Source organism: Schistocerca gregaria, chromosome 4, assembly GCF_023897955.1.
Source record: "Schistocerca gregaria isolate iqSchGreg1 chromosome 4, iqSchGreg1.2, whole genome shotgun sequence".
Lineage (NCBI taxonomy): Eukaryota > Metazoa > Arthropoda > Insecta > Orthoptera > Acrididae > Schistocerca > Schistocerca gregaria.
In genome coordinates, this window is record NC_064923.1 from 246,395,323 (window position 1) to 246,467,411 (window position 72,089).

General features: G+C 41.9%; 1 protein-coding gene across 2 annotated transcripts; it reads left to right on the forward strand.

Moving 5' to 3' along the window:
* Positions 1–4,586: 4,586 nt before the first annotated feature.
* LOC126267013 (cytochrome P450 3A6-like) lies at positions 4,587–42,712 on the forward strand. 2 transcript variants are annotated; one of them, XM_049971785.1, is made up of 6 exons: positions 4,587–4,744; positions 35,496–35,731; positions 37,112–37,606; positions 38,666–38,839; positions 40,317–40,526; positions 42,211–42,703. In XM_049971785.1, the coding sequence occupies exons 1-6, from the start codon at positions 4,623–4,625 to the stop codon at positions 42,330–42,332; spliced, it is 1,359 nt and encodes a 452-aa protein (XP_049827742.1). In that variant the 5' UTR covers positions 4,587–4,622; the 3' UTR covers positions 42,333–42,703. The 2 variants fall into 2 exon arrangements, with proteins under 2 accessions (XP_049827742.1, XP_049827741.1); XM_049971784.1 differs by lacking the exon at positions 4,587–4,744 and adding an exon at positions 33,734–33,897 and having other exon boundaries at positions 42,211–42,712.
* Positions 42,713–72,089: the final 29,377 nt, after the last annotated feature.

The following is a 72,089-nucleotide window of genomic DNA, read 5'->3' on the forward strand; positions in this document are numbered from 1 at the left end:
TATTGCTGGGAGACTTGGCAGGAACGTAACAACTGTATATGATTGCTTGTAGTGGTGTTCACGAGAAAGTAAAGTCGCAAGAAGACCGGTCTCTAGATGGCTACGTGGCACTACTGAGACGGAAGGGCATCATATTTGGTCTAGGGTTCTGGCGCATCGTGGTGCACCTGCAGCAGCAATCTGAGCAACATCTGGCTTCTTCAAGGATATCTCCGAGCCAGACGCCTGCAGCGTTAACTCCACTGACCCCAAACCACCCTGTTTGCAACTTCAGTGGTGTCAAGCCAGATCTCACTAGTGGTCAGGGTGGAGGTCTGTTGTGTTTTCTGATGAAAGCTGGTTCTGCCTCCGTGCCAGTGATGACCATGAGTTGATTAGGAGGAGGCCAGTTGAGGGCCTATAACCAAGCTGTTTGCATGCTTGATACATTGGACTTGCACTTGGCTTTATGATCTGAGCTGCGATTTCGTATGAGAGCAGGAGCACTGTTATGGTTATCCCACACATCCGACACAATTCGTACGTCAATCCGGTGATTCGACCCGATTTCCTGCCATTGAAGAACAGCATTCTAACGGATAATCTTCAACAGGATAACTCTCTTCCAGGTGCCGGCTGCTGTAACCCAACATGCTCTACGGAGTGTCGCCGGCTGGACTGGCCGTGCTGTTCTAGGCGCTACAGTCTGGAGCCGAACGACCATTACGGTCGCAGGTTCGAATCCTGCCTCGGGCATGGATGTGTGTGATGTCCTTAGGTTAGTTAGGTTTAATTAGTTCTAAGTTCTAGGCGACTGATGACCTCAGAAGTTAAGTCGCATAGTGCTCAGAGCTCAGAGCCATCTACGGAGTGTGGACATGTTGCCTTGACCTGCTCGATCACCAGATCTGTCTCTAATCGAACATGTATGGATCAGACGACAACTCCAGCGTGATCCACAACCAGTATTAACCATTCCCATATTGACCGGCCAAGTGCAACAGGCATTTAACTTGATCTTACAAACTGACATCCGGCATGCATGCATGCGTTCAACATTGCATCCTGACTGCAATGCTGTATGTAAATCTGGTAATTCGACTTATTGTGCTGCCATTCATGAACAGCATCCCCAGGGGTGTTTTCCAACAAGATACCGCTCGCCCAGATACCGCTGTTGTGACCCAACATGCTCCACACAGTGTCGACATATTTCCTTGGCCTATGCGATCATGCGATGTGCCTCCGTTCCAGCAAAAAAAAAGAGGATATCATTGGAAGATAATTCCATCGTCGTCCACAAACAGCGTTATCCGACCCTGTACTGACTGGCCAAGAGCAACAGGCATGGAACTCCTTCCCGTTCAATATGGCACCTGCAAAACACGTGGTTACAACGGTTATTATTTTACTAGCACTTAACATTTGCAGTGACTTGTCTCACACATTGACCTGTGATTCTGCCTTGTTAGTTACATACGTTATCTAGACAAATGTATTTTCGAAATTTCATTAGTCTGCATTAATTATTTTTTGGTGTTGTAATTCTTTCCAGCTGTGTATATTGCAAAACAAAGTAAAAAAATTTAAAACTCTCTTGATAGCAAAAATTTAAAATCACTTGAACAAAAATGTCATAAAGTGGACACCAGTGCACAGATGGACGCAAATAAGAATCTGATTGTCGAAGTGGGAGAAGCAGTCCATGTTGCATCAGCAGTTATACGCCTTATCTGTTATCTGAGAACGAAGTGCTGCCACGCGAGAAACCGTAAACCGACGCGTATGAGATAGCGAGCGACCTCGGAGCCAGTGCGCGCGGTGACACAGCAGAGAGTGAGGCAGACAGAGAGCGCCAGTTGTCTCCGTCTCTGCCGGCAGGCCACTCCGCTGCTGAGTCACTTGCGGGGCTCCCCGTCCCGCCCGCGTGGCAGAGGCGGGGCCCCAGCACGTTGTGTGTGGCGACTCCTCCCGCGTCCGCGCCGATGAATGAATGGTTTGTTGTGGTCCCCACTGGCTCGCAGCCTCATCGCTGCCCGACCTTGTCCCCCGCCCCTCGCCCCCCCCCCCCCCCCACCGCCACCCCCACCCCGAGCGAACTCTAGAGGTCTGCTAACGCACAGGTGTCTAGCACGCTGCCGTTCGTAGTAGTTTACTAGGCGTCAGATGAGACGCTGCGGTAATCTGCCACATGAAGGAATGAATGATTAATCGCTTTATGTTGTTTACTTATTTATCGTATGATTTTAAGCCAAATATCAAATATAACACAAACAATAATACATGTAATTTATAAACAGACATTTAGATTTTTAATATAATCAGTTGCACGTTCGTTTCCATCAGAAAATCGTTTAAGGTACCACGAGGGGCTCTGTTAGGACTTTCTGTAAATATGTGAGGAATGGTTTTCCAGGCTGCACCATAATCGCGGTTTGCAGATGGAGTTGCATCCCGTCTACGAAGAGAGTTCATTCTTCTGCAGTAATTGGTGCCTATTCCCTTAAACATCATCCTTGTTCTCCGTGACTGCTCAAAGTCGAGGGGTTTCTTTCTCATGCACTGCAAATTCTGGCAATTTAGGCAACAATTGTAACACGCAAGCGTAATGTTGTTCACTAATGTGTCTATACCTATTTGTCGTACTTTTGATATCAGGTCGCAGATATTGCATTAAAGGAATAATACTGACAACTTGCGGCGGTTAAAGTATTTGCAATATTTAGCCGATACATTGAGGCATGGAGTCGTACATGAAGAACTTAATAATCTCAATCTCCGTTAGAAACTTGCTTGATTACTCTCTGGGCGACTAGCAGCTCGAAAATAATGATATTCGTGTCCGGTCCCACGCACTATCTCATTTAAATTTGTGGTGTAGGAATGGTGAAAGTGGAAGCTGACAAGGGTGTTTCATGGACGTAAACGCTTAACAAAATGTAAATCAGGTTTTAATAAATGTAAACAACCCATAGTGTATACAGAATAAGAAACAACCAAATAACTCGGCGCTCAGATTACCAAAAAAACACTAACATCTAATATGACATAATACACTTTTAAACAATTTGCCCCACTTCGTTAATAATACCTTATAGAACAGAAAACAGTATCAACAAATCAGTCCTTTTGAATTTATTCAGCCTTACGATAAATTGGCCATGAGTTAATAGATAACAAAATACAGTAAAAGCAAACTGCCAGAACGCCCAATAAAATATCTTATCTCAGAACCCTGTCCGAAAAATCACATGACCAATGTCGACACATACTTATTACTTGAGAGTGAAGCCCCATAAAGTACTGACAGTAATTTGTACTCTAATAACTGTCTTTGAACTGTATTTTATAACATTCTGTCAACAGTGACCAGCTATACCAGCCTAAGAGCCACTTAAAAAGTGTAATTAATTTAGGAAAGTAGCTTTTAGTATAGCATAAAATTATTCACCAAATTTGTAATGCCATATCGAAAGAAAAAGGCTCGATGTAATTCCGAGGCTTTCTTTACAGATCATTGACCTGATCGACAGATATCTTAGCTATGTTTTACTATTCTTACACAACATTTTCGTGCAAACATCAGTCCAGCTTCCAAAGCGGCATCGCCTCTTACATTCTCTTCTTCCACAGGATGACAACAGCATTTACGAAAAGACTATGTAGTATCAGTATGACCTTATTGTAAAGTCGTCTTTGTAATGGCATTTAGCCTGAAGATGAGGTTTAACCCTTGAAACATGTCGCTAAATAAATAAGTAATACAATAGTTGACAAAGTTTGTGACTGGTAGAGGTAACCAAAAAAAAAAAGAAAAAAAAACTTTACATATTCCATAGGTTACTAGTAAATCGTATAGTCGTTGTACAATTGTATTCACAGTTTCAGAATGCATTTCATAAACATTGAGAGATCAGAGAACCAGCATTTTCAGTAGACTGCAGAACGATTCTACTGCAGCCAGCGCGTATATCGTTTATGGACCACGAAGATGAAAGAAAACAGTATTCATCCGAAAGCAAATAGACAGTCGTCTTCCTCTCGCTCCCTCTGTGTGCGGGTCAGGAAGGGAATGTTTCGTAATACTCTGTGCCTTGCTCTGTGTGCTGATTTCCGCAGTGCGTATGTAGTTACGTCAGTTTATCGAATCCGACAGATTTCGTAGTGAGATACTGTTACTGATAATGACTTTACTCAGACGAAACTGTCATATCCACCAAATACGATCAAAGGAGTTGTAAATCAACAAGTACTTTTCGGAAACAGCAAGCGTGACAATGTCGTATTTCAATAAAGGAGCAGTTATAGTTTATGTACCGTTCAGACATTACGATCGCAGTGTTACCGCAGTTCAGAACGGTGTCTCGATAGCAGAGTGACAGTGTGGAAGACAGGGAAGTATTAGCACACGGACGGCGCTAACGCCAGAAGGAATGTGCTGCATCGTGATAAGAGAACCAGCTGCGGGATGACGGAGCGTTTCAGCTTCGTCACGCCCGCCTCAGACAGAGAGCGTCGCGGCGAGTGAGACGGCGCTAGGCGAGAGGCTGGTGGTGGGGGAAGCGCGCTGATACTTAAGGCGGAGGCCGGCCCGTGCCGGCACCACAACACTCCCACTCGCCGTGCTGTGCTATTTGGAAGTCATGAGTGTTTCGAGCAGACTGCTGCTGCTGAGCGCCGGCTGCGTTCCCAGCCTCTCCGTCTGGGCCCTGCCGGCCGCCGCCTTCGTCGCTGTCATCGCCGCCTGCATTTCTCTGCGGTACAGGTACGACACAATGCAGATAGTCACGGCTTGGACTTCCTTCCTTAAGTATAACTCCACTGGGACTGTTGAAAACGAACCTGTGTCTTAGTCACGGCACCGTTAAATAGGCAGTGATTAATCTCACAGCGCATACCGTAACTGAAATGGTTAGTAAACTATAAAATATAAATATCATCATGTATGAGGTAATGGCAACATAGTACTGAAATAACAGTACTGTGTCGATACGTTTTTGCGTGTGCATTTGATTGCCTGTTACACGTAATAACTGCAGATTATAAGCAGCAAATACACAGTTAGCTACTCTGCTGAAGATGTTTTCTGTAGGAAATATGCCACCTAGGTCATAGATTTATTTTGTTTCTGAACCGTTGTGCTGCCATGTCGATGTTACATATTTACTGTTTACATCTTTGTTCCGGGCAACCGTTTTGGCAAGATATTCGGTATTATAATCTAAATGTAAGTTAAATTTCGTTGTTTTCACTAGGTATTGGTTCCCATTATAAAATTATCTGATGATTATATTAAGCTCGTGCCGTAAAGCCGTATTTCTTTTCTTGACTCGTCAATTTTCAGCGAGTTAGTGAGGCTTCAAGAGGACTACATGATCCAAACATCTTACCGAAGTAGAGAATGTGCCTTCCCGAACGATGTGGGGACACAACAAATTGACAACAAATCCTAGATGATTTTATGGTACAGGCTACCGTTAAAACAAACATTTCCATACTTTAGCAGATACATGTAGGTACAGGCATTGCAAGTAGACTTAAGGTATGTACTCAAGAAATGAGAAATGAACAGAGTTCATTGAGACTTGCTAAAGATGTATTAAATTAAATTCTCGTTTTATAAAACATTTTTCTGAATAACTAGCACACTGGCACAACAGTCCAAATTATTTTGAACCAGATTGTTTGACAATTTTAAAAAAAGTTACACTTGATGTAAATTAGTTTTTATCAGTATCTGTTGTTCTGTGTATTTTGGACTAACATTGTACACCATACATATAGAAAGAAGGTTTACTTAATGTAAGCCCTTCAATGAATTGCAAATTATGGATTTAGATTAAATCAGCGTAATACAGCGTCATTCCTTTTTTTTTGGGGGGGGGGGGTTCAACACCAATTGCTGCTTGTGTGATCTTGCGGTTGTATGGCCAGGGACCATGAAACTTTTTGTTCCTGAGGTTCCGTCCAGAGCTTCCTTAGATATCTTCAGAGATGCTTCTCATTAGACAACACCCAGCGGAGACAGGCGTAACTCTCAAGATACCCAAAGCAGCCCTGGAGGAAACGTCTTGAAAAAAAAAAAAAAAAAAACAAGATAAATGACAGCTGGAAGCTTTACCAGTAACAAAGACAAGCATTCGTGGAAGGCATGGTTCAACAGGCATGTTCTCCGTTGCGTTGCAGAGTGCTGCAGTGGCTGCTGGCCCTGGTGGTGGAGACGCGCCCCCTACACGAGGTGCTGCACGGCCACTACGTGTCGCGGCCGCAGGAGTCCGCCTCGTGGGTGCGGCTGGGCCGGCAGCGGCTGCTGCTGCTGAGGGATCCACAGCTCGCCTGGCAGCTGCTGTCCGCACAGTTTTCCAGCTTCCCCGCTAGGGCGCGTACCCAGGCCTACGACGACGGACTGTTCGCTCAGGAAGGTGAGCCGCACGTGATGCCACTTAACCAGTCTTTGTAATACACAGGTTATATGGCTGCACAATTCCCTCCAGATACGAGAATACCTAAACCTGTACACTGCAACCTCATGTTACCATAGTTTTTCATTAGCATTAGCATATTTCCCATTCACACATTCCTTGTCCTGTGGATCATGTTGTCAAACTTCTGAGAGTAGTCCATACCCACAAAGAGAACACCCAAATGTCACTATCTGATGAAATTTACTTAACGTGCAAATATACGATAATATGGTGCCATACAATAATAATGCGCCTCTTTCACTTTTCTCAGTGAGCAAGGAACGTTGTTCTTCAGAGAATAAACTTTCAGTCAGGTGCACTGAGGTTCAAACCGTAATCTCACAAGCCTCATTTAGGTTTTCCTCGTTATCCTTACATAAATCACATGGGTTGCTCAAGCAGACAGCCGAATACTTTTCCCGCCCTTCGCTTATAATAGCTTCTGCCCTCATCTCCCCAATGGGTCATCGAGCCCTGACTTACCATTCTTCTGCTCTTAATTGTATCCTTACATCAAAAGGTGCGCAACTGTAACCAGCTTCAAATAGAATCGCTGCACTATTTCCCACTGTGTACCATAGCGATACTGAGGCAGGCCCTTGCCTTTCTTGCAGGAGAGCAGTGGAAGCGGACCCGCAGCTGCCTGACGCCTTCCTTCACGCCTTCGGCTCTGCGCTCCGCCGAGCCGCAGCTGCGCGCGCACGCCCGCCGCCTGGCCTCTCTGGCTGGCGGGTCTGGAGCCGCTGTGTCGCCGCGGCAGCTGCTGGCCTACTGCACCGACTGCGTCGCCTCGGCGCTGCTCGGGCTGCAGACGCGGACCCTCGAGGGCGCGGAGGGCTGCTCGCCCTTCCTGGAGGCCGTGCAGAGCGCGCACGACGCCAAGACCGACCCTGGCCGCCGGTTATTGTTCGAATACTTGGGTCCAGCCGCATTCGACGCTCTTGGGCTGGGACAGCTGCCCGAAAAGATTGCCAACTTCTTCAAATCGGTGGCTGCCGTCAGTATCGACCACCGTAACAGCAACCCTGTGTCTTCTCACGACTTCGTACATCTGCTTACGAAGAAGATGAAGCTGGAGGGCGCAGATGATAATGCTGTCCTACATGAAGGTAACTGCAGGAACCCACTTTGTGATTTTATCAGATATATGGAGACTACCACATCACATTATTATGACTACCACACACGTCACACAAAATATGTCAAATAATGTGCCCTGGCAATGTAAGTGTTCAAACAGAGAGATAAGACTCTACAGGGTTCCTTTCAAGTGAAAAAAGAATTAATTGTATTTTGAAATAGACTTCCATTGCTTTTCTGGTAAAGTGTAAACTCTTTGTGTAGCTATGTCGTGAAAATGCTTTATTGGCGAATGGGCCAATAACACTGCCGTTGTTGTCAAGGTGATCTTTCCACTCTGTCGACATACAGTTTCAGCACAGTTCACTTTCCAAATAAAGTTGGCAGTACTGTTCAGTGAACCAAGATCTCCGAATTAGGCAGATGGCTTAAGGATGATACATTGATGAGATAAACTAATTTGCACGCTAGTGTGGGCAATGGACCAGTGACTGGCGGCAAGCAGCTATAAGCAATGAATGGCAACGCCTGCATGGCGGGACAGCTAGGCATCAAGAGGCTCCAATGAGAAATGTCAGAGTACAAAGGCGCTTCCCCTATGGTAGAGCTCGTGGGTGAAGTGGTAGTAGGAGGGAGGCATCACTGCTGTGGCATAAGAAAAGTATTTGATGTATTTTCTATTGTCATGAACAGTTTAGAAATTACCTTTGATTCATTTCATAATTTCTTCATCCGTACTTTCAGCTGGATTTGAAGATTGTTTTCCCTAGTACAGCTGGAATCTTACTTGAAACTGCATATCACACAGTTATAGATGTAGGGAAATGACAAATAGAACTACTACGTTCTCAAAATATTCTCTGGTTGAATTCGTCACCGTGGCCCTTTCAGTAGCTCACAGAAGTGCTTTAGATACCATTAACAACTCTGTACAACTGCTGTGAGTGCTATAAGCTTCCAGTAATATATGTGCGACTAGGTGGTCGTAATAAAGTGACTAGGCAGTGTTTCCTTTGGATTCAGTGGCATTTGTCAACAGTCCATCGTTTTCATCGTTGCAGTCTCGAGTCAGACCGCTGCCATCCTGTCAGCTGGAGCTGGAGAGACCAGCCACGTCCTGCAGCACTGCCTCCTGGAGCTGGCCGCGCAGCCACAGCTGCAACAGCAACTGCGCTCTGACATCGCCTCTGCTCAAGATCCAACTGCGCTGCCTCTGCTGGAAGCCGTTGTTAATGGTGAGCACAACGCCTTTGTAATCTGCATTATAACACATAATTTATTCTGAAAGAATATACTATTTCAACAGATGCTACCTTGGGCAGGGACGTTTATAAAGAGATTCAGAAAGCCCTAAACGAAATGTCACTTTAAACGCGAAAAAAATTCAGGAAAACACGATAGTTCCCGAGTTTATCGCTGAACTCAGTTGGCGCGATTTTATTTTATGTATTATGTAAAATTAATGAACACAGACCTACTATAAATTTATCACGAGAATTCACTGTTAAAATTTGGAAAGTGTCGATTTCGCCACTACGAACGAGTTTTAATCGTTTCTCTGTAAGCAGAGTGACGTTTCCTTGCTCCTCTGTACAGTCTGCAGCATGCTGAAGTGCTTTTTTTACGAAAGAATACATGAACTGAGTTTCCCTTCCTAGATTATGAAGAAGCAGAAATCTCGATTCGTGTTGTGTGCAATCGCTGATATACGACCTAGGCTTGCCAGACGGGGAAACCATCACAGTAAAAGAAACTGAATAAATGAATCAAAAGTTGAGCTACAGGTGAAACTTGAACCCAGGCCTGCTTCCTTGCCAGCTATTATGCCACTGCAGCAGTGTAGGTACACACCTGCACGGGCTATGCTACTACAAAGCCCTCGCTAACACATACTTCACATTTGCAGTTCGTACACAGGCGTTACCTTTATTGCTGTGGTAGTATAATGGGTAGGATACCTGCCTAATAAACATAGAGAGAAGGATTCAAGGCCTGGCTGTGAGACAAATTTTAGTTAATTTCTTTTGCTTCTGGCATTATGGCAGACAAAGCCGCGACTCAAATGTCTTACATAAAATTTAATTATATCACAGTATGAGGGTTACGCTGCATTTACTTGTTCTGTGAGCTCTTTACTTTTAGTGTCAGTAAGGGGGGGGGGGGGGGGGGAATCTTCGATTTCACAGAGCTAATCGGTATCAGCCAACTTTGTGTGCCTATCTAATAAACGAGGACGCGAATTTGACGAAAGTCACAGAAATTCGCCCAATCTCAAAGCTAGATTAAGATTAGGACATAACATTCTTTATACATCTTTGCACTTTTCTGTTATTTGAAAAAGAATGTATTTACAATCTCTAGGTGTATTCGTTCTAGTAGGATATTTATTTAATATATTCGATTTCCTAATTAAGTTACAACAGAATAACATCACGACTAGATACATCATCTAATGTTTTCCTATAGCTGTAGGTTGCCAAAGGCAGGGATGTTTTCAATTTATTTGTTGGCGTCATATTTCGTCTGTGAAAGCAACATTCGCTACCAGTCATACGTACCCTAATAAAACCGGGTTTTTACAAAACCTCACTGGCAAGTTACTGAGATAGGTGTCTGGTATGGTGAAAATGCCTCCAACTTAAATTCGCAGTCTGTGTTCATCTTATTTCCCTTAGGAAGTGACGTAATTAAAAAATCTTTTGTGCATGTAGGGTACTCGCTCCTGTCTCTCACCTGTACTGGTTACCTGTGGCTGACGTGTTGTATTTCCGCTGCAGAGACGCTGCGGCTGCACCCCTCGGAGCCAGTGGTGAGCCGTGAGTGCCGGCAGGCGTGTTCGCTGGGAGGCGAGCGGCTGCAGCCGGGGGACCGCGTCCTGGTGCCCGTCTGGTCGCTCAACAGGGACTGCGGGCCCGACAGCTTCCAGCCCGCCACAGCCGTGGAGGCGCCACAGCTCGTCTTCGGCGGGGGCCCGCGAAAGTGTGTCGGTAAGTACAGCATCACACTCCTGCTGCAGCTAAGACAGTTTGATTTCGCAAGTTTCTGACTTGACATTTTAATTCCTACCCCGATGTTACGAGCTATGATTCATTTTCGTGAGTTTCGTGGAACACGCCGAAACACTACTCTTGCGTTACTTATTTGCTCTAAGGATAACTTGCTACTGTACCTGTAATACACGACAGAGTCTCCCGAATAGTATCAGTAGTTGTCCGCGTTCATGTAGCAGAGTGTTCAGCGTACATAACTGAGGATTTTTCTTTGGTGGGAGGACCGGTGCACTCAACCTTGTAATGCTGACTGAGGAGCTGCGTGACCGAATACTAACAGCTCCACGGTCTGGAAGGTCTGCAAAACGCTCCACGGTCTGGAAAGTCTGGGAAACGGTCAGGAGATTGCTGTGTTGATATCTGCATGACGCGGTAAGGCAGAGGACGACACGGTGGCCGGTGGACATCCTTTGAGTCGTCACGATTTGACGAGGAGCTCGTTTTCGTATCAGCCGTTCTCCTCTCACGGACAAATCACAGTCGTAATATCACGACAAACGGCTGTCAGAGTTAGTATTTTCTTCAGGGTGTTACCACGCAGTCCTATGTACCAGCAGTATTTGAGCCACATTACAACCGTATCGAGCAACGTCGGCAACCCTCTCCGTCATCTATAGCATTATCAGCAGTATCGTAAAATGTGGCCTACTTTAACCTCGCGAGCAAGCATTTGCAGTCGACGGAAAATGGTATTTCCTATAGAAATTAAACTTCAATGAAGTATTATACACTCTAAGTGACTTATGGTTAACATCAATTTCTTGAAATATGTTCGAACTGTGGAGTACGTTTTATAATAAATGTTTTTCCAGTATCAGGGTAGAAGACGAATCATCAGACTATAACCTATACAGCGCTACATACAAATACTCCATATTTAGCGCTACACAGAGTGAGATGAAGCTTTTCCCTCAGTTTCGAATCTGCTCAGCTACGCAGAGATTAATCGTACAACCATTACAAACATGGGCTGTTCTGTGGAAACAAAATTAATGTACTACAGGCCGGTCAAAAATCGTTTCTTTATCGACACATAGTTATCTACATGTATGCATAAAAAACCTTAAGATTTACAAAATACACGTAGGTCAGTGTTTCTATACATCTGTTATAAAAGAGTGCTGATGGAAGCCGTCATGTAGATCACCGAAAACGTATTCCTGTAGCAAATGTATAGTTGATCCCAGAGGTGTTAAGTAATCTATTGATGCAGTATTACGAAAATGTTAGATCCTCCATTTGTGTAGCAAATGTATTTAACAATCTGACGAAAATGGTGTATCTACCGGTAACTTTACCAACAAATAGTTGAATGCAGACTTGATAGACGAAGCCACTGACGATTATTCATAGTTCCACCAGTGTTCGGTCTCTGCTACATTCGGTTTCCGACTCTTCTGTGAGGATATTCTGCTCAAACTCTCTCAGGAATGTTCCACATGATAGCCTCACCACACTGCACAAGGCAACCACCAAATTCCTAAATTCCCTACTGCACCCTGCCCATACATGCATAAGTAATTACATACATACACACAGTCATCTGACAGAACGTCTTTGAGTCGGCCTTGACCAGGTTTTAGGACCCCAGTACCGGCAACTCAATTTCACGTAATTATTTCGTTTACATGTCTTATCTGCCAGTAATATTCCACAAGGAGACAGATGTGTCAAACGTAATATCTCAGTATTGTGGTATTCAGAAGGGTAGATTTGTAAGACGGCAAAATTTGAACATTAATATCTAAGATAGTAGATAACAATACAATACAACAATAACGCAGTTCTAAAAGATTCGTATATATTATAGGTTGGTTGTGTCAGTCAGGTTCATTTCTTTTCAAATCGCATGAAATGCTATATCGCTTCCAATAAATTGCTACCGATAAATTAGCACACGCTGCCGTATGTGTTGCTGGCTCTGGCTAAGCTGCAACACTGCTAGGTCAGAACAAAAAAGCAGCACACTAAATGTCAGCTAGTGCATTACATGTCAATAAAACCTATAAGTGTTAAACCAAAAGTGACTATCTTATAACAACATAACACAAAATATTAAATGACTTATCATTCTAGGGAACCTAAACCAACGAAACGAAGCGCCCAATTACAATACTACATCACATCCACTTGTTAAGCACTTTCTCAAAGTCAAATTTATTACTTTAATTGTAACAGAATAGTGAACATTGTAATTTACACATTTTGCAGTGCGTAACAGAATGTGAGAGTGTGGTTTTAATTCCAGGCTACAGACTGGGTCTTCTGGCCATCAGGATCCTGATCGTGGAACTGGTGTCTCAGTACCGCTTGTTCCCCGCTGGAAACGCGATTGGTCTCAAGAAGATTGACGACGAGTACGAGCTGTAGTCCACTGCAAATTACAGGACGTCTGCCCGGCTATGACTGCCTTTGCAAGAGGAAATTATTTATTTTTAGATAATAATATAAGAAGACTGATCTTTCTGCTTATTGTGATGAGACTAAAAGTAATTATAACTAAAGTTACTATGTAACAACTAAATCTTACTACTATGTAGTAATCATAGATTGTACCTTGAGCTTTGACTGTGAATACAGTTGCTACACTAAGTGTAGCGTGTTATTCACAATACATCTTATCTGTGATTTATTTATTATGAATATATTTTACATGTAGTATAGAACAAAATGTTAATGAGAACTACAGAGTCAGTAGACAGTATTGATAATTATTATCAATAAACATCATTAATTCATTACCTTATCATTGTTTATATTTTGGCGTACACCTCCGTTCCTGATTCCTGACACGAAAGTGTTCTCTAGTATTCACCATTCTCATCTTACCCCTGTTACAAATAACTGAAAAATCATTTTACTTTTAGCTTATTGCACCATGAGAGAAACAGGAGTGAGGTTTCCAGGAAGAGTACTATCATTTGATAGTTACCAAATAAGTGAAGCTAACGGTATATCTTCTCTTAATTTTATTCGATCAGTAACCTGAAATTAAAACCAAACTCTCATATTCTGCTACGCACTGCAAAATATATACGTTACAAAGTTCACTGTCTGTTACAATTAAAGTAACACATTTGACTTTGAAAAAGAGCTTAACGAGTAGATGTGAAAAGAGCATTACTTTGTTGCAATGATGTTTCTTATGATTTTCCTATAAACTAAATTAAAATTATGTAAGTGGTGTGAGATAGCTTTGATGAAGGATAAATCTGCACCTTGTTTCACACAGATGTACTTCTTTACTCTTACTAAATATGCATGTTTTTGGTCACGAGTCTGGCCATCCAAGGGTCATAAAAAGATAATTCAACTATGCACTGAATAACTGCGATATCCAATGTTTACATTAGATGACTGGTACACATTGGGAAGCATTATTAATCGAGTGAACATTTTAAGGCTTTCATCAGGTGTTACAGCTGTGCAGCACATAGTTGAAAACTTACTTACTTACATGTTCCATTTATCAGTTTCACTGTAACTGTTATGATGTGGAACGTGTCAAGTGCATAAGAAATTCACACGTGAATGAAGGTTTTTTTAAAAAGCTTAAATTTCTTCTTACCTACTCCATTTCCTTAAATGGCACAAAACGCATATATTATACCTATAGATTTATTTATTCCTACTCAAAAATTCGCCAGTGGTATAGAAAGAGTTCACAAGGATATATTATTTTAATTTATTTTTGAAATTATTAATGCTGTCTGTAAGACATTTTATTTCACCTGGTAAGTTACCAAAAAGTTTTACAGCAGCATATTTTACCCCTTTCTGTGCCAAAGATAGGTTAAGTAGTTGACACTGTAACTATTTTTTTTTTTTGTCTTCTAACTGGTTTGATGCGGCCTGCCACGAATTCCTCTCCTGTGTTAATCTCTTCATCTCAGAGTAGCACTTGCTATGTACGTCCTCATTTATTTGCTGGATGTATTCTAATCTCCGTCTTCCTCCACAGTTTTTGCCCTCTGCACCTCCCTCTAGTACCATGGAAATCATTCCCTCATCTCATAACAGATTTCCTATCATTCTGTCCCTTCTTCTTATCAGTTTTTTCCATGTATTCCTTTGCTCTCCAATTTTGCACAGAACCTCCTCATTCCTTACCTTATGAGTCCACCTAATTTTCAACATTCGTGTGTAGCACCACATCTCAAAAGCTTCGATTCTTTTCTGTTTAGGTTTCCCACAGTCCATATTTCACTACCATGCAATGCTGTACTCTAGACGTAGATTCTCAGAAATTTCTTCCTCAAATTAAGGCCAATATTTGATATTAGTAGACTTCTCTTGGCCAGGAATGCCCTTTTTGCTAGTCTGCTTTTGATGTCCTCCTTGCTCCATCCGTCGCTGGTTATTTTACTGCCTAGGTAGCAGAATTCCTTAACTTCATCTACTTAGTGACCATCAACCCTGAAGTTAAGTTCCCAGCTGTTTTCATTTCTATAACATCTCATTACTTTCCTCTCTATTAGATTTACTCTCAGTCCATATTCTGTTCTCATTAGATTGTTCATTCCATTCAGCAGATCATGTAATTCTTCTTCATTTTCACTCAGAATAGCAATGTCATCAGCGAATCGAATCATTGATGTCCTTTCACCTTTAAATTTAATTCCACTCTTGAACCTTTCTTTTATTTCCACCATTGCTTCCTCGATGTACACATTGAACAGTAGGGGCGAAAGGCTACATCCTTGTCTTACACCCTTCTTAATACGAGCACTTTGTTCTTAAACATCCACTCTTATTACTCCCTCTTGGCTGTTGTACATATTGTACATGACCCATCACTCTGTATAGCTAACCCCTACTTTTCTCAGAATTTCGAACATTTTGCACCACTTTACATTGTCAAGAGCTTTTTCCAGGTCGACAAATCCAATGAATGTCTCTTGATTTTTCTTTAGTCTTTCTTACATTATTAAATGCAACGTCATAATTACCTCTGGCGTACCTTTACCTTTCCTAAACCCAGACTGATCATCATCTAGCGCATCCTCAATTATCTTTTCCATTCTTCTGCATATTATTCTTATCAGCAACTTGGATGCATGAGCTGTTAAGCTGATTCTGCGGTAATTCTCGAACTTGTCACCTCTTGCCGTCTTCGGAAATGTGTGGATGATGCTTTTCCGAAAGTCAGATGGTATGTCGCCAAACTCATCCATTCAACACACTAATGTGAATAGTCGTTGTGTTGCCACTTTCCCACTGATTTTAGAAATTCTGATGGAATGTTATCCATCCCATCTTCCTTATTTCATCTTAAGTTCTCCAATGCTCTTAAATTCTTATTCTGAATCGACTCCTGTTTCTTTTTCTATCACATCAGACAAATCTTCCCTCTCCCACTCGTAGAGGACTTCAATGTATTCTTTTCACCTACCCTCTCTCTCCTCTGCATTTAACAGTGGAGTTCCCACTGCACTCTTAATGTTACCATCCTTGCTTTTAATGTCATCGAATGTTGTTTGGCTTTCCTGTATTCTGAGTCTCTCCCTCAGACTATCATTTCGTTTTCGCTGTCTTCACATTTTTCCCTCAGCCATTTCGTGTTAGCTTCCCTGCACTTACTATTTATGTCATTTCTCAGCAACTTGTAATTTCTATTCCTGAGTTTCCCGGAACATTTTTTTACTTGCTCCTTTCATCGATCGATTGAAGTATTTCTTCTGTCACCTGTGGTTTCTTCACAGTTACCTTCTTTGTACCTGTATTTTCCTTCCACACTTTTGTAATGTTCCCTTTTAGAGATGTCCCTTCAACTGTACTGCCTACTGAGATATTCCTTATTGCTGTATTTATAGCCTTAGAGAACTTCAACCGTATCTCGTCAGCCCTTAGTACTTCCATATCCCACTTTTTTCCTATTGGTTCTTCCTGACTAATGTCTTAAACTTTAGCCTAATCTTCATCACTACTATACTGAGTCTATGTCTTCTCCTGGGTACGCCTTATAATCCAGTATATGATTTCGGAATCTCTATCTGAGCATGATATAATCTAATTGAAATCTTCTTGTATCACCCGAGCTCTTGTGATTCATGAAGAGAGTATTCGCTATTACTAGTTGAAACTTGTTACAGAACTCAGTTAGTCTTTCTTCTCTCTCATTCCTTGTCCCAAGTCCATATTCTCCTGTAACCTTTTCTTCTACTCCTTCCCCTATAACTGCCTTCCAGTCTTCCAGGACTATTAGACTTTCATATCTAATGGGATATCCTGTATTTCCCTTTCAATATCCTCATACACTTTATCTATCTCCTCATCTTCGGCTTGCAACGTTGGCATGTATACCTGAACTATCGCTGTCGGTTTGCTGTCGATTCTGATAAGAACAAGCCTATCATTGAATTGTTCACAGAAACATACTCTCTGCCCTACCTATCTGTTCATATCTAAGCCTACTCCCGTTATGCCATTTTCTGCTGCTGTTGATATTACCCTATACTCATCTGACCAGAAATCCATGTATTCTTTCCACTTCATATTAGTGACCCCTATTATAGCTAGCCTTTGCATTTCGATTTTCAGATTTTCTAGTTTCCCTGTCACGTTTAAGATTCTGACATTGCACGCCCCGATTCGTAGAGCGTTATCCTTCCGTTGATTATTCAATCTTTTTCTGGTGGTAACCTTCCCCTTGGCAGTTCCCTCCCAGAGATCCGAATGGGGGACTATTGCGGAATCTTTTGCCAGTGGAGAGATCATGATGGCACTTCTTCAATTACAGGCCACATGTCCTTTGGATGCACGTTACGTGTCTTTAATGCAGTGGTTTCCATGGCCCTCTGCATCCTCAAACCGTTGATCATTGCTGATTCTTCCGCCTTTAGGGGCAGTTTCCCACCCCTAGCACAAGATAGTGCAGTGAATCTCTGTCCACTCCTCTGCCCTATTTGACAAGGCCGTTGGCAGAATGAAGGGTGACTTTTTATGCCGCCAACGCTTATTATTAATCAAAATTTAAGCAACGGTGGGATTCGAACGCGGGACCAAATACGTTTTGATTACAAATCAAAGACGCTATCCCTAGACAATGAGTAGTGATTGCTTGGGGTATTATAATCATAAATGTCACTGTTGTTTTTAAACTGGTCCATGCTCTTGAGAACAAATTACATTACTGAGTAGATGTACTGTGAGGCTGTTGTAAGAATTCCTAAACCTTTTTGTGAACTGCGGATGGACAGATTCATGATCTAAATCGTTGTCTTTAAAAAAAAAAGAAATTAGAGTTGTTTATTACACGATGGATTTTTACCTAAATTAACATCAACAGATCATTATTTTATTGTAATATAGAATGTTCTACTCCTGTTCCTTCAGATAACAATATAATGTAGTACCTTCCATTCCCATTCTGCTTTTACTAAGTCCTAATGCTTCACTTGCTGTTATTGTGTCACCATCCTTTAGAAATACTATGTTAACGAATCATGTATAAGCCAAAACAACTGAAATGCAACAAAAATTTTTAAAAAATATAATTACAAAAACCATATCATTAATTCCGAGGAAATGAATTCAATCAAAATTCATTGTCGGCCTCACGGTATTAGCATATGATGATGACTGTAATACACACATTTTACAATGAAGAGCCAAGGAAACTGGTACACCTGCCTAATACCGTGTAGGGCCCCCGCGAGCACGTTCAAGTTGGCAACACGACGTAGCATGGACTCGACTACTTTCTGAAGAAGTGCTGGAGGGATTTGACACCACGAATCCTGCAAGGCTGTCCATAAATCCGTAAGAGTACGAGGGGGTGGAGACCTATTCTGAACAGAATGCTGCAAGGCATGCCAGATATGCTCATTAATTTTCATGTCTGGGGAGATTGGTTGCCAACGGAAGTGTTTATATTCACAAGAGTGTACCTGGAGCCACTCTGTAGCAATTCTGGACGTGTAGGATGTCGCATTGTCCTGCTTGAATTGCCCAAGTCCGTGGGAATGCACAATGCACGTGAATGGATGCAGGTGATCAGACAGGCAACTTACGCACGTGTCACCCGTCAGTCGTATCTTGACGTATCAGGGGTCCCACATCACTCCAGCTGCACACGCCCCACCAACAAAAAAGAAGGAAACACAAAGACAATTGTACAAAACAGTGGCTGTTGTCCAAGGTCCGTAGTGTGGGAGCGAGACCTGGGCGTTAAAACTGAGCGATGAATCAAAGATCCAGACAGCAGAAATGGCGTCTACTCTTCAGCATTCTTTTTTAGTAGCTCCTATTCTCTTCTTGTCTGTTCTGTTCATCGTCCATGTTTCACTTCCATACAAGCCCACACTCCACACAAATACTTACAGAAAAATCTTACATTTATAGTACCAAAATTTAATGGTATCTCATATAAATGTATTTTTTTAGTTTTTAATGACGTACGCTCTGTAAGAAACCAGATAAAAATGAGGATATCAAAAGAACTAGGTATCTATTCCGTCAGAGCCGAAGTAATGACTATTTAAGTAAACTTTTCAAATATGTAGTGGGAGTGGATGAACCTCACGCATCGTCCTAAAATTAGCCCTGCCTTATACATCCACTCTGGAAGACGCAGTTTGGAACGTCCAGAAGAGGCCAGAAGGCCCATTCCCTGAAAAGTAATGACGCGATGATGATGATCACGATGACGATTATCACTGACATACCTTACACCATCAATCTGCGCTTCATCTTCCTCTTGCTGAATGCCAATCGAAATTAATGAGCTAATTTTCTTGATTTGTACGAGTGTTATTTTGCAAACCATTTACCTAATGTTGAACCTTGTGGAACTGCATTTATCGTTCTTTTCCATAGTCAGATAAAAAGCCCCCGCCTTCAGTTGTTAATTGCACAGCAACTTTCAATATTTTTCTTACGTATGATGTGAGCCATTTGTTAGCTTTATCGTTAATTCCACAAAACCTCAGTTTCTCTAACACAATGTTTCGATTTACACACTCAAATGCATTCGATGTGCAATAGTAAGTGTATTGTTTGGGAGGGAGGAGGGAGCGGAGTAGGATGTGAACGTTAGGAGATTTCTCTAGTTCTCTGTTAGGCAACCCTCTCGCTTGGCCAGTGATTCCTTAGCTTCGGCTCTGCAAAGTCGAACGCTTGTAGCTCACGATAGTCTCTCAGTATGCATTAATCTACTGGACTGTCTGACATCAGCGTTTACTGTAGCAGAAAATAGCAAGCATCAGAGTCCTGTTTAGATACAGATATTAGATTTTAGTATATTACAAATATCTAGCGTAACGAGCCGCATTCTAATAGCCGTTTATTAAATATCATCGAAAATTCTAAAGATTAAATTAGTCCTTTGCGAAATGTGTTAGTGAGTAAGAGAGACTTAATTCATCGACATCTTGCACGACATTCAACAGCACTGCTCGCCAATCACAGAAATTTTACTGCAAAAAGTTCACAATCAGTTGATTCCCTGATGTAATATCCTTGAATGTAAGCGCCAGCAGATCAGCTCGTACTACACTGTATTAAAAAAGTTTAAAAAATCGACGCACTGCGAATGAATTGTCCGAATGGGACGGATATCGGTAGATGTGACGTAAATGTGAAGGCAAATAAGAAAGTACATATTAGAAAAACTAGATGTTTTATGTAGGAGAAAGAGCTTCACAAAATGAGATGTCAATAAAGAGTTGGTCCACTTCTGCCCCTTATGTAAGCTGTTATTAGTATTTATTGATAGAGCTTTTGGATTGCCTCCTGAGGGATATCGTGTCAATTTTGTCCAACTGCTGCCTTACATCGTCAGAATCCCAAACTGGTTGGAGGGCGCTGCCAATAATGCTCCAAACATTCTCGACTGCGCAGAGAATCTCATTGACTGGAGTAGGAATGTCCCGCTTCGAACTGAGCCCTGATAGCCAGCGAAGAAGTGTCTGGAGATGATCTGGACAGAGGTGGGGTACCAACCTGACTGTCACCCCACCATACTGCCCGACAACCAGGAGATATGGTGTCATCTCATTTCATGGCAGGATCCCTTTGGATGTCATCCACGGCACCCTTACAGCAGAGCGGTACGTAGACGATATTCTGCGCCCCGTTTTGTTGCCTAACATTTGTATGTTTCAAGGGGCCCAAATACTGCTTATGTTCACTATGTAAACTCACTGTAAATATTTTATTAGATTCTTGTGATACATTATTTCGTTAAGAACACAAATAATAAATTAATAAAACTGTTTTATACTACACGGTTTGGTAGAAATTACAATAATTCCTGATTGGTTTCTCAAAGTAGCTACGAAATAGGAAAAAAAATTAAGATTTGGAAGAATATATTAATTCAGGCGTTAGTGTCTCAGACTTACTCTAAGCGACATGTAAAATATTTCACTGGGACATTTTTCAAATTCCATTTCAAGATATTTTTATAGCGTGGCCTTGAGAACTAAAGAAATATTTTGGTTAAATCATAATATGTACGACAGATAGTTTTGCTTATCTTTTTCCGTTCGCTGTTGGGTGGGTTGCCTTAGAAGTGATTTCGACAAGTGTGATATGTGATATAAAAGCTCCTGGGAGAACGTAAGAAACGGGAGTTAATAATTCTATCGTGTTAAATGTCTTATTGGTATGTGGAACATACATGCAATTAACTACAGTATTTCAAGATTGAAGATCTGTCCAAACAATACTGAAAAATGTTCCGTTAGGCACCGTATTTATCAAAACGAAATTTTGCCCTGTTCTGCTTCTAAAAGTTGACACGAGGGCCAATATCAGCTGGTACTTTTTTAACAAATCCTACAGTGGAGATGATGTTAACATTTCAATCACTATAAACTGACTAAAGTTTTGCGAGTTACGGAACGAGAAGTATATTTACAACATTTATACTACTTTCGAAGGCCTTGCTGTTGCCACCCTTAAATACGGTCTTGTAAACTATTATGTGAGCTGCAGGATGCGGAATACTGGCGATTAAAATTATCTTTCATTGACTGAAATGTAAATGAGATGTGCTGTCTGCCACTGTTTCCCAGTCAAGAGATAAAAATACTCCCGTCGACCATCTTCCGTCCCCTGAACGTGGAGACATCAGCCCTATTCTCCTAGGGCAGATGTTTCTATCTCCTGGATTAATAACTAATGAAGGGAGCAGGGGGGGGGGGGGGGGGGGGAACTACAGCAAAAGACGTTGACTTGAAAATAAATCATATATAATGGTAGTAATAACACGATAAATGCAAGGTAGTCTTGCCATATAAATTGCAACTTAATGTGTCTACAATTATGGCTTACTTGGCAGCTGCCTTCTTGCTGTAGGGCAACAAAGAGAACACGTAAAAACATTGAGAAGAAAATCAGAAAAAAATGAGAAATAAACAACGACTCGTCAAGCTGGTAGGGAGAATGATAATCGAGACGAAAGGAAGTTGTCAGCCATGAGGAGTCACGTAATGCGAACGCATGAACGGGCATCAAAACTTACTGCATTAGCATTGATAAAATTGCAAAGCCGGTTTCTCGTGGAGCAAACATTACATTTGCTTAAAAACAATAATCGAAAATGCCTCGAGCTTTCTACCTCGAAACATCCTGACTATAATTGAATGAATCTACACAGAGCTGCTTCCAAGATGGACAATAAAATGACAGATTGGGAAACATTCATGGATTATTGTTTCGGACTTATTCTAGGCTACAAGTAACAACACCAAGAACTGTAATGGAATGGGCCTCGGATACCGTCTCTGCGCGCATTATTAATCTCGCATGCAGCACAGCAGTGTGCGACCAGCAATATAAAAATTACCCAGCCGCCAACTTGACTGGGGGTTGCACTGAAAACGGTTCCTACTGCTTTCGGTTGCTGGGGTACCTCGACTCCTGGCGTTCGCGTTAGGGAAACAGGACCCCAGTTCTACCACCCGGGGTGGGCCTGGTGTCCTTATGTGTGAATGTGACTGCAGCTTAAGTTTGAATCTAACAGCACTGAATTTCTACAGGTTGTCGCCATCTGTCAATTTTCTGAATTAACTGATCGGTGAAGATGAAAATCGTTCCGCGCCCACCACTGGATGGCCCTCTGCTCAGATGGTTTCAGTTGGCCGAGAAAACTGATTTTAATGGATAAATTAAATAAATAATTTTACCGACTTCTTAATTGATTTATAGCCCCATGATTACTATCACTGAACTCCTGATTACTTAAGCAGTACGAATCCACAATCGGCTAAATGACTGTAATTCAGTTAAACTCTCTTTCTTAGTGGGGATATTGGACTGTACAGCTGCCGCAGCTGCTCCATGTGTTTTATATGTCTCAGAAAAGTCTCTGAGTTACGACTATTACCCGTAACTTAGAGACAGTGCCAGAAAGTATTATAAAAGAAGTGTAAGTACTGATTGACTGGCTCACTGATAACATAAAAAAAGAATTGTTTAACAGTCCAGCTGTGTTCTGAAAGTGCAAAGAGATCAATAATTTCTTAGTATTAGCGACAGTTCACGTTTCTATTTGAGGCCTTGTAGATACTGAACGACTTTCATTACACCTCTCGTTATGTCCAGACAATGTTTTCTGGTTTGATACCATTTTATTGCTTCATTGCTATTTACTTGGCATGAAGTGTGTTTAAGAAGTGATGATCAATATTCGGGGACATAACAGGAATGATTATTCGAAATAAAAAAGTGAAGTAGACATGGGCCCTAAAACACATATCTTAAGAGCTATGAGCAATCCTTGATCTTCTATGCTGTGAAGCAGATCTCTTCTATTGCGAGCTGTTTGCTTTCCATATTTTGGAAAGTGGTAGTATGGACCAAAAAAAATGTCCAGTAAACATGTGCTCTAAACTGCGTGTCTTAAGAGCTATGAGCACTTGTTTATCTTCGCTAATCTGAAACACAACTTTACAGATATTCATTTTATAGCACCTGTTTACTGGACTCTTATTTTGGTCCATACTACCACTTCCCAAAGTATGGAAAGCAAACAGCTCGCAATAGAAGAGATTTCTTTCACAGTATCGAAGATTAAGAATTACTCATAACTCATAAGATATGCGTTTCAAAGCCCATGTCTACTTGACTTTTTTTGTTTAGAATGGTCATTCCTGACACATCCCTGAATATTGACAATCCCTTCTGAAACACCCTGTATTTCATTATTACTTTACCTGTATAACATAAATATAATTGCGTACAATTTAAAGGAAAAAGGACGAATATCGTTAAATGTTACTCCGTTGGCTCCGAAGAGGAACGTTTAATGTGAGGCGCTAAATTGCATGTTATTCCAGGTTTTCGCTACACTGGTGGTCGTTATGATTTGATATGTCTGTTCGCACTCAGGAAATACTTTTTTATAATTATCAGATAAATCTGGGGGGTACGTGGTGTTGTGCACCCTGATGGTCAGTTGCTTCAAAAGAAAAAAGATAACGGCAGTTAAACGTGAGCTATTTAAAAATAACCATACTATTTTGCTTGCGCAGTACTCCAAATGATGCTGCTAAAACGCGCTGTCATCTCACAGCCAGCTCGTTAATCAGCTTATCTCCATGAAAGCAGAGGGCTTTCCAAAGATAACATCAATCTTGAAAGAGGTTCTGATGGTCTAACATACTCGGTTAGAACACAGAATACGACGCAGGAGTAGAAGTTGATATCTAGATTTATTTTTGCGATTCATTCGACTTTCCGTTCTTATCTAACTAAACAGTTCGTTGTTTATATGTTTACAATTTAAAGGCCTCATTCACCAAACATACTAACTAGCACACACGAAAAGCACACAAACACTCAAACGCAAACACAAACACGTGCAGGTACGACACACGTATGCACACATGTATAACGAACAGGACACATTCAACTACCACCCAATTATTGAACATGGACGGGCGCTGATTAGAATCGGGAGGTGAGATTGTTAGGGCAACAAAACAGACAGTGGTCTTATATCCAACACATCCGATTTTCGTGTTATTTAATTTAGTCAGACCTATCGACTTTCCTTTGCAAGTGTCAATTTCTTTCTATGCTATTTTCCTTTTTCTGCAGTCTCTATATGTTAACTGTAATCGAAAATTACTTGTGGAATACTATGATTTCAGTAGAATTTACAAGCTCCATACATTGTGTGGTGTCTGACAGACGTACATGTATATATGAAGTGCCGTGAAGACTTCATATATGAAATTCGCTGAGAAAGCCTGCACTCGCATAAGACGTACATGTAGTTAATAAATACTAGAAAAACATCAAGTAGAGAAAACAATCATTTACTGCATCTACATCGCATCACCGTTGGGTTACGCAGCGCGTAGTAGACTGGTCATAAAAATTTACAGTGCACTGAGTATTATGATGTTTGCTACTGTCGCACAAAACAGGGAGACGTCTTTCGAAAGAAAATTCCTCTGCATTTAGCAGTGGAATTGCCTTTTTCACTATTAATGTTTCCCTCAGCCGCGGTGGTCTAGCGGTTCTAGGCGCGCAGCCCGGAACCGCGCGACTGCTACGGTCGCAGGTTCGAATTCTGCCTCGGGCATGGATGTGTGTGATGTCCTTAGGTTAGTTAGGTTTAAGTAGTTCTAAGTTCTAGGGGACTGATGACCACAGTAGTTAAGTCGCATAGTGCTCAGAGCCATTTGAACCATTTTTTTTATTAATGTTACCACTCTTGCTTTTAATGCCACCGAAAGTTGTTTTGACTTTCCTGTATGCTGAGTCCTTCCGACAACCATTTCTTTTTCGAATTCTTCACGTTTTTCCTGCAGCCACTTCGTGTTAGCTTCCCTGCACTTCCTATTTATTACATTCTTCAGGGACTTGTGTTTCTGTGTTCCTGAATCTCCTGGAACATATTTGTACTTCCGCCTATCATCGATACCGATTGCCTCAGTTGCCCGATAACTCTTACCCTGCTGTAAGGTTTCGGATAACAGATTACTTAAGCTACCGCTTGCTAACGGGTAGAGTGCGATAAGTACTACGTTACGAGGATCCTTATTGCGTCAGCATGCGACTCAAATTTAACTAGCAGCCACAATAGCTGTCGTATATTTTCTAAGGTTTCAGTTGACAGTTCCCGAGTACTGTTTAAGAGACCCATCACCGGGTTAGGGAGGCGGGCAAAATATTCCCCACACCGATCATTTAGACCTCGGGCGACGGATCCACATTCGGCTATTGGACTGTCAGACACACAGTCTATACTATTTATATCATCCCCACTTTATAACTCTAAATCTGCAGTTTGGATCTACAAATCAAACGAAAGATTATTTAACTGAATGACACGTGCTAACTGCTGAGGGCTCGGGTCTAGAAGTTTAAGATCTTCTTTGTTCTACTGCCGAGGTGAACTTATTGCACATGAATGCGCTTCACCTGCTTCATGGTTGGTTGATTATTTTGGAGAAAGGAGAGATTTTCTTGTAACTGATTCAATCCCACCATAATAGTCTATAAATTTTAGTTCACCTCGCCAACCGTGCTGATAGAAACGGAGATTGGTATTGACAACACTGCCCGTAGCCTGGCTGCCAGCTCCCCCATCGGATGGTGAACATTTTGTTGCCTAATGCTCAGTTCATACAAGAGCTGATCCCGTTTTATGTTCGAAATACCAGGACACTGACGTGGATCCACGGTGCGTCAGTGGACAAAAGAGAATAATTAGACAATTTCCCTAAAGAATAAAGTACAATATTTAAACTGAAGCAGGTTGAGTGAAATGAGTCTCTTGACAACCCCCCCCCCCCCCCCTCCTCAAATACCACGCTCTGCTACCAATGATACGTGGTACTTACTGGAATTATGGAAAACGTGGAAAGGAGGGCCCACTGGTACGTGGGTCCCTTTTCGTACCACACTTACCCACCATATCTTAGATACCACAAAAGAGGAAGCAGAACGGAATCATGGTTGGTAGTCACAATTTATAATTAAGACAGTTTTTTGACATTACGCCTATTAAGGAATTTGACAATTACAAATTGTGGACGAGCCACTAGATAAAGCTTTGCAAATACAGTTATAAACCCATCGTACTCAGTACTCAAATAAACAGTCACTTAAGAGAAAGTTATAAAAATACTTAATGTTCCTGCCAATTATAGAAACCTTAAGCATAGCAATCCACTTCATCAAACTCCTTAAAACCAGTTATTACATTAAGATGGCGACACTTAACATTCTTCCTTAACATACCCTTATAAACTTACTATTTCAATCCGTTAAAAAATCACTTGTTAAAACGTCAATTACAAACTTAACGTTGCCAGGCACTAACACCCCTCGCTTTATTTTGCCTTATTCATAAAACAGAATTACTGACAAACTTCAGAAATTCAAACTTCCATACAGGATTTCCCTCAAAATACATATAATGAAAACAGTTACTAATAAAGGGTGACTTAATGACACTTCAACACTAGTGCCAAGGTAATATCCAATTACAACATGATAGAACCACGTACATAAAAAAACTACAACAGAAACACTGATCTTTAAAAATGAATGTTCACGTGCTCAGACATGTTAATAAAAGATTACTAGAAAGAGCTGCACAAGGAACTCAGCAGATGCTATGTAATTTAAAGTTTAACCAGTTTCCAGTCGCTCATATTTTAGGAAACATGTTACATACAATATATATTGCATACACTATATATTTATAAATCTACCAGCTTAACCCGCCTTGGCGGAAGGAAGAAAATACCAAACTTTGGAAGGCGGTATGTGAACAACTCCCGGTAGTAGCCAAGTTCTTAAACAGTGTCAGGCCTAGACCTCGAATGACATTTCACTCCCCGCCAAGGCGCTGGCATAATCGAAGTTTTTTGCGCGAATCACAAAGACATTCCAATAACTCTGAAACATAGAAACACTTGGAAGAAACATTGACTCGATATATGGGTAAGCGTGTAGAGGAACACGTTACACTACTGACAATTTCGCAACTTTGACCTTAAGCATTTTAAACATGGACAATTGTACTAATAGAGCGCAGGCTTTGAAAACGCCAACATAAAATCAATTGATTGCAAGAAACACAGAGCACTAGTAAACCTTCTGAGAAAACTTCCAAATAACGGCCACCGTTTAACTAGGCCAACTGAACTCTTCCACACCACCTTAAAGTTCGACTATGGAAGTCTCACCATAATAATAAGATTTAAATGCCTCTGAGTGCATCGGTCAACAAAACACAATTACGACCACTTACTTCATATCGCGTACACAATACGAAGGAGTGGGTTCCACAGCTTCATCACTTCACTACAAATTTTGTTCCGAGTGAAGTCACAGAACTTTTATCTCCAAGCTGCCCATGTCGCCAAAACGCCCGACCAATTTCACACCACAACATATAACGGTCAGCACGCTTATTCGGCAGCCGTTGACACTCGTCTCCCAGCGAATGTCACGAGATCTCGAGGGACACCTGTCGAAGGCTAACAACCCAATCCCTTCGCCCGCCAACCCGGAAAATAAGGCGCGAAAAGCAAAGATAGCTTAGCTCAACCACAATCGATCTCAACGATACATGAACAAAATAACATTGGCTCCAGCGCCAGCTCACCACGGCTCACCCACCAATTTAACTTCCTTTTCACACAATCTGCTTATTTAACAATAAATGAACATAAAATTTTCTTTAGCGAAATGAACAATTTTGCAAATTTATTTTGACCTTAAACCTTAATTTGAATACGCTTTTACAAAAGAAATCTGAAGTGCTGTACTGCGAAACAGCAAACAATATGACAATGATTACAAGACGGCCGGACCTGCAGCCAGCCAGTTATCGGGTGAAACAGCGGTGTTTACCACCGCGCTGGACACAGTCTGTCTTATTAAATACCCTTCTGCAAGGAATGAAAACTATATAAGCACGATTGATGACAAGAGTAACTCAGTTACTGAAAATAGATGACGTAACTTTTAATTTGAAAGCTGTATGTCGAAAGGTTCGGCGTTAAGATGCGCACCTGTGCTTAGAGGTTAAACAGATTAGGAAACAATATGTCAATGACAAGGGGTACTTCAAAGCAACCAACCTCCTAATTTCAATCGGAAACCAATGTGCGATTGAATCCCAACCTGTCCCTTCTGACAATTTTATTTTGACTAAAGCCCTGATAACAGTTGGATGTCAATATTTTCGAAGTTAAACTGATTGTCAGTCATTAAGACTGCCCTAAAGAAACGTCTTAAAACATTACTTGTGAACACTTATTATAAGAGAACTCATTCGGCGGAACCACAAGATCCAGCTAAAATACACCCGGTCATTTCTCAACGCTAGACCTCATTGAAACCGGGCATTCTCGTACTAAATGGTCAAGTACGCCTCATCTAAAACAAGCCCTGATTTCATTGACCCACGCGCTCTACCTATCATGCTACCTTCTGGAGCGGAGTTACATAAGTTTTGCTGTCCGGCCGTTTACTCATTTCGCTGGTTGTCGGCAAAAGACAACTGCCTAACAGAGTTAACAAGATTCTCTAAATCACGAAGAGTGACCGCACGAGGAAAGAGGGCGATCCGAGATCTAGCTTCAGGCCGAATACCTTCCGAGACATTAGCAACTACATTCGCTTCAGGAACATCCATACGTAGTGCCGATTCTGCCTCAGGAACCTGCTCTACATATTCAAACAACGATTCGTGGCCGTCCTGCATTCGCCAATAAGATCTACTCTCTAGCTCTTTGCGCATAAGGTTTTATCTCGCGCTTACACTGACCTGTTATTTTGCAATGTTAGTCAGTTCCATATGTCACCTAGACAAATGTGTTAACGAAATTTCATTACGCTGCATTAATTATTTTTTGGAGTTGTAATTTTTTTCCATCTGTGTATATTGCAAAACATTATGCCGAAAGTAGAAAAATTTAAAACACGCTTGAAAGGAATAATTATAATAGCTTGAACAAAAATATCACAAAGTGTACAGATGGGATTAAATAAGAGTCTGAGTGTCGTAACAGGAGAAGCATTCCATGTGGCATTAGCAGTTATACGCCTTATCTGTTATCTGAAATCGAGCGTTAAGTTCTGCCGAGCGAGAAACCACGAACTGCTGCGCATGAGATAGTGAATGACCTCGGAGGCGGCGTGCGCGGTGACACAGCAGAGTGAGGCAGACAGAGAGCGCCAGTTGGCTCCGTCTCTATCGGTAGGCCACTCCGCTGCCGAGTCACTGGCGGGGCTCCCCGTCTCTTTCCCCTCCAGCACGCAGAGAGTGGCGACTCCTTCCGCACCGATGAATGGACGGTTTGTTGTGGTCCCCGCTGGGTCGCGGCCCCCTCGCTGCCCGACCTTCTCCTCCCACGAGCGACCTCTGCAGGTCAGCGTTGTGCTGATGCACAGGTGTGAGGCACGCTGCCGCTTGTATTACGTTTACAAGGCGTTAGATGAGAGGCTGCGTCACCTGCCACGTAAAGAATGAATGCTTAATCCATTTACCTTATGATTTTTAAGCAAAATATTAAATATAATACAAGCAATAATACTTTTAATTTATAAACTACATCTAAATTTTTTATATAACCAGTGACGTTTGAACAAAATTTGCAATGCGCAAGCATATTGCTGTTCACTAATGTGTTTTTACATCTTTATTGTTCAAAAATGTTTCGAATGGCTCTGAGCACTATGGGACTTAACTTCTAAGGTCATCAGTCACCTAGAACTACTTAAACCTAACTAACCTAAGGACACACACACACATTCATGCCCGAGGATTCGAAACTGCGAACTTAGCGGTCGCGCGGTTCCAGACTATCGCGCCTAGATCCGCTCGGCTACTCCGGCCAGCCCTATTTATTGTACTTTTTATATTACATCACAACATTTGTAAATGATCTATGGCTGAAAACATAATTTACGTTCATGGTGCATAAAGGCAATAAAATTGACAGCTTACGGTGGTTAAATTGATTCCAGTATTTAGACGATACATTGAAATGTGGAGTCATACACGAAGAAATTAATAATCTCAATTTCCGTTAGCCAATTACCTGATTACTCCCTGACGGACTAGCAGCTCGAAAATAATACGGTTCGTGTGTACTCCATAAAATGTGTGCTCTCTCACATACTCTTTCATTTAAATGTGTGGTGCAGGAAATGGTGGTAGTGGAAGGTCGCAAGGGTGTTCCACGGGTGTAAAAACTTAACCAAATATAATTCAATTTTTAATAAGCGTAAACAACCCACCGTGTATACAGAATACCAAAACATCACTTAAGACCTAATACAACATAATACACCTTCAAACAACTTTCCCCACTTGATTCAATCAATTTTACGACAAACGCGTCAGAGATTAATACACCGAAAGAACAACACAATAATATCTTATGCAATAAAAAAAGAATCAACAAATCAGTGTCTCTGAATTCATTCAGCCTTGGGGCATGAGTTAATAGACAGGAGTAACAACATAAAGTAAAAGGTAAGTACCAGAATGCCCAATAAAAGATCTTACCCCAGAACCAAATTCCAAAATGCACATGACCAAAGTCGATACATACTTAATACTAGAGATGCAAAACCCATAAATTACTGACAGTAATTACTACTTCAATACCTGTCATTGAAATGTATTTTGTAATATTCTGTAAACAGTGAGCAGATAGTGTAGCCCAAGGGTCAATTAAAAACTGTAATTAAATTAGAAAACTAACTCTTAATATACGCAAAATCATGCGTCAAACTTGTAATGCCAAAGCGAAAGAAAAAGGCTTCCCTTTCAGATCACTGACTCCGATTGGCAGATACCTTAGCCATGCTTCACTGTCTTTCTTTTACTCTTTTCTGAATGACTAATTTTTTAAGTTAACATCCTGTGTTACCTTTAATTAATTAACAGTTTCCATTTTGATCAATTTTCTTTTTAAATCTATATTAATACTTTGATTTTTCTTTGTTGAAAACAATTTTCGCTTTCATAATGGAAAAATTTGTGTTATTACATGATGAAAACTGTCACGTGTACGACCAGTCTTATAATACCAGGTAACATATCTTTCAAAACACGCAGTAAATGAAGCTTTTTAAAAAATGAAATATGCTGCTTGTCACTCGTCGATTAAATATCTACGCATAACGTTGTAAATCACCGTGACATGGAGCCTACACTTAGCGTCGGTTATAGGGATTAGGAATAGTCGACTTCGATACATTGGCAGAATTTTAAGAAAGCAGAGCTCATCTACAAAGCCGAACGCATACAGAATGTTTATGCGACTTATACTTGAGTACTGCTCCGGTGTTTGGGACACCCACCAGGTATGTTAAAACAAAATATCGAAGCAGTTCAAAGGCGTGCCTCTAGGTTTGTTACAGATAGGTTCGATCAACACGCGTGTATTACGGAAATGCTCCGTGAATTCAGAAGGGAAATCCTAGAATGAAGAAGTTCTTTTCGCGAAACGCTATTGAGAGGCAGTAGGGCAGTGTCTGTCTTTTACAGTTTCTGTATAGTTCAATGCGGTGTCCCTTTGGGCATGCATGCACGTCCGAAGGAACAGACACTGTTGGTGATTGACATCCGTATTAAATTATGAAAGGCTTTCACATATTGCGAATTCGATTGTACAACTAATGTAAGATTTAATTACTAGTAAGATATGAACATTTGTGCCGAACCAGAACTCGAACCCAGATTTCCCGTTTCACGCTAGCGTTCGTCTTAACCGCGTCTGCTATCTGCTCATTACTCACGACCAGATCCAGACTCCTGCGTCACAACTTGTACGCACATTATGTAATCCTCGTTAAACGGAGTACATTTTAAATGAAATTCGTTGCCTGGTATAGGCGGATACATACGATATTTCAGAGCCTGTGTTGTTAAGAAGAACGATGGATTCATGTCCGAAGAACGATTGCATCGAACTAAACACACACTGTAAAACACAGACAATGCCCTACAGTATTTAATCCCACAACAAAGCAATCTGAAGCGCAAAACACTGTCTCTCTCTGCGCAGGAATAATAGCATTTGTATGAGACCACTATAGGATGTAGACACTGAGACAGATCGAGGTTTGGGTCCGGCCGTGATTCGAGCACCGACAGCCGAAATGGTTAAGTCGATCTCTCGAATAAAGAGGGAAATACGGATGCGAGTCCCAGTCTGGCAAAAACTTCCATAAGTTACTAGTAAATCACACGGTCGTTGTACAATCGTATTCGGAATTTCCGCAGGCATTTCATAATAACTGAGAGAGTTCAAACAACCGGCATTCGCGGCAGACTGCAGAACTCTTCTACTACAGCCAGCGTCTATCTCCTATACGGACCACGAAGGGCTGGTACGGAAGCATCTAGACAGTCGTCTTCCCCTCACTCCATTTGCGTGTGAAATAGGAAGGGATTGTGTGGCAGTGGTGCAAGGTACTCTCTGCCACGCAGCGAGTGACGATTTGTGCAGTACCTAAGTGGATATATATAACAGTTTACCGGTTTCGACAGCACCAGAGTGCTTTCTTAATAAGGTACTGTTTCTGATTATGATTTTTCTGAGACGAAACTGAAATATCCACCAAATGCGATCAAAGCAGTTGTGAATCAACAAGTTTTTCCAAAACAGACAGCCTTAGAGTGCCATATTTCATTGAGATAGTAGTTGTCGCTTATGAATCATTCACACATAACGATCGCAGTGGTTTGCTGGTCGGTTGGTTGATGGATGGGACCAAACAGCGAGGTCATTAGTCGCATCAGATTAGGGAAGGAGGAAAGAAAGTTGGGCGTCCCCATTCAAAGGATCCATCCTGGCTTTTCCCTGAAGCGATTTAGGGAAATCACGGAAAACCAAAATCAGAATGGCCGGGCCTGGGTATGAACTGTCGTCCTCCCAAATGCAAGTCCAGTGTGCTAACCACTACGCGTTATCGCGGGTTCAGAACGGGGTCCCGACAACAGAGTGACAGTGAGGAAGACAGGGAAGTGTTAGCACACGGACGGCGCTAACACCAGAAGGAATGTGCTGCATCGTGATAAGAGAACCAGCTGCGGGATGACGGAGCGTTTCAGCTTCGTCACGCCCGCCTCAGACAGAGAGCGTCGCGGCGAGTGAGACGGCGCTAGGCGAGAGGCTGGTGGTGGGGGAAGCGCGCTGATACTTAAGGCGGAGGCCGGCCCGTGCCGGCACCACAACACTCCCACTCGCCGTGCTGTGATATCTGGAAGTCATGAGTGTTTCGAGCAGACTGCTGCTGCTGAGCGCCGGCTGCGTTCCCAGCCTCTCCGTCTGGGCCCTGCCGGCCGCCGCCTTCGTCGCTGTCATCGCCGCCTGCATTTCTCTGCGGTACAGGTACGACACAATGCAGATAGTCACGGCTTGGACTTCCTTCCTTAAGTATAACTCTACTGGTACTGTTGAAAACAAACCATTGTCTTAACCAGGGTAACGTTAAATAGGCAGTGATGAATCTTACAGCACATACAGTAACTAAAGTGGTTAGTAAACTATGATATATATAACTGATGTCATGGATTAGGTAATGTCAACATGGTACTGTAACAACAATATTGTGTAAACACGTGTTTGCATATTCGTTTGACTGTCTGTTAGACGTGATAACAATATCTCCGGCAAGGGCACAATTAACTACTCTGCTGCTGAGTTTTTCTATAGGAGATGTGTCCGCTAACTTACAGATTGTTCTTAATTTTTTCGAGCTATTGTGTTGTCATGTTGATACCACTTATTTACTGTTTGCATCTAACTTCGTAGTTGTTTACTGGTCAACACTTCTGACGAGATATTCGATATCATAAACTAGAAACAACGTTTAAATTCCTTTAGTTTTCGCTAGGTGATGATTCCCATTATGAAATGATCTGAGGATCATATTAAGCCCGATCAGTAAAGTTGTATTTCTTTTCTTGATACGTCAATCTGCAGTGTATTAGAGAGGCTTCAGGAGGATTGCATGATCCAAACATCTTTCCGAAGTAGAGTATGTGCCTTTTTTGAACTATGAGGACACACTACAAATTCAGGAGACAACAAATCCTAGATGATTTTATGGCACTGACTCCTGGGGAAACCAAAATATCCATACTTAAGCAGCAAATTTAGTTGCAGATACTGCAGGTAGACCTAAGCTATTCTCTAGAAAATGAGCAATGAAAATTCTTCATTGGGACATTCAAAGGCGAATTAAAGAGAATTCTAATTTTATTAAAAAAAATTTGCTGTATAACTTGCACACTCTGGTACTACACCCCAAATTCTTTTGAACCAGTCTCCTGGACAATTTATAATAGTTACACTCGAAGTAATTAAGTTTTTATCATTATCTGTTATTCCACGTTTTTTGGACTAACAAGTACCATATACCACACAAATAGAAACAAGGTTTACTCTATCAACACGATAATATCACAGAAACGTAGATAAAGCCAACTAGCATTATCAAGTAAAAAAGAATTTAATCAACTTCACTTACCAATTCACAGTGAGAAATCTACAGTTAGTCTAGAAGTGTGTTGATAACAGTAGGGAATAACAGGCCGAAGTATAAAAGTCGTCATTTGTCCCACACTCAATACATAATGACCTCCAGTGAACTCCAAAGTATAGATTTTGATGAAACTATCATACTACAGCGCCATGCTTTTGTTTGGCGTTCAAAAGCAATAGCTGCTTGTCAATCTTGCCAGCTGTATAACCATGGTCCATCAAACATTTTTGTTCCCGACATTTCGTCCAGAGCTGCCATTGACAGGTACTACTCGCTAGAAAAGACTGAGCAGAGACAGGAGTGTCTCTCAAGACACAGCCCTGTACGAAAAGTCATGAAAAAACGATATCATGTTCGATGACAACCTGGAAGTTTACCAGTACCAAAGACAAGTACTCCTAGAAGCCTTGGTTCAACACGTGTGTTCTCCGTTGCGTTGCAGAGTGCTGCAGTGGCTGCTGTCCCTGGTGGTGGAGACGCGCCCCCTACACGAGGTGCTGCACGGCCACTACGTGTCGCAGCCGCAGGAGTCCGCTTCGTGGGTGCGGCTGGGCCGGCAGCGGCTGTTGCTGCTGAGGGATCCACAGCTCGCCTGGCAGCTGCTGTCCGCACACTTCCCCAGCTTCCCCGCCAGGGCGCGAACTCAGGCCCACGACATCGGGCTGTTTGCTCAGGAAGGTAAGAGACCTGTGACATCTCTTAGCCAATCTTCCTATTACACAGGTTACACGGCTGCTTTCCTCCACCTGCGAGAATACCAGAAATTTTACTCCACAACTACATACTACCATGACTTTTTGCATCTATTTGGTTAACAATACATTAAGTTACAGTGTTACCTCTTTAAACCAGTCTCTCATTATACATTCCTTCTGGATCACGTCCCAAAACTAGTGAGAATAGTACATATCCATTAGACAGAACCCAAATATAGGTATCTGAACACATAGACTTAGCTGCTAAGTATTAATAAGGTGCCGTATACAGGCAATCCATCTCTTTCACCAGTAAAGTTTTGTGTTGTATGACTCTTCCAACATTTACTCCCCTCCTTATCTGACAATCATCCATTTAAACTGACGGCACCAGGCTGTTTCAAACCTGGGAATCCTTCTACTTCACTAAGAGACGATAAAATTTCAATGTTTTATCATGAGTGCTAAATATCCAAAATCTTAGATACTTGGTAGTGTTAGAAAAAAGGGAACAACAGTAGTGACACAGGTGTTGAAACTTTTTCATTACCAAATTAACTTGCACATAAACTACACACACCAAAGATTTTTCTGATGTGACCTCTGGTACTTTTATTTATGCACAGAATTCGTAGCTGTCATCGTTTGTGTGTTTCCTTCCAGAACAATAAGACAAATAGAGTATTTGGTATCCTGAAAGAATGGTCATTCTTCTAAGTATTTATAATACGGCCAGGCCTTGTGATCACTGTCCCAGTAGGGATCGTGGCCAGGCCTTGTGATCACTGTCCCAGTAGAGATCGAAATGTAATGCACTGTAGCAAGGTCCTGAAGAATGTCAGTGTAGAGTAGGCCTCTAGATACTGTGGCATCACATGGCGCATTACTGGTACTGTAAACCACTACAGCTGCAGTAACGAGCAGAATATTAGTACATATAATATTGACACATTCATTTGGTACCTGTGGCCATGTTGTATTAATACCACTGGATACATTGAGGATGCAATGTACAGAGAAGTCCGAGCTTTCTACTCTGCTCACTGCGAAGTGGCAATGTTGTTTAGACAAGAGTCAGGCGGGCTGCAATTCTAACCCCAAACTGACATCCTCATTTAGGTTATTCATGGGTTGTTTGAAGTGGGCAGCCACACACCTTCTCCACCCTTCCTTTATTATAGCTTCTCCCCTAATCTGTAATGTCCCCGATGAGTCATCGAACCCTGACTTACCATTCTTCTGCTCTTAATTGTATCCTTACATCAAAAGGTGCGCAACTGTAACCAGCTTCAAATAGAATCGCTGCACTAGTTCCCACTGTGTACCGTAGCGATGCTGAGGCAGGCCCTTGCCTCTGTTGCAGGAGAGCAGTGGAAGCGGACCCGCAGCTGCCTGACTCCTTCCTTCACGCCTTCGGCTCTGCGCTCCGCCGAGCCGCAGCTGCGCGCGCACGCCCGCCGCCTGGCCTCGCTGGCTGGCGGGTCTGCAGCCGCTGTGTCGCCGCGGCAGCTGCTGGCCTACTGCACCGACTGCGTCGCCTCGGCGCTGCTCGGGCTGCAGACGCGGACCCTCGAGGGCGCGGAAGGCTGCTCGCCGTTCCTGGAGGCCGTGCAGCGCGCGCACGACGCCAAGACCGACCCTGGCCGACGGTTCTTGTTCGAATACCTGGGTCCAGCCGCATTTGACGCTCTGGGGCTGGGACAACTACCCGACAAGATTGCCAACTTCTTCAGATCGGTGGCTGCCGTCAGTATCGACCAACGTAACAGCAACCCTGTGTCATCTCACGACTTTGTACACCTGCTTACGAAGAAGATGAAGCTGGAGGGCGCAGATGATAATGCTGTCCTACATGAAGGTAACTACAAGAACCCACTTGCTGATAACATCAGATGTGTGCACACTACCATATCACATTATTATGTCCACCACACACGTCACATAATATATGTCACATAATATGCTCTGGCAATGTAGGTGTTCAAAAAGACAGATAAGACTCTGTAGGCGTTTCTTTCAAGTGAAAGAAAGGATTAATTGTACTATGTTATGAACTTCCAATGCTTTTCTGGTAAACTGAAATATCTTTGCGTACATAAGTCGTCAAAATGCATTACTGGCGAATGGGCCAATAACACTGACGTTGTTGTCGAGGTGATCATTCCACTCTGGGCGAAGACAAGGCGACATACAATAGCAGTACCGTTCACTTTCCAAATAAACTGGGCAGTAGCGTTCTGTCTCTATTAAAGCACTCCAGTGAACCAAGCTACGAACAGAGCTCTGACGTGGGTAGGTGGCTTAAATATGATACATTGATGGGTAAAACTAATTTCCTCGCCACTGGTGACAAGTAGCAATATGCAATGGTTCAAGCTCCTGCATCACATGATATCTGGGCATCAAGAGGACCCAATGAGAGATTTCGGTGAGCAGAGGCTTTTCTACTATGCTGGTAGAGTGCGTGGATGACGTAGTGGTAGGGGGACGCATCAGTACTGTGGTCTAAGAAAACTTTTTGTGTTAGATTTCTACTGTCATTAATCTTGTAGAAATTACTTTCGACTGGTTTCATAATTTATTCGTCCACACTTTCACATGGACACAAATATTGCTTTACCTAGTGTGGGTGTAATCCTACTAGAAACGGCACGTCACGTGGTTATGGTTAAAGGGAAATGGCTGAAATAGCACCATTAAGTTCTCAAAATATTCGCTGGTTGAATTCGTCACCGTGGCCCTTTCAGTAGCTCACATAAGCGCTTTAGATACCATTAACAACTCTGTACAACTGCTGTGAGTGCTGCAAACTTCTGGTGATACATGTGCGACTAGGTGGTCGTAATAAATTGACTAGACAGTGTTTCCTTTGGATTCAGTGGCATTTGTCAACAGTCCATCGTTTTCATCGTTGCAGTCTCGAATCAGACCGCCGCCATCCTGTCAGCTGGAGCTGGAGAGACCAGCCACGTGCTGCAGCACTGCCTCTTGGAGCTGGCCACACAGCCACAGCTGCAGCAGAGACTGCGCTCTGACATCGCCTCTGCTCAAGACCCAGCTGCTGTACCTCTGCTGGAAGCCGTTGTTAATGGTGAGCACAACGCCTTTGCAATCTCAATTATAACACGTAATTTATTCTGAAAGAATATACTATTTTAACAGACGGTACCTTGGGCAGGGACGTTTAACCTTTGTGTGTTGATAAAGAGATTCAGCATGGCGTAGACAAAATGTCAGTTACTTTAAATGCGAAAAAATTTAAGCAAAACACGATAGTTTCCGAGTTTGTCGTTGAACTCAGTCGACGCGATTTTATTTTCTCTATTATGTAAAGTTAACAAACACAAACCTACTACAAATTTATCACGAGGATTCACTGTTAGAATTTGGAAAGTGTCGATTTCGCCACTAGGAGCGAGTCTAGTCGTTTCTCTGTAAGCAGTGTGACGGTTGCTTGCTTCTCTCTACAGTCTGCAGCATACTGAATTGCTTTTTTACGAAAGAATACATGAGCTGACTTTCTCTTCCTGACTCATGAAGAAACAGAAATCTTGACTCGTCTTCTTTGTAATCGGTTATATACAACCTATGCTCGGCAGATAGGGAAACAATCACAGTAAATGTTAGAAGCTGAATAAATGAATTAAAAGTTGTGGCACAGGTGGGACTTAAACCCAGGCCTGCTTGTTTATTACACACATGTCTTAGCTATTACACCACTACAGCAGTGTAGATAACCCCCCTGCATGGGATACTTAAGTCGAATGCTTTCCCTATCACACACTTCAGGTCTGTAGTCTGTGTAGCTGTGTTATGTGTATTGTTCTGGTGGTGTAATGGCTAGCATGCCTGTCTTGTAAGCAAGGCGATAAGGGTTGAACTCGAAGCTGTGCACAAATTTTAATTCATTTCTCCAGCTTCGATCGTTATGGAAAATCAAGTTGAGACTCAAAAGTCTTATATAAATTTTCGTTATATCATAGAACACATGTTCCGTTGCCTGTGCATGTTCTGAGCTCTTTACTTTCAGTCTCAGTCAAGGTGGAGGGTTTCAGTTTCACAGAGCTAATCAGTATTAACCAACTTTGTGTGTCCATCTAATAAACAAGGCCGCGCATTTGACAAAAGTCACAGAAGATCCCCCAATCTCAAAGCTAGGTTAAGACTACGATTTAACATTCGGTGTGCCTTTTCGCATATTTCTGTTGTTTGAAAGTAAAACAAATTGCAGTCATTAGTTATATTCATTAGAACAGAATAACGATTTCACACTTCATCTAATGTATTCCTCTAAGTGTAGGTTGCCAATTTCAGGGATGCTTTTACTTTATTTGCCGGCGTGATATTTCCGTTCTCCAAACCTCTATGGCAAGTTACTGTGAGCGGTGTCCGCTGTGTTGAAACAGCCTCCAATTTACATTCGCTGTCTGTGTTCAACTAATTTCCCTTAGGAAGTGACGTACTTAAAAAATAACTTTAGTTCGGGTAGGGTACTCACTCTTGTTTCTCATATGTACTGGGTAGTTTGCCTGGTTGCCTGCGGCTGACGAGGTCTATTTCCGCTGCAGAGACGCTGCGCCTGCACCCCTCGGAGCCAGTGCTGAGCCGTGAGTGCCGGCAGCCGTGTTCACTGGGAGGCGCGCGGCTGCAGCCGGGGGACCGCGTCCTGGTGCCCGTCTGGTCGCTCAACAGGGACTGCGGGCCCGACAGCTTCCAGCCCGCCACAGTCGTGGAGGCGCCACAGCTCGTCTTCGGCGGGGGCCAGCGAAAGTGTGTCGGTAAGTACAGCATCACACTCCTGCTGCAGCTAAGACAGTTTGTTTTCGCAAGTTTCTGACTTGACATTTTAATTCCTACCCCTATGTTACGAGCTATGATTCATTTTCGTGAGTTTCGTGGAACACGCCGAAACACTACTCTTACGTTACTTATTTGCTCTAAGGGTAACTCGATACTGTACCTGTAATACACGACAGAGTCTCTCGAATAGTATCAGCAGTTGTCTGCGTCCGTGTAGCTGAGTGTTCAGCGTACATGGCTGAGGATTTTTTTTTCGTGGGAGAACTGGTGCACTCAACCTCGTAATGCTGAGTGGGAAGCTACGTGACCGAATACTAACAGCTCCATGTTCTCAAAAATCTGCAAAACGTCCAGGAGATAGCAGTGCTATGATGCCGCAACGCGGACGATAACACGGTGACCATTGGACACCTCTTGGGTCGTCAGGGCCTGGCGAGGAGCTCGTTTTTAGTATCGGCCCTTCTGTTCTCACCCACAGATCACTGTCGTAGCATCACTTGCCCTCTTGCTTCAAGATAAGTTGCTGTCAGTGTTAATATTTTCTTCAGGATGTTATCACGCAGTCTTTTGTACCAGCAAGATTTGAACTGCATTACCACCGTGTCGAACAACGACGGCAACTATCTCCATTGCCTATAATATTATTAGTAGTATCGTAAATCGTGCCCTATCTTCACCTCTGCAGCAACCATTTCCAGTCGACGGAAATTAATCGTCAATGAAGTATTGTACACTTGAAGTTACTTATTTATTTATTTATTTATTTATTTAACCTGGCAAGATTAGGGCCATCAGGCCCTCTCTTACATCTAACCAGGCATTCTACTTATTTTACAGTCATATGTTTTAGTAGGCATGTTAAACTACATCTAATACAAAAAGTGAGATAAACAATTAGAGAGGTACACCTCGAAAAATACATTATTGAAGAGAAAGATTTTAGATAGGAGTGCTGGCAGCAGGGAGTATGAGGGAGACACATGGTGAAGGGAGGAGAAGAATAGAGAAACATGATGAAACATGATTAAGGAAAATATAAAGAAAAAGAAGACTGCGTGGCTAATAGAGATAGATGAAGTGGAAGGAATCTTATGGTAGTAACATGAATTTCTTCAAATATGTTTGAGCTGTGGAGTACGTTTTATGATAGTTTTAATTCCAGCATCGAAGTAGAAGACGAATCATCAAACGTATGACATATACAGCGCTATGTAAATATACAATTTAACGCTACACAGGACAAGATGAAGGTTGTCTAGCAATTTCGAACCTGCTCAGTTTTTATATATATAAAAAAAAGAGCTAGATAGAGATTAGTCCTCCAACACTTCAGACATGGGCTGCTTTGGGTCAACAAAATTAATATCGGTCAAAAATCATTTCTTTATCGGCAAATAGTTATCTACATATACGCGGGAAAAATCATTAAGGTTAACAGAATACACAGACCGTGTTTCTATTTATCTGCTGTAAAAGTTTGCTGATGGAGGCCGTCATGTAGATTCACTGACAACGTTGTTGATGGGATAGCACTTCACATCTTCTTGTTAACCACTTTCTCAAAGTCAAATTTATTACTTTAATTGTAACAGAATAGTGAACATTGTAATTTACAAATTTTGCAGTGCGTAACAGAATGTGAGAGTGTGGCTTTAATTCCAGGCTACAGACTGGGTCTTCTGGCCATCAGGATCCTGATTGTGGAACTGGTGTCTCAGTACCGCTTGTTCCCCGCTGGAAACGCGATTGGTCTCAAGAAGATTGACGGCGAGTACGAGCTGTAGTCCACTGCAAATTACAGGACGTCTGCCCGACTATGACTGCCTTTGCAAGAGGAAATTATTTATTTTTAGATAATAATATAAGAAGACCGATCTTTCTCCTTATTGTGATAAGACTAAAAGTATTTATAACTAAAGTTACTATGTAACAACTAAATCTTACTACTATGTAGTAATCATAGAGTGAACCTTGAGCGTTGACAGTGTGTATACAGTTGATACACTAAGTGTGGCGTCTCATCCACACTACGTCTTATCTCTGATTTATTTATTATGAATATATTTTTCATTTATTATAGAACAAAATTTTAATGAGAACTAAAGAGTCAGTAGACAGTATTGATAATTATTATCAATAAACATCATTAATTCATTACCTCGTCATTCTTTATATTTTGGCATACACCTCCGTTCCTGATTCCTGACACGAGTCTTAAACTTCTTATTGGAAAATTGTGTGTGATTAGTTTGTTGAAATGATTTTTCTCATTGTTGTCCTATAAACTAAATTAAAATTATGTAGGCGGTGTGGGACAGCTCTGACAAACGATAAAAATTGTATCATATAACACACAGATGTATTTTCATTACAGACGCTCGATTTCGATTAGTAATCTGGCCACCAAAGGGTCACAAAAAGATAATTCAACTAAGCATTGGATAGCTGCAATACACAACGTTTACATGACATGAAGATCGCACACTGAGAATCGCTATTAAGAAATAGTACATTGTAAGAGTGTCATTAGCTGTTGCAATTGTGATGTCAGTAAACGAAAATCTTTTTGTAATTCCAAGATGTACAGATTCATGACCTAACTCGATCGTCTTTAATAAAAATAAGAAATTACAGTCGTTTATTACATCGTGGATTTTTTTACTGAAATTAAGATCGACAGATATTTATTTTATTGAAATGTAGAACCTTCTATTTCCGTTCCTTCAGATGCCTATTGCTTTTATCAAGTCCTAACGCTTCGAATCATATATTAGCCAAAAATACGAAACAGCGTGAAGTAACAAAAGAAAGATTTTAAAAATATAATTTCAAAAGCAAATATCATGGATGTCAAATAAATGTATTCAAGCATAAATCAGTATCGATCATGTGGTATTAGCATATGACGATGACCGAAATGCACCTATTTTGCATACCTTCGGTGCAATATCTCACACAGGAATGTGTTTTCTAACACAATGTTTCGATTTACTCAGTCATATGCATTCGATGTGCAGTAGTAAATCTTTTGGATAGGAGGGGGAAAGCGGAGGGGGGGGGGGGGGACAGAGTAGGATGCAAACAAGATTTCTCTCGTTCTCATTTAGGCAACCCTCTCGCTTGGCCAATGATTCTTTTCTTAGGCTCTGCAAAGTGAAACGCCAGTAGCTCACGATAGTCCCCCGATATACAGTAGTCTGTTGGACTGTCTGACATGAGTGTTTACTGTAGCAGAAAACAGCAAGGATAAGAGACCTATTTAGATAAGTACTATACTAAATATTTAGCGTAGTGAGCCACATTCTACTCATAGTTGCCGTTTATTACATATCATCGAAAATTCTAAAGGTTAAATTGATCCTTTGTGAAATCGGTTAGTGAGTAGGAGGGACTTAATTCTCTGATATCTTACACGAAATTCAGAAGGAACTACGCACTAAGTGTTTATCTCTGTGTTGTGTGTCTTCATTCCTTATAAATTTTCTATATACACCACTTAATCACTCGGGGTTTCTCACAGAAGCTGCAGATTCGTAATAATATAGCTCACATTACATTCATCACATGGCTTGGTTCAAATGGCTCTGAGCACTATGGGACATCTGAGGTCATCAGTCACCTAGAACTTAAAACTACTTAAACCTAACTAATCTAAGGACATCACACACATCCATGCCCCAGGCAGGATTCGAACCTGCTACCGTAGCGGTCACGCGGTTCCAGACTGAAGCGCCTAGAACCGCATGGCCACACCGGCCGGCTCATCACATGGGTCTATAAATTTTTTTTATTCCGAGCAGATGGAGACAACACCTAGATGAGCAACGAAATCGAGAAGCAGAAGAGGAAAGAAACGGTTTTGATGACCTCTGATAAACTAAGTACCATTTCAAAACCATATGACTGAAAAAGAAAGTTTACAATGAGTTTATGTTACCTACTTTGCCTTATGCCAATGAGCTATGGACTTCGTGAAGAGGTTGATGTTGAGAATTACTAGCAAAGTAAGTGAGTGACTTCCAACGTTCAGAACCCCACGAAAATGAGCTTGGACTATAAATCATCCCAGAAACAGCTGAATGAACTATTTGCATGCACAACTCAGCAAGAGAGGCATTTGAATGGTCACCTTTCCAAGGTCTAAGAGAGGAACTTCGGTAACACGAAGAAACAAAATATCGGTGTATCAAAATATTGCCAACCTCTTTAAGTGTACTTGTTTAGGCAATAAGCTGTACATGAGAGCAAATGTTGATATGAACAAGTGAAGTTAAACGACGGTCAGTTTCCCTCTCTACTATATAGTCAACTTTCTGCACCTAAGTACAAGCCTATGTTATAACGTGCATGGCAAGTGACAGGTTATGACGTTGACATAGCAATATCTTTATTAGAAAATGTAAGTCGTGTTTCATTTGATACTGAACTGCTTGAATCGATAAGTGGTATCGATTGTGAGAAATGGGCTGTACTCAGATGTACGCATTGTTTTGTTCCACTTTGCTTTGAGCACTTCACAGAAGTCCCACACCTGCACTTCGAAGACTGAGTAGCTGTGCAGCGGGAAGAGTTTGTTATTTATATACTGTAACTTACTTTAAGCAGAGAGATATAGGCATTATAATGTGCATGTTTTTGGTGCTTTTATATGTATATTTGTCTTCGCGTCAAGTAAACTCCTCTTTTAGCCCTCGAATAGGCGTTCATTCATATGCCTTACGTGGTGGGACGCGCAGTTTTGCCTGAGAGTGGCTCTTACCACTGATTTTAAGATGAAAGATTCATATTCTAAGCACAGTTTTGTTCAGTTCTGAATGTTCAAAGTTATGCGCTTCCATTGCAGGAGAGAGAAGAAACAGATAAATGATCAGAGAAAAGACTGGAGCGGATGCAGAAGAGGATACCAATGACTTATAGTGATGATGTCATGATGATCATACATCTATCTTCGATTATTGTTGGCATGTACATTTTTCATATCAGATCACCGACATTTTAAAATCTTAAAGGAAATTTACGTGGTTTACGACAGGTTTCTTCTATCGGTACGAGAACGCTTTAGTAAATTCCAGTGACACAGCCGGCAAGAAAGTCATCGTACAATATGTCAAGTAAATCGTCTTCAATGGACGATCTCAGGAACAAATAAAATACTACTACTTGCCTATCACAAAGACCGTACTGCAACAAGTTCACAATCAGTGGATTAAAAGAAAAATGAATAAATAAAAACGACTCAACACGAAGGAATTATCCCCATGGGACGGAAATCGGTAGATGTGACGTAAGTTTACAGACAAATAGCTGATTACAGTTTCTGGAACATTACATGATTTATTCAAGAGCAAGAGCTTCACAAATTGAGCACGTCAATAACGCGTTAGTCCACTTCTGGGACTTATGTAAACAGTTGGCTTGGCATTTATTGATAGAGTTTTTGGATGTTCTCCTGAGAGGTATCGTGCCAAATATTGTCCAGTTGGTGCGTCAGATCGTTAAAGTCCCAAGCTGGTTGGAGGGCTCTGCCGAGTATGCTCCAAACATTCTCAAATGCGGAGACATACGGCGACTTTGGGCCGAGGTAGAGTTTGGCAACCACAAAGACAAGCTGTAGAAATTCTCACCATATGGGGGCGGGCATTACTTTCTGAAATGTAAGTCCAGGCTGGCTTGCCACGAAGGGCAACAAAACGGAGGGTAGAATATTGTAAGCGTACCGCTGAGCTGTAAGGGTGCGGCGGATATCAACGAAAGGCGGCTGGCTATGAATTGCAACGGTACCTCGTTGTCGGACCGTACGGCGAGTGAGAGGTTGGTATCCCACTGCTGCACGGGCTGTCTTCACACACGCCTTCGATGGTCATCGGAGCCTGGAATCTCTTTGACTGGAGTAGGAACGTCTCCAGTGATGAGTCCCGCTTCAGACTGAGCCCCGATGACCAGTGAAGAAGTGTCTGGAGACTCCCTGGACAGCCGTGGGTCACCCCGCCGCACTATCTGACGAGCAGGAGGGGTCGTCTGTGGTGCTACTTCATTCACAGTAGGATCCTTCTGGATGTCATTCGCGGCACCCTTACAGCACAGAAATACGTCGACGATATTCTACGCCTCGTTTTGTTGCCTTAATATTTGTATGTTTCAAATAGAAATGCGCCCAGATAATGCGTATGTCCATCGATGCAGACTCGTTCTAAAAACCTTAGATATTAGAATCTCATGGCACATTACTGTTTCAAGAAAGTGAAATCAGAACTAAAAATGTTTTATATAACACGATTTGATAGAAATTACAATAGTTTTAGTTTGGTTTCTAAAAGTAGCCACGAAATAGGAACAAAAAATGTCAGATTTGGAAGCTTATATTAATTTTGGGCTATTTTTACGCAGTTACTGTAAGCGACATGTAAAAATACTTTACTGCGACATTTTTCAAATTACTTTTCAAGATTTTCTACAGCGAGGCCTTGAGAACTAAAGAAAAATTTCCGTTAAGTCAGAATATGTACGACAGATAGTTTCGCACACCTTTTTCCCTTCACTGTTGGGTGGGTGGCTATAGAAGTTCAAAATGGTTCAAAAGGCTCTGAGCACTATGGGACTTAACTTCTGAGGTCATCAGTTCCCTAGAACTTAGAACTACTTAAACCTATCTAACCTAAAGACATTACACACATCCATGCCCGAGGCAGGATTCAAACCTGCGACTGCAGTAGTAGCGCGGTTCCAGACTGTAGCGCCTAGAACCGCTCGGTCACCACGGCCGGTGCTACAGAAGTGATTTCCACAGGTATTATAAAAGCTCCTGAGAGAGCATAAGAAACGAGGATTAATAATTTTATCGTTCTAAGTGTCTTATTGGTATGCGTAACATGCTATAAACGTACATGCAATTAACTACAGTATTTAAAGATTGAAGAAGTGTCGAACCAGTACTAAAAAATGTTCCATTAGGCACCGTATGACTTAAAACGAAATTTTATGCTGTTCTGCTTCTAAAGATTGATACGAGTGCCAATATCAGTCTGGTATTTTTCTTAATGAAGCGTACTGTGCAGGTGATGATGACTAAATTCGTTACCTCCATTAAATACGGTCTTATAAACTATTATGAGAGCTGCAGGATTTGGGATAGCGGTGGTATTCACGTCTCTAGGCAGTCTTTAACTGTCATCTTTCATTGATTGAAGTGTAAGTGAGATGTGCTGTATGCCACTGTTTTCCAGTCAGCAGATAAAAATACTCTCAGAGGCCATCTTCTGTGCTCTGAACGTTGACACATTAGCCCTGTTCTCCTACAGAAGGTGTTTCTATCTCACGGATTAATAACTTAATTAATAAAGGGGACAGGGATACACTGCAGAACGGTAACTGACAGTGAACTGAAAATAAATCAAATACATTGTTGATAGTAAAATTATAAATGCGAGGTAGTCTAGCCACATAAATTGCAACTTAATGTCTCCACAATTATGGGTTACTTGGCAGCTACATTCTTGCTGTAGGACAAGAATGAGAACACTTAAAAACATTGAGAGGAACATGAGAAACTAATGAGAAACAATAACTCGTCCAGTCGCTAGAGAGAGTGGTAATCGAGACGAATTGTGGAAAACTAGTATCACGAAAGAAAGTTGTTTGGCATAAGGGTTCACGTAATACGAACGCATGGACGTGGTAGCGCGACAAAGCATTCCCTGTAAGCATTGATAAAATTGTAACGTCTGTTCCTCGTGATGCAAGCGGTATATTTGCTTAAAGACAGTAACCAAAGTCGCCACCAGTGTTATGTGACAAAATATCCTAACTATAATTGGTTGAGAACACACGTGGGTGCTTCCAATATGGAGAACAAAATGTCAGACATGGAGGAATATATTAATTCAGAGATTAACGTGTGGCCCTCATGCTAGGCTACATCAAAAAATACCAAGAACTGGAATGGAATAGGCCACGGGGAACATCTACACGATTACTCTGCAATTCACATTTAAGTGCTTGGCAGAGGGTTCATCGAACCACAATCATACTATCTCTCTACCATTACACTCCCGAACAGCGCGAGGGAAAAACGAACACCTAAACCTTTCTGTTCGAGCTCTGATTTCTCTTGTTTTATTTTGATGATCATTCCTACCTATGTAGGTTGAGCTCAAAAAAATATTTTTGCATTCGGAAGAGAAAGTTGGTGGCTGAAATTTCGTAAATAGATCTCGCCGCGACGGAAAACGTCTTTGCTTTATTGACTTCCATCCCAATTCGCGTATCATATCTTCCACACTCTTTCCCATACTACGTGACAATACAAAACGAGCTGCCCTTTTTTGCACCCTTTCGATGTCCTCCGTCAATCTCACCTGGTAAGGATCCCACACCGCGCAGCAATATTCTAACAGAGGACGAACGAATGTAGTGTAAGCTGTCTCTTTAGTGGACTTGTCGCATCTTCTAAATGTCCTGCCAATGAAAAGCAACCTTTGGCTCGCCTTGCACACAATATTATCTATGTGCTCTTTCCAACTGAAGTTGTTCGTAATTTTAACACCCAGGTACTTAGTTGAATTGACAGCCTTGAGAATTGTACTATTTATCGAGTGATCGAATTCCAACGGATTTCTTTGGGAACTCATATGGATCACCTCACACTTTTCGTTATTTAGCGTCAACTGCCACCTGACACACCATACAGCAGTCTTTTCTAAATCGCTTTGCAACTGATACTGGTCTTCGGATGACCTTACTAGACGGTAAATTACAGCATCATCTGCGAACAACCTAAGAGAACCTCAGATTGTAACCCAGGTCATTTATATAGATCAGGAACAGAAGGGATCCCAGGACGCTTCCCTGGGGAACACATGATATCACTTCATTTTTACTCGATGATTTGCCATTACTACGAACTGCGACCTTCCTGACAGGAAGTCACGAATCCAGCCGCACAACTGAGACGATACCCCATAGGACCACAACTTGATTAGAAGTCGCTTGTGAGGAACGGCGTCAAAAGCTTTCCGGAAATCTAGAAATACGGAATCAACTTGAGATACCCTGTCGATAGCGGCCATTACTTCGTGCGAATAAAGAGCGTTGCACAAGAACGATGTTTTCTGAAACCATGCTGATTACGTATCAATAGATCGTTCCCTTCGAGGTGATTCATAATGTTTGAATACAGTATATGCTCCAAAACCCTACTGCAAACCGACGTCAATGATACAGGTCTGTGGTTCGATGGATTACTCCTACTACCCTTCTTAAACACTGGTGCGACCTGCGCAATTTTCCAATCTGTAGGTACAGACCTATCGGTGAGCGAGCGGTTGTACATGATTGCTAAGTAGGGAGCTATTCTATCAGCGTAATCTGAAAGGGACCTAATCGATATACAATCTGGACCTGAAGACTTGCCCGTATCAAGCGATTTGAGTTGCTTAGCAACCCCTAAGATATCTAGTTCTAAGAAACTCATGCTAGTAGCTGTTCGTGTTTCAGATTCTGGAATATTCCATTCGTCTTCCCTGGTGAAGGAATTTCGGAAAAATGCGTTCAATAACTCCGCTTTAGCGGCACAGTCGTCGGTAACAGTACCATCGGCACTGCGCAGCAAAAGTGTTGACTGCTTCTTGCCGCTTGTGTACTTTACATACGACCAGAATTTCTTCGGATTTTCTACCAAATTTCGAGACAATGTTTCGTTGCGGAACCTATTAAAGGCAACACGCATTGAAGTCCGTGCCAAATTTCGCGCGTCTACCAAATTTCGAGACAATGTTTCGTTGCGGAACCTATTAAAGGCAACTCGCATTGAAGTCCGTGCCAAATTTCGCGCGTCTGTAAATTTTAGCCTATCTTCGGGATTTCGCGTTCTTCTGAACTTCGTATGCTTTTTCCGTTGCCTCTGCAACAACGTTTGGACCTGTTTTGTGTACCACGGGGGATCAATACTATCTCTTACCAATTATGAGGTATGAATCTCTCAACTACTGTTGCAACTATATCTTTGAATTTGAGCCACATCTCGTCTACATTTGCATAGTCAGTTGGGAAGGAATGGAGATTGTCTCTTAGGAAGGCTACTAGTGACACTTTATCCGCTTTTTTAAATAACATTATTTTGCGTTTGTTTCTGGTGGACTTGGAAGAAACGGTATTGAGCCTAGCTACAACGACCTTGTGATCACTAATCCCTGTATCTGTCATGATGCTCTCTATTAGCTCTGAATTGTTTGTGGCTAAGAGTTCAAGTGTGTTTTCGCAACCGCTTACAATTCGCGTTGGTTCGTGGACTAGCTGCTCGAAATAATTTTCGGAGAAAGCATTTAGGACAATCTCGGAAGATGTTTTCTGACTACCATCGGTTTTGAACAAGTATTTTTGCCAATATATCGAGGGAAGGTTGAAGTCCCCACCAACTACAAACGTATAAGTGGGATATTTATTTGTTACGAGACTCAAATTTTCTCTGAACTGTTCAGCAACTATATCATCGGAGTCTGGGGGTCGGTAGAAGGAGCCAATTATTAACTTAGTTCAGCTGTTAAGTATAACCTCCACCCATACCAATTCGCACGTAGTATCTACTTCGACTGCACTACAAGATAAACCACTACTGACAGACACAAACATTCCACCACCAATTCTGCCTAATCTATCTTTCCTGAACACCGTCTGAGACTTAGTAAAAATTTCTGGAGAACTTATTTCAGGCGTTAGCCAGCTTTCTGTACCTATAACGATTTCAGTTTCTGTGCTTTCTATTAGCGCTTGAAGCTCAGGGACTTTCCCAGCACAACTACAACAATTTACAACTACAATTCCGACTGTTCCTGGATCCAAGCACGTCCCGTATTTGCCATGCACCCTTTGAGATTGCAGCCCACCCGTACTTTCCCGAGGCCTTCTGACCTAAAAAAACCACCCAGTCCTCGCCACACAGCCTCCGCTACCAGTGTAGCCGCCAGCTGAGTGTAGTGAACTTCTGACCCATTCAGCGGAACCCGAAACCCCACCGCCCTATGGCGCAAGTCAAGGAACCTGCAGCAAACACGGTCGCAAAACCGTCTGAGCCTCTGATTCAGACCCTCCACCCAGCTCTGCACCAAAGGTCCGCAGTCGGTCCTGTCAACGATGCTGCAGATGGTGAGCTCTGCCTTCATCTCGTAAGCATGACAGGCAGCCTTCACCAAATCAGATAGCCGCTGGAATCCAGAGAGAATTTCCTCAGATCCAAACATGTGCCACCACCTGCTGTGCTTTTGTAAACTCGGGTACAGCACAGCATTGTACTACCCGCAATATAAAATTGACGCTGCCGTCAACTTGAGTGGGGGTTTCACTGAACACGGCTCCTACCACTTTCGGCCCTTGGGGCAATCCGACCTCTTGCGTCAGGTTGGCGAATCTCGTGGGGCCAGTTCTACCGCCGCAGGCAGTCGTGGTGTCCGTATGTGTGTGCGTGGCCGAATTTCTGCAGATTGTCGCCCTTTGTGAATTTTCTTAATTAACTAATCGGTGAAGATGAATACTATTATGCGCCTACCATTGGATGGCCCTCTACTCAGACGAGCCGTCGATGGTTTCATTTGGCCTGGAATACTGATTTTAATGCATAAATTAACTAAATAATTTTATCGACTTCTTTATTAATTGATTAATATGCTCGTGATTGCTATCACTGAACTCGTAATTAATTAAGCAGTAATAGTCCGCGATTTGATAGGCCATTATGATTCAATTAAACTCTCTTAGTTTGGGGACTGGACTATAGAGCTGCGGGAACTGCTGCATGTGTTTCATACGTCTCAGAAAAGTCTCTGGGTTAAAACTGTTACTCATAACTTAGAGACAGTGCCAGAAGGAATAGAAGTGTAAGTACTGATGGACTGCCTCTCTGATAACGTAACATAAGAATTATCTGACAGCCCAGCTGTGCTCTAAAGACAAAAAGATCAAGAATTTCTTAGTATTAGCGACGGTTCACTTTTCTAAATAGGTAAATTAGTCATACCCTTCTTGTCAGATCTTGACGATGTTTTCCGGTCTGGTATCACCATATGGCTGTTCACTTGGTATATTTCATTATAATTTTAACTGTAAAACAAAAACATGAATGTGTATAATTTAAAGGAAAAAGGACGAAAATCGTTAAATGTTACTCCGTTATTTTCGACGAGGGACGTTTAGTGTTAGGGGCTTTACTGCACGTTAGGTCAGGTTTCCGCTACACTGGTGGGCGTTAGAGCTTTATCTGTCTGTTCACAGTCAGTAAATAACTTTTTTTGTAACTATCTGACGCATTTCGGGTGTACCTGGTGTTATGGACTGTGATTTTAGTTGCTTCAAAAGAAAAACAGAGAAAGACAGTTAAATGCGCATTACTTAAGAACAACTGTTCTATTTCGCTTGCGCATTACTTCAAATGACGCTGCTAAAATGCGCCGTTATCTCACAGCCGGCGCGTTAATCAGCTTATATCCTTTGTAGCAGACAGATTTTCAAAGATAACATTAATTTTGAAACCCCTTCTGATGCTCTTACATAGTCGGATAGAACACAGAATACGACAGAGCAGCGGAAGTTGGTATCTAGATATATTTCCGGACTGTTTTAAGTTATTTAATTTGGTCAGACCTTTTGTACTTTCTTTACAAATGTCGATTTCTTTCTATACTATTTCCCATGAATATATTACTTTTCTGCAGTCTTTATATGTAAATTGCTGTCGAAAATTGCTTATGGAATACTATGTCTGACAGACGCACATGTAGTTCAGAAATACTACAGAGACATCGAGTAAAGGAAACAATAGTCATTTATCGCATTTAAATCTCATCGGCATTGGATTGCTCAGCACCTACTAGACAGACAATAAAAATTAACAATGGACTGACTCTTACGATGTTTGCTACTTTGGCACAAAACAGAGCAACGTCTTCCGAAACATAATTTGAAAATTAATGTGTCTTGGAGACGTTACCTCTTCTTTTTTTAATTAACTTGTTTACATTCCCTCAATGGAGAGGAGGGAGAGATGCGGGCAAACTGCAAGCAGACTTGTTGCCGCCTTTGAATGAAATAACTAAAACATACGTAAAATACACGGGTAAGAACAAAAAAACGCATGTCTTATGCTTGATTACATGCATACGTTGTTAAATTTTAAAGATGATGGTACTGTGGATTGATTACTAAGTGTATGCTGTGAAATTCTAAGGATGATGGTAATGTGGGTTGATGATGGTATTCCTAGGTGTAGGATTTGGATGCAGACAGAACTGGATCTGATGTAATATGAGGAACCTGTGTGTGACAGGTATTGGGAAAGGTAGACAGTCGGAGTGTTCATGGTAGGAGGCCCGGAGGATTGCAATTGTGCAGGGAAAGGATGGAGGAGAGAGAGTAGGCTATAGTCAGGCACGAATCCAAGACGAGTATCGAGGAAGATACTGGGAGTCATGATCCTTTCCCTCTCCTCCAAAGACGATCTCATTAGAAACGTTTACATTTTGAGTTTTATCAGCTTCCAAATTTCTCAACTAATTTTGGGAGAATAAAGCGGCACGGAAACCAAAAGTCTCGAAAACGATAATGAATTCTATGAAATTACATGGTAAGCTTATTTGATACAGTGTACATTTCAGCTGTTTATCTGAGGGCCTGCACATGTGAATAGGCTTGTGGCGTGGCCGGCTGCAGAACACATTGCAGCTAGGTTAAAGACGGCCATTCATATGCTGGCCACAACTGGTGCCAAACAAAAATGCGACACGGTTCCTGAGTCCGTAGCTAATAAATCGAAGGATACTGTGTAAGGCGAGGCATAAGTACCCAGACATGGGGATAAACGACTGAAGAAAAATGCGTCTTTGTGTTTTTTCTCTCTCTCTCTCTCTCTCTCTCTCTCTCTCTCTCTCTCTCTTTTTTTTTTTTTTTTTTTTTTTTTTTTTAGGCAGCAGTGTTTTGAATGGTTTGATGCGGCTCGCCACGAATTCCTCTCCTGTGCCAACCTCTTCATCTCAGAGTAGCAGTTGCAACCTAAGCCCTCAGTTATTTGCTGGATGTATCCTACTCTCTGTCCTCCTATATAGTTTTTACCCTCCTCAGTTTCCTCTAGCACCATGTAAGTTATTCCCTGATGACTTAACGGATGTCCTACCGTCCTGTTCTTTCCTCCTGTCAGTGTTTTCCATATATTCCTTCCGTCTCCGATTCTTCAGAGAGTCACCTCATTCCTTACCTTATCCGTCCACCCAATTTTCAACATTCTTCTGCAGCACCACATCGCTAATATTCTGATTCTCTTCTTTTCCGGTTTTCCCACAGTCTATGTCTTACTACCATACAATGCTGTGCTCCAAACGTACATTCTCAGAAATTTCTTCCACAAATTAAGGCCTATGTTTGATACTGGTAGACTTCTCTTGCCCAGTAACGCCCTTTTTGCCAGTGCTAGTCTGTTTTTAATGGTCTAGTTGCTCCGTCCGTCATGGATTATTTTGCCGCTTACGTAACAGAATTCCTTAACTTCTACTTCGTGATCACCAATCCTGATGTAAGTTTCTCGCTGTTCTCATTTCTGTTACTTCTCATTACTTTCCTTTCTTCGATTTATTCTCAGTCTATATTCTATGCTCATTAGATTGTTCATTCCATTCAGCAGATCCTGTAACTCTTCTTCACTTTCAGTGAGCAATGTCATCAGTGAAACTTATCACTGATGTCCTTTCACCTTGAATTTTAATCCCACATTTGAAACCTTTTTTTTTATTTCCGTCCTTGCTTCTTCGATGTATATATTGAACAATAGGGGCGAAAGACTACATCCCTGTCTTACATCCATTATAATTTAAGCTTTTAGTTCTTGGTCTTCACTCTTATTTTTCCGTCTTGGCTCTTGCTCTCATCGTATATTATCCGTCTTTCCCTATCACTTACCGTCGTTTTTCTCAGGATTTCGAACACGTTACACTATTTTACGTTATCGAACGATTTTTTCAGATCGACAAATCCTATGAAAGTGTTTTGATTTTTTTATAATCTTCCTTCCATGATCAACTGCTGCGTCAGAACTGCCTCTCTGCTGCTTTTACTTTCCCTAAAGCCAAACTGATCGTGATCTAACACATGCTATATCATCAGACTCATATTTTCCATACACCAACGTGAATAGTAGTTTTGCTGCCACTTCCCCCAAGGTGTCTAGAAATTCTGATGGAATGTTATCTCTGCCGGCTGGGGTGGCCGAGCGGTTCTAGGCGCTACAGTCTGGTGACGCGGGTTCGAATCCTGCCTCGGGCATGGATATGTGTGATGTTCTTAGGTTAGTTAGGTTTAAGTAGTTCTAAGTTCTAGGGGATTGATGACCACAGATGTTAAGTCCCATAGTGCTCAGAGCCATTTATTTTTTAATGTTGTCCATCCTTTCTGCCTTACTCGATCTTAGGCCTCCCAAGGCTCTTATAAATTCTGATGCTAATACTAAATCCCCTGTCTCCCCTATATCGACTCTTTTTTCTTCTTTTACCACGTCATCAGATAAGTCTTCCTACTCATAGACGCCTTCAGTGACTCTTTCTGCCTATCTGTTCTCTCCTCTGCATTTAATAGTGGAATTCCCGTTGGACTCTTTAATTTACCGCTCTTGCTTTTAATTTCACCGAAGGTTATTTTGACTTTTCTGGATGCTGATTCAGTCCTTCTGGCAATCAATTCTTTTTCGATTTCTTCATATTTTTCATGCAGCCACTTTGTCTTAACTTCCCTACACTTCCTATTCATTTCATTCCTCAGCGACTTGTATTACTGTTTTTTTAATATCCCTGAATATTTTTATACTTCATTTTTTCACCGATTAATTGAAGTATTTCTTCTGCTACCCTTGGTTTTTTTCACAGTTACCTTCCTAGTACCGCTGTTTTTGTTTCCAACTTGTGTGCTTGCCCTTTTTCAGACATGTACATTCCTCCTCGATTAAACTGCCTACTGAGCTATTCCTTATCGCAGCATCTATAGCCTCAACGAACTTCATGAGAATCTCTTCATTCCTTAGTACTTCCGTATCCCACTTCTTTGCGCATTGGTTCTTCCTAACTAGTCTGTTAAACTTCATCCTACTATTTATCACTATTAAATTCTGATCTGAATTTATATCTACTCCTTAGTACTCCTTACAATCCAGTATTTGATATCGGAATCTCTGCCTCACCACATTTTCTGGTAATCCTTTCGTCTGCTCCTTCCCCTACGACCACATTTCACTTCCCTAAGACTATTTGATTTTCGTCTCCCTTTACGTACTGAATTCTCTTCATCTTCGGCTTGTGCCGTCGACATGTACACCTGAACTGGCGTTGTCGGTATTGGTTTCTTCCTATTCACAACCATACCTACTCCCTTTATGCCATTTTCTGCTGCTGTTGATATTATCCTATACTTAAATGGCCAGAAATCCTGGTCTTCTTTCCGTTGCTCTTCACTGACTCCCACTACATCTATACTGGGCCTTAGCATTTCCCCTTTCAGTTTTTCCAGCTTCCCTCCCACATTCAAACTTCTGACATTTCATCCTCCAACTCGTAGAACGTTATCCTTTCGTTGGTTATTCAGTCTTTTTCTCCTCCTTGGCAGTCCCCTATCGAATATCCGAATGGGGGACTATTTCGGAATCTTTTTCGAATGGAGATCACAGGCCATATGCCCTGTTGATACACATTATTTGTCTTTAATGCAGTGGTTCGTACTGCCTTCTGCATCCTCATGCCGTCGATCGTTGCTGACTCTTCAGCATTTAGGAGGAGTTTCCCACCCCAAGGGCAAGAGAGTGCCATGAACCTCTCTCCGCCCTCTGCTCTCTTTCACAATGCCGTTGTCATACTGAGGGTGACATCTTATGCCGGAAGTCTCCGGCTGCCATTCCTGATGATTGTTATTCAGAATTTAAGCGGTGGCGTGGTTCGAACCCGGGACCGAGGGTGTTATGATTACTAATCAAAGTCGCTACCCCTAGACCACGGGCGAAATCCCCCCATTTACTAACAGATAACTAAGGCTGAAATCTGTGATAACAGTCGTAGTGCTAACTGAAATATATATATAGATTTTATATGATGTAAATTTGTTTCTATTAAACGCTATAAATCAGCTGCATAACTCTGATATTTCTCGAGTTTCTATTGTGAACTTTTCCAAAGCGATGTACTAAACTCTGATGTAAACATATTATTGTCATTGTTATATTAAAACGTTTTAAATATTTTATTGCTATTATTAAAATTGTAGGCATGTGAGGTACGTTGAAAATGGAGGTTACGGCAATTTATTTTTGACGGGAGAGTGCGGAGGGCAGAGAGAATAAACAGAGGTTGACCCCCGCCCCTCGAGAACTGAAATTTGGGTTCATGACTGGTTGCAGCGGATGGATTCCATGAGGGATTTCATAGTCTAGGAGGAGAAGGCGTTTGAAATAACCCTAGAGCAGACCGTGGAATATGTGGAGACGTGTGGTGCAAGCCGATTCTCTGGGAAGTATAGGTCTATCGAAGATATCTAGATATTTATCTTATGATTTGTCCGCGTTTTTTTCCTGATATAGAATTATTGAAGAAGAGTTCTGCCTTGAGGTAACACAAATTCTTATTGTATAACACCCAAACAAGTTTCGGTGAAATTTAACCATCGTCAGTGGGTTCGTTTATTTTCTGTAACTCGTAAATACGTTTTGCATAATTTTTGTAGTTGTGAGATTATGGCATTTAAATTATAACATTATTGACAGGAAAAAAACACCTTAATGTCGTACACTGATGTATGTGTGCCTGTCTGACATTTGCAGCACATGTGATGCTTAGCTTCAGTTTTTCATATCCAGTTAATCAGGATTTATAGTATTATGTTACGTGTATTTTCCTAAAGTTGGTCCTAAAATGATGCTGTTGCCTTTTTCCATTTTGTTGATGTAGATTATACACTGTCCAGTCACAATAATGTGACCACCTGTTAAAAGCGCCAGTAATCACCTTTTGCAGAGCGGACCGCCGCGACTCGTGCAGGAAGAGAGTGTGGTCCTGGAAGGTACAGCCTGGGATGTTGAACCACGCCTGCTCCAGTGACGTGGTCAGCTCCGTTAGGTTTCTCGCGTGAAGATCGATGGCGCGCAGAGCCCGAACATGCTGTTCCCACAGATTCTCGATTGGTTTTATATTCGAGGAGTTTAGTGGCCAGAGTAGTACAGTAAACTCACTCTGGTACTCTCCGACCTTGCACGTACAAAGCGATCTTTGTGACACATTGTACTGTCTTGCTAATACATGCCAGCGTGCCGAGGAAAAAGAAACTGCACGTAGGGGAGGACATGGTCCCCAAGGTTAGATGTACACTTGTGTTAATCCTATGTGCCTTCTAGAATGGCGAGGTCAGCCAGAGAATGCGACGAAAACAATCCCTAGATCGTGACTCTCCCTTCTCGGTCTGGACCCTTCCAACGATTGTTGCAAATGATTTTTTTTAGACGTTTTACGTAGTACACGCCAACGGCCAGCTCTCCGACGGATCATAAAAAGTGCTTCATGTGAAAAGGCCACCTCTCACCACTCATTGGACTTTCAGATGCGCTACTGCCCTGCAAATTCCGCCCTTCGTCGCCTATGGACAGCAGTCACAGTAGGCGCACGAGTCAGACGCCTGCTGCGGAGGCTCATACGCTGCAACGTTGGCTGAACGGTCGTTCAGGAGGCACTGTCGGTAGCCCCTTGGTTCATCAGGGCAGCTCAGTAGCTGCACATCCATTTGCCTTTACCCATCCCCGCAGTTGTCGTTCACACCTGTCATCAGTGGCCTATGGTCCATCACATTTGCCTCGGCGACTGTTTTGGACGGCTCCATTTCGCCATGCACGGTGTACTTTCATCACGATGGCATTCGAACAGTTTACGAGCCTAGTTGATTCGGATATGGTTCTACGCTTGGCCCGAAAGCCAATAATGATGCACTTTTGGACGTTTCAGCTTCCCCCATGCCTCCATACGCTTTATATGCCCTCCACGTACTGCCACTTCCTGTCTGAGAGTGGTTACTGGAAAATGGTTCAAATGGCTCTGAGCACTGTGAGACTTAACATCTGAGGTCAACACTCCCCTAGAAGTTAGAACTACTTAAACCTAACTAACCTAAGGACATCGCACACATCCATGACCAAAGCAGGATTCGAACCTGCAACCGTAGCGGTCGCGCGGTTCCACACTGAGGCGCCTAGAACGCCTCAGCCACACCGGCCGGCAGTGGTTTCTGCAAGTTGACATCGAACATAGACAGTTGCCACATTACTGTGACAACTATCTAGTACTGTCGTTCACTTACATTCTGTTATCAACACTGATTTGTTGTTTTATGTTGCTTTATTCTTTGCCTATCGTTTGTTAGGTTAAAGCAATAGTTTTTGAAAATGTGATGGGGGTATGTTGTTTATGAATCAGCTTTGTGAGTTTATTGACGTGGGAGGTGGGGGGGGGGGGGGCGCTGTTAACGTAAATTTGGTGTACTTACTTTTTGTAAACTGCTCTTATTTTATGCCTCTAATTAGAATGTAGACAGCGCTTTCAAAATGGTTCAAATGGCTCTGAGCATTATGGGACTTAACTTCTGAGGTCATCAGTGCCCTAGAACTTAGAACTACTGAAACCTAACCAACCTAAGGACATCACACACATCCATGCCCGAGGTAGGATTCGAACTTGCGACCGTAGCGGTCGCGCGGTTCCAGACTGTAGCGCCTAGAACCGCTCGGCCACTCCGGCCAGCCAGTGCTTTCAAACTCGCACTGTCGCAGTGTTCATCAGATATTTTCCTATTCCACGTTCTTGTTTTATGCATCCTGAGCGAAAATTTCGATTTCCGTAAGGAAACATGTTTGGGTGTTAAACAAAAACAACTAGTTGTTACTGAAGATAAAACGTCGGCATTGAAGGTGTTTGAGAAGGAGTGGATATTTGATGATCTGATGAGAGTTGATCTTAACTGGTTCGCGTGTTGCACATTTGTTTCGTTAACACCAAGTAATGTTATTAAGTTCATTAATTAAGAAGTCCATTCTCATAAAGATTTCTGTGAAGCCATCATATCTTCGACAGTGAAGGTCACTGGTCTCCGATGCGCGTGCTTGGCACTCGTGTGAAGTGTGACGCAGCAAGGAATAAGCGGCGGCGCCCTGTCTGCGCTGTTGCGTCTCTCCTACGGACGGCACGCAGATTGGCAACTCACTCGCAGCGCTGCGCCGGAGATCTGGAGTGGAGGGGGGAACTCGTGCTGGACGCGAGTCGGACGGACGTATCGCTCCCTCTGCGTCTAGCTCTCTTCTCGCTTACTCATTCAACTCACTCACTCAGTCACTTGCTGCTTCTGCTGGCCCTGCCCGAGGTCGGGTGTTATGCGCTGTTGGACGTCAGCCAGCGAAAAACACATACGATCCCTCTTGTCCTCTCCCAGATAACACCAAATAATGCCGCCTGATGAGTTCCTTCTTAATGTACTCTGCAGTAAACAGACAGTAGACGACGGGGAGGATAGTACATTCAGTTCCAACCGTTCACAGTAATTTTTTTCTTGATGTTTATATCTCTGTATGTTGACCTTGAGAAAATGCATATTTAACTATAATGGTGGAAATGTTGCTGCCTTGTCTTCTTGTTTATTTGTTATTGTATCTTTTTGATAGTCAGAAGTTTCAATTGACATATATTTATACGCTTATTATTTTGCACAATCTATACAGCTAAGAGAAAATTCCTATTTTATTATCACATATAAGCTCCAAGATTATCTTGACCAGTTTTAGATGTGGTAGATATTTAGAGTAACACTAGTAACTAATATTTTTTAGTTTATTGTGGTTTTAGTACACAGTGAAACATTTGTATGTAGTATGCGGTGAAACTGTAAAGACTCATGTATGCTGGAAATTCCAGCCTTATAACAATTTATCAAAATGCAGAATAAGCTGTTGACAATTTTCTGAAGATAGTGACACCAACAAATGCGACTGCCCTGTTAATGTGACAATGATCGAATTCCTTATGTCTGGAGATTCGGACTTCTCTCTAAATTCTGATGAGGTACCCAATCCAGTAGAATCACTACACTGATATAGACGTGGGACACCTCCAAACACTTTGTGAAGATAACATGCAAAATGTTGAGTACCCATTTGCAATTTACACACTGATACCAGTAACACCAGCTAATCATCTATCTCACCGAAGGGGTTTTGTGGTTTCCCAAATGATTCTCGTAGAAAAGACAACTTCATACTCCAAAGGGAGAACCATCATATTGACTTCAATATCTGAGCAAGTATTTATTGAAAAAAATACTTTAAACAAATAGTCAAAGCTAAAAGACAAAAAGAAGTGCGAAGTGAGCCAAGAAGCAGAAAACTAAGTAACGAGAAAGTAAAAGGGATTCAAGCGAAAGTGACAACCAAGCGATAAGGATGAGATGTCGTCCGATGAATCAGAGAAAATTTCATCACTAAATATTTTTAATTTATACCTGGATGTTATCAGCGACGACTAAAATTGCCAAATCATGTATTTTTTGTGGCTGGAGTGCTCAAGCCAGTAGTTGGTGACGCTTAATATGAAGTCTCATACATTCAAAAAGTTAAATAACAGGCTTTTTATTCACAGAAGCAGAACACAGCTATTGTGCCACATAAGGATATTGCTACTACGAAATTATCAAATTATATTTGATTTGCAATCAGTTTTGGTTGTCCTGAACAAAACTTATTGTATCTTAATGTTTGTAACCGTGTAGAAAATATATAGCGATATTTACGTTTTATGAGTCATCTAAGTTATTGATGTATTAATAAATGTAAGGAATTATAACTCTTTCACTGTTTACTACAGATGGTACACAGAGAAACGGTTGCAGTGTTTTTAGAAATAGTCAACTTCCTTTGTTAATTAGCAGCCAAATGATTTTTACACCGAAATTGTAGGAAATAATTGTTCCTTTAAAGGAAATATAAATACTTTGCACTGTAAAAAAGATTCTCTACAAAAAAATCAAAAGTGTAATTTTAGTTTCACTGTATACCGCTCTCCCGTCCCTGCCCCTCCCGGACACATAATAGCCTTTCATCACGTTCCACTAGAACAGCGAACATCTTGGCTGACGCATTTTAACATTGGCTCCATTATACACGACGAAGATAATGGACGAATCATTAACGTCATTATACCGGGTAATCAAAAAGTCAGTATAAATTTGAAAACTGAACAAACCACGGAATAATGTAGATAGAGAGGTACAAATTGATACACATGCTTGGAATGATATGGGAGAGAGTGTCACTGAAATGATACAGGATTTGGACTCGACATCATTAAAGGAAAGGCGTCTTTCGTTGCGACGGAATCTTCTCACGAAATTTCAATCACAAACTTTCTCCTCCGAATACGAAAATATTTTGTTGACACCTATCTACGTAGGGAGAAACGATCACCACGATAAAATAAGGGAATTCAGCGCTAGTACGGAAAGATACAGATGTTAGTTCTATCCGCGCCCTATACGAGATTGGAATAATAGAGAATTGTGAAGGTGGTTCGCTGAACCCTCTGTCAGACACTTAAATGTAATTTTCAGAGTATCCAAGTACATGTAGAAGTAGATATTCGCACTGCAAGCCTCTCTGGCGAAGAGATTATACACAATCCAGAGATTCCACCAGAGAGGCACAAGTAGAAAAATACCAAACTTTGCGGAAGGTTTCGACGCACGGCACAAAAAGAAAATCGAAACATGAATTATTCCCTTATAATTAGTACGAATATTTTCGTTTCAATACGCTATTATGCGTCTGATTCATGTTTTAAGCCGGAAGGCGATGTATGCCTCAGTCCGACCGTTCGACAACAGTGGAGGTAGAATCCCACGGAAACAGTTCGCACAGCAAGTTTAAGATTTCTGTAAATATCTCGATATAAAACACAGTATTTGTTGGACTTGGAACATTGCGAAGATAATAATAGCTCGCGCGCCGAAGAAATTGCAGCACCCTCCGTTGGAAGTGTCTTTGAAAGTTAAAGCAATCAGGAATGTGATACTGCTGCGTGTGTCATCGATCTCGTGATATATACTGGGTGTAACGAGTTTTTTCTCTTTGTCGAACAGTCATCCCACAAACGCGTCACGTAACTTACTACTAGATGTTTTGAGCACTGTCGTGACTCCACCACAGAGCATACTAAGTCTCTCAGTTTAGGCGTACCATTTTGCGCCCGCACGTCTTGACTTCAACTCCTGATCTGCAACCCAAGGAAAAATAAGCATTAATGGCTTTCTCTTGCGTCATGTACTTAGAGGCACCGTTGTTGTTGTTGTGGTCTTCAGTCCTGAAACTGGTTTGATGCAGCTCTCCATGCTACTCCATCCTGTGCAAGCTTCTTCATCTCCCAGTACCTACTGCAACCTACATCCTTCTGAATCTGCTTAGTGTATTCATCTCTTGGTCTCCCTCTACGATTTTTACCCTCCACGCTGCCCTCCAATACTAAATTGGTGATCCCTTGATGCCTCAGAACATGTCCTACCAACCGATCCCTTCTTCTGGTTAAGTTGTGCCACAAACTTCTCCACAATCCTATTCAACACTTCCTCACTAGTTATGTGATCTACCCATCTAATCTTCAGCATTCTTCTGTAGCACCACATTTCCAAAGCTTTATTCTCTTCTTGTCCAAAAGATTTATCGTCCATGTTTCACTTCCATACATGGCTGCACTCCATACAAATACTTTCAGAAAAGACTTCCTGACACTTAAATCTATACTCGATGTTAACAAATTTCTCTTCTTCAGAAACGCTTTCCTTGCCATTGCCAGTCTACATTTTATATCCTCTCTACTTCAACCATCATCAGTTATTTTGCTCCCCAAATAGCAAAACTCCTTTACTACTTTAAGTGTCTCATTTCTTAATCTAATTCCCTCAGCATCACCCGACTTAATTCGACTACATTCCATTATCCTCGTTTTGGTTTTGTTGATGTTCATCTTATATCCACCTTACAAGACACTATCCATTCTGCTCAACTGCTCTTCCAAGTCCTTTGCTGTCTCTGACAGAATTACGATGGCATCGGCGAACCTCAACATTTTTATTTCTTCTCCATGGATTTTAATACCTACTCCGAATTTTTCTTTTGTTTCCTTCACTTCTTGCTCAATATACAGATTGAATAACATCGGGGAGAGAATACAACCTTGTCTTACTCCCTTCCCAACCACTGCTTCCCTTTCATGTCCCTCGATTCTTATAACTGCCATCCGGTTTCTGTACAAATTGTAAATAGCCTTTCGCTCCATGTATTTTACCTCTGCCACCTTTAGAATTTGAAAGAGAGTATTCCAGTCAACATTGTCAAAAGCTTTTTCTAAGTCTACAAATGCTAGAAACGTTGTTTGCCTTTCCTTAATCTTTCTTCTAAGATAAGTCGCAAGGTCAGTATTGCCTCACGTGTTCCAGTATTTCGACGTAATCCAAACTGATCTTCCCCGAGGTCGGCTTCTACTAGTTTTTCCATTCGTCTGTAAAGAATTCGTGTTGGTATTTTGCAGCTGTGGCTTATTAAACTGATTGTTCGGTAATTTTCACATCTGTCAACACCTGCTTTCTTTGGGATTTGAATTATTATATTCTTCTTGAAGTCTGAGGGTATTTCGCCTGTCTCATACATCTTGCTCACCAGATGGTAGAGTTTTGTCAAGACTGGCTCTCCCAAGTCCGTCAGTAGTTCCAATGGAATGTTGTCTACTCCGGGGACCTCGTTTCGATTCAGGTCTTTCAGTGCTCTGTCAAACTCTTCACGCAGTATCGTATCTCCCATTTCATCTTCATCTACATCCTCTTCCATTGCCATAATATTGTCCTCCAGTACATCGCCCTTATATAGACCCTCTATATACTCCTTCCACCTTTCTGCTTTCCCTTCTTTGCTTAGAACTGGATTTCCATTTGAGCTCTTGATGTTCATACAAGTGGTTCTCTTATCTCCAAAGGACTCTTTAATTTTTCTGTAGGCAGTATCTATCTTACCCCTAGTGAGATAAGCCTCTACATCCTTACATTTGTCCTCTAGCCATCCCTGCTTAGCCATTTTGCACTTCCTGTAGAACTCATTTTTGAGACATTTGTATTCTTTTTTGCCTGCTTCATTTACTACATTTTTATATTTTCTCCTTTCATCAATTAAATTCAATATTTCTTCTGTTACCCAAGGATTTCTACTAGCCCTCGTCTTTTTACCTACTTGATCCTTTGCTGCCTTCACTACTTCATCCCTCAAAACTACCCATTCTTCTTCTACTGTATTTCTTTCCCCCATTCCTGTCAATTGTTCCCTTATGCTCTCCCTGAAGCTCTGTACAACCTCTGGTTCTTTCAGTTTATCCAGGTCCCATCTCCTTAAATTCCCACCTTTTTGCAGTTTCTTCAGTTTTAATCTACAGGTCATAACCAATAGATTGTGGTCAGAGTCCACATCTGCAGCTGCAAATGTCTTACAATTTAAAATCTGGTTCCTAAATCTCTGTCTTACCATTATATAGTCTATCTGATACCTTTTAGTATCTCCAGGGTTCTTCCATGTACACAACCTTCTTTCATGATTCTTAAACCAAGTATTAGCTATGATTAAGTTGTGCTCTGTGCAAGATTCTACCAGGTGGCTTCCTCTTTCATTTCTTAGCCCCAATCCATATCCACCTACTACGTTTCCTTCTCTCCCTTTTCCTACACTCGAATTCCAGTCACCCATGACTATTAAATTTTCATCTTCCTTCACTATCTGAATAATTTATTTTATTTCATCATACATTTCTTCAATTTCTTCGTCATCTGCAGAGCTAGTTGGCATATAAACTTGAACTACTGTAGTAGGTGTGGGCTTCGTATCTATCTTGGCCACAATAATGTGTTCACTATGCTGTATGTAGTAGCTTACCCGCATTTCTATTTTCCTCTTCATTATTAAACCTACTCCTGCATTACCCCTATTTGGTTTTGTGTTTATAACCCTGTAGTCACCTGACCAGAAGTCTTGTTCCTCCTGCCACCGAACTTCACTAATTCCCACTATATCTGACTTTAACCTATCCATTTCCCTTTTTAAATTTTCTAACCTACCTGTCCGATTAAGGGATCTGACATTCCACGCTCCGATCCGTAGAATGCCAGTTTTCTTTCTCCTGATAACGACATCCTCTTGAGTAGTCCCCACCCGGAGATCCGAATGGGGGACTACTTTACCTCCGGAATATCTTACCCAAGAGGTCAGCATCACCTTTTAATCATACAGTAAAGCTGCATGCCCACGGGAAAAATTACGGCCGTAGTTTCCCCTTGCTTTCAGGCGTCCGCAGTACCAGCACAGCAAGGCCGTTTTGGTTATTGTTACAAGGCCAGATCAGTCAATCATCCAGACTGTAGCCCTTGCAACTACTGAAAAGGCTGCTGCCCCTCTTCAGGAACCACACGTTTGTCTGGCCTCTCAACAGATACCCCTCCGTTGTGGTTGTACCTACGGTACGGCTATCTGTATCGCTGAGGCACGCAAGCCTCCCCACCAACGGTAAGGTCCATGGTTCATGGGGGGGGGGGGGGGGGGGGGGGGGAATAGAGGCACCAACCAACCTAAAATCATACTGCATCTAATACCTATAATTATTAGTCTGAAAATGAAGTAAATACTGATGTAATGTTGTTTTTATACCTGCTACGCACTGTATTTCTGGTAGCACAAACGTAAATGACGAAAACATCCTCAGGCTTTTAAACAGATGACACCTGTGAACTAGGATTTGAGCAGCTAGGTAATTCGGATATAGTGAACAAAGTGTGTTTGCCTTTCAAATGATAGAGAACAGCAATCTGTCGTCCTTTTATTTCAGTTTTTATTCGGCAAATCTAGATTTCGGCTAGCGTCTAGCAATTATCAATGCACTATTTCCTGGTACCAACACATGTCCTGGTACCTCACTCCCCTGTTGTTGCGAAACCCGAACAACAGGGGACTGACATACTAGGACATGCATCTATACCATGGATTAGTGCATTGATAATGGCTTGGCACTAAAGAAATCTAGATTTGCCGAATAAAACCTGAAATAAAAGGACGAATGATTTCTGTACTCTATAATTTGAAAACCATATCACAGTCATTGAGTGCACCCACATCCCTAACTTGATAAACAGTGTTTGGTTGAAAGACACCAACTGAGCTGGATATGCCATCTTGCATTTACAGTGTTAATAATCTCAATAAAGGTGGGAGGAGGAGGTCGTCAATCTACTGAAATAAAACATTGGTTCAAATTGACCGCAGTTTACTACCCTCTCTCCGTCAAATACACAACTCGAATTTTCAGACAAAATAATATCGAGTGTGACTGTACACGGAGCAAATAAAACAGCCAACCTTTATGAATAATGGCCAGTCTAAACTAATGGTTGATTCGCTTAGCAAACACCGTGGGCAATGAGGAAGAAGTGAATAACCGTCATATTACAAGTCAATGATAAAAAGAAACGATCGAGGTGCCAGCTCAGTGATTGCTCCGACTTTGCCAGAATGCATAGGATGTCACATGCAGTTGCCATAACTAACTGAGTCAGTAATCAGCCTTGGAATGCCTAATCAAAAGTATGAAAAGCCCGGAATCAAGATTAGCACAAACCGTGCTCCTGCCGAACAATCTCTCACTGCCGGTCACATGTGCGGCAAATCCTCACCGTGATTTAAGTTGCAGAATGGAGTAGTGTGAACTGCTTCTGACAGCTTGGCGGCGTGTACCGTCTCCTCCCTCAGCTGTAGCTCCGTCTCCAACCAGAGTCGCGAAAGAACTTGGAGAACAGGGCACTCTCACAGAGGTGTAGAGCCCCTGTGTTCTCCCAGAGTGCCCCCGCAGAGGTGGCTCCTCTCTGAACTCTCTGAAGGTCATGTAAGCTACCTTTCATCAGTGGCAATGGTCTATCAAACTCTGACCAACGAAGACGTACGTAACAAAATTCTCCAACTCCGCTCCCAGGAAGAGCTTTATCAACCAGCCAGTGCCCTGTGTTTAGACGAGCACTATTCATGAAAGTTAAGCGCAAAATTCTCACTCTTCAAAGACATTTTTATTTCAGGCATGACGACCGCTGTGGCCGAGCGGTTCTAGGCGATTCAATCTGGAACCACTCAGCTGCTACGGTCGCAAGTTCGAATCCTGCCTCGGGCATGGATGTGTGTGATGTCCTTAGGTTAGTTAGGTTTACGTAGTTCTAAGTCTAGAAGACTGATGGCCTCAGATGTAAAGTCTCATAGTGCTTGAGCCACTTGAACCATTTCGGCCAATCTACAGTTCTCCCGTGACAGTAATTCTTAGAAAGCGGTCTGCTATTTCCCACTATCTGGTCGTTTTTTAGGGGCAGCCTCTGGAGTTCTTTAGCGAATTTTCTACGCGATGACACTCCATTCACCCCACGTAGAGAAGGAGGGCAGCTGACGGTGTCAAGACTCCAAAAAAGGGACAAAAGAAATTGTAAAACGAACTTAACTGTTTCTCTTCCCAAGAAAAAGACAGAGATGTTTATCGACTAGTAGCTCCCCACTCTCCTGCTTTATAGGACGGCTGGCAGCCACAGGAAAGAAAATTCTATAGACCTGTGCTCCTAGCGAACAGCTTTGGCTTGTAAAAATGGGCCGTATTCTGTACAGGGCCATGTTCTCGTCATGGATCTATACACTGACGTTTTAAGGCTGTCCACTGTACTCGAGGAAAAGTTTGCAACTGCTGGCAGTCAGATGTCTGTCCTAAACAAAACAGATGGCGGCCTACTTGGCCTGCTGTGCCCCACTTCTCTTAGAAGCGGAACTGCGCACCAGTTTTTTTTGTTTGTTTGTTTGTAGAAAACCATATCTGGGTGCAATATCCTAAAGAATTAACAGATCGCAGGTTCGAATTCTGCCTCGGGCATGGGTGTGTGTGATGTCCTTAGGTTAGTTAGGTTTAATTAGTTCTAAGTTCTAGGCGACTGATGACCTCAGAAGTTAAGTCGCATAGTGCTCAGAGCCATTTGAACCATTTTGAACCAGAAAACTCAGCAACATGGAAAAAGCTGTGGTACACAAATGTAATGAAGCGGGCGTGTATTGCATTAGACGCAGTGATTGCCCTAAAGCCGTCGACCAAATTCACCATGTCGCTGAACGCTGAGAAATGATGCGACTTGTGCACACGGCACGTGGGCCCCAACGTGGTATACGCGATCACATCGCACTCCAGTGGCAGTTTCGGGATGTTTCTAGTTCGTAATCACACTGTTTACTCAACGGTCGCTCGTAAAAATTCCCACTTTAGCTGTATTCAAACGCACATTTCCTCCATCGTCCACGAAAAGGAAAGTACCATGTCGTATCAATAAGGACACAGGGTTATAAAAGTTCCATTACAAACAGTGCGATACAAATTTGCAATACTTCTCCACATAAGATAAACATTATTTCATCATTCGTACATTTTAGTAAAACCCCAAAGTCAGTCTTACTTGATCACTGTTCCTACCCAGTGGCAGAATCTTTGCAACATGTGAATTACGAAGCGTAAAAGAGAAAGGAACAAAATATCTTTAAACAAGTAGCGCAAGCTGTCCTGTAGATTAAACCAATCGCACAAACTCACCCCTCGAAAAAAGGTGAACTTACATTTACATAACACCAAATATTATAGTACATACTTATATCAAACTAATAACACAGTATCAGAACCTAATAAAAACGCAAATGTTAGGAAAAAAAATTTGAGATTTGCGAGACACGAACCAATCCCTAGATTTAATCTTCGATCACTGACGCTACTCACTACGCTAAACCAATCATAGCATATCACCACTTTCTGAGAACTGTAATTGTATATATGTTACTGACTGAAATTTAATTGCAGCAAATTGTATCAAGAACAATGGGTTTTGGGGGGATCTGCAGAATGTCGCTGCCTTCAAATGGCATACTTTCATAATACACAAGCTACAATTATTCTTTTGTCACGACTATGATGTTTTTCATTATTTTATTGTAACAAAACACACAGTCAACAGGTTTTCCAGTGATTCTCAATATGCTGCTGCTCAGAAACGGCATATATACATACAGGCTTGAAATGAATGCCAATATGGCGCCTCATAAATCAGTGCTGGAGGGAGATGGCGTGCATTGTACCATCTCATTGGTCAACGCTGAGGCGCACGCTCAGAATATCTGACATCCTAGATATTGCTCTGCACGTTCCGAAAGACTCCTGAACGTGCTGTTCCACGCCATGACGTCAGGAACTCGGCACGCTCAACGCTCAACGTTCTGATGGACGGTCCGTGTGCCGACGGCTTAAGAAATATATAGGATAAACAGCCAGGTCATTACGAATAAGATTTCAGGAACACCTTAACTTAAATAGCCCGCGATCTCCATTAACAGAGCACTTACGCGATAAGGACCACAGCATCACAAGCCCCACAAATAATTTAAAAATACTTCACAAAAAAGAAAAAAGCTATATTCTGAATATATTAGAGGAAGTGGAAATTTTTAGACGTTTGTTTTTATGATTAGGGGTTACTATGTACTAAAACTGTAACGGTAGCAACCCGGCGCTCCTAGTTATGAGTATATGACGTCACACTGTCCACATGGACAGCTTCCGTTGCGCCAGCCAGCTAGTCACTCTCTGTCGTTCGCCCGAGCCGCTTTTGCCTTGCCCTTCATTGGGCTGCCCTGCTGTCGCACTGGTAAGACACTGCCACCTAATACGTTCCACATAGTAATTTGAATGTGCCGCGACTAATCATGTTAGCAGAGACAATTCGATCTCCTTCTTTAAAAAAAAATAGCATCCCCTCGCTATAAAATATTTTGTTTCTTCTTTTTACCTTTACATGCAGGCAAATTTTGAAGAATGGAACACACCTTCTTTACCTTTCGCTCGCCATGGTATTGACGATATTCTCTAAAAAGTAAGAAAATGGTTCAAATTGCCCTGAGAACTATGAGACTTAACTTCTGAGGTCATCAGTCCCATAGAACTTAGAAATACTTAAACCTAACTAACCTAAGGACATCACACACATCCATGCCCGAGGCAGGATTCGAACCTGCGACCGTTGCGGTCGCGCGGTTCCAGACTGAAGCGCCTAGAACCGCTCTAAGAGTAAATTTCGACTAGACGCGATGGGTTTGCCTATCAACATTGTGAGTATAATTTATGCATTCATTTTTTAATTTTAATATCCACAAATGTGGTGATATTTTACTCCGCTTTTTACCCTGTAAGTTCACCTGATGCGAAAACGATCTTGTTTTTATAAACAACAATTTTCCTAGCTGTAATCGGAGTTCTTCCTAACATTAAGCCCAGTAATTATCCTGTAGTCACAGAAACTCGCCTGTACCTTCCTCAGCTCATTACGCGAAACAGACATGCAGCTAACGAAAAATTCAAAGTGCGATA

What these genes read in the sequence shown, in the direction of transcription:
- LOC126267013 (XM_049971785.1), top strand. Translation starts at nt 4,623, where the DNA reads ATGAGTGTTTCGAGCAGACTGCTGCTGCTGAGCGCCGGCTGCGTTCCC. An exon ending in TGCATTTCTCTGCGGTACAG is followed by an intron (nt 4,745 to 35,495) that starts GTACGACACAAT and finishes GTTGCGTTGCAG; the next exon opens with AGTGCTGCAGTGGCTGCTGT. An exon ending in GCTGGAAGCCGTTGTTAATG is followed by an intron (nt 38,840 to 40,316) that starts GTGAGCACAACG and finishes TTTCCGCTGCAG; the next exon opens with AGACGCTGCGCCTGCACCCC.